At 43.5% G+C, this 72,089-nt stretch overlaps 1 protein-coding gene and 3 pseudogenes across 1 annotated transcript; 2 read left to right on the top strand and 2 right to left on the bottom strand.

Moving 5' to 3' along the window:
- Positions 1–15,928: 15,928 nt before the first annotated feature.
- On the bottom strand, positions 15,929–21,265 carry LOC101013765 (olfactory receptor 13C7-like). The gene has a single exon (XM_021927386.2). It carries the CDS (start codon positions 16,992–16,994, stop codon positions 16,035–16,037), a length of 960 nt encoding a protein of 319 aa, XP_021783078.2. The 5' UTR covers positions 16,995–21,265; the 3' UTR covers positions 15,929–16,034.
- A 21,847-nt stretch (positions 21,266–43,112) lies between these two features.
- On the top strand, positions 43,113–44,415 carry LOC101024390 (annotated as a pseudogene).
- Positions 44,416–62,352: 17,937 nt separating this feature from the next.
- LOC116270101 lies at positions 62,353–63,296 on the top strand (annotated as a pseudogene).
- Positions 63,297–64,143: 847 nt separating this feature from the next.
- Positions 64,144–65,469, bottom strand: LOC116270100 (annotated as a pseudogene).
- Between the last annotated feature and the right edge of the window lie 6,620 nt (positions 65,470–72,089).

Raw genomic sequence — 72,089 nt, 5'->3', positions numbered from 1 at the left:
CACTTTTAATCTTGATGCTATTTATAAGGTAGTAGAGACCAAAATGTGTGGTTAATCCTGATACTATTTATAATGCGTATTATTTTTGTGTGACGTGTTCACTTGCTATTGTGCAATTGGCCATGATGCCATAAAAAGAACATGCACCAAGCAGATGATTCATAGCCTTGCCCAACACTTAATTGAGAACAGCACATATTTGTACTTCTTTGCATAATTTTACGTGAGCTCTGTGCATAGGCTTGGATTAAAGAAAGATCATTTCACGTCTGAATCTGTTCTGGTAATAAACAGAAAAAAGAGAAAAGATAAGTGCAGAGCCACACTTTTTTCGAATCAAGGACTTTTAAAGAAGATTGCACAGAGATGGCAGGAAAATAATTATTCCAAGTTCTAATCAAAAGTGACTCAATTCAACAGAACAAATGTTAATGTGGTAGTAGCCTCTAGTATCTCAAAAATTGAAAAATAGAACACATTTGTGTATGTCCATTGTCTTGCATATTAAATGTTATTTAGAATATCTGTATTTTTAAAGAAACTCAAATTAACTACTTGTGGGATGTGACAAACCTCCACTGGGGAAAAGTTAGATTTTTGTTTAATCAGGTTGTATTATTCCAGAGTTTTGTATAATGTATGTTTGAACGTATCTATTTTAATTCTGATACCCTTTTTCTCTCCCAGAATAATGAATCACACTCTGTTCCACAGCTGGTTTAAATATGTCATTGTGTTCTTTTTTAGCTTTTTGTAATCATAACAGCATTTGTTGTTTAATCCAGCTGAAGTTTATGGAAGTGTATAGTGTGATGTACGGATCAAAGGCAACCTTCATGCAATTGAATGTTGTTGCTGTTCCACTATTTATTAAAACATGATTCCTTCTTTAAGCTATTAATTTTGGTCTGATGTATATGTATTAAATTCTTACAGTTTGGATTCATTTTCTGGTATCATGAATATGAATGATTTTGCAAAACAAAAATCCAATGGTGTATAGTTCAATAATTGTTACCTCGTACATAACTTCAAATCTGGTAGGAAGAATCTGACATTGTGATCTTCAGAAGGTCCTTGTATTGTTCCATTATTCTTCACTAGCGATTTATGGTGTTCAGTAGAGTCTTTTGGATCATTTAAAACACCAAATAACTGTGCTTATAAGGCCAGATTTCCTATAAGCCCTACTTCAAACATAGTGGAATTTGAATCTTTGGGGACAGAGCCCAGCAATATGTATATTAAAGACATTCGTTTTTGTTTTTATGTTTTTGTTTTTTTTTTGAGTCAGAGTCTTGCTGTGTCACCCAGGCTGGAGTGCAGTGGTGTGATCTCTGCTCACTACAACTTCTGCCTCTCTTGTTCAAGCGATTTTTCTGCTTTAGCCTCCTGAATAGCTGGGATTACAGGCATATGCCACCACACTCGGCTAAGTTTATATATATATATACACACACACACACACACACACACACACATATATATACACACACACACACATATATATATATATATATTTTTTTTTTTTTAGTAGAGATGGGTTTCACCATGTTGGGCAGGCTGGTCTTGAACTCTTTACCTTAAGTGATCTGCCCACCTCGGCCTCCCAAAGTACTGGGATTACAGGTGTGAGCCACCAAGTCCAGCCATATTAAAGAAGCTTTTTGTTTGTTACAATTTGAGAGCTTCTACTTTAGGAATAAAGGTCACTTTTATTGTAATTCTTTCCCCAAATCCCTGGCCAATCCCCCTGCTTTCCTTTATACTCTTATACTAGTCTTGATTGGGTGCAGTGGCTCACACCTGCAATCCCAATACTTTGGAAGGTCCAGGCGGGAGGATTGCTTGAGGCCAGGAGTTTGAGACCAGCCTGGGCAATATAGCAAGACCCCTAACTCTACCAAATATATATATATGTGTGTGTGTGTGTGTGTGTGTGTGTGTGTGTGTGTGTGTGTATGTGTATATATGCCTAACTTTACCAAATCTATCTATCTGTCTGTCTCTGTATGTCTGTCTGTCTGTCTATCTATCTATCTATACCAGGCATAGTGGTATGTGTGCCTGTGGTCTTAGCTGAGGGAGGCTGAGGCCAGAGGATAGCTTGAGCCTCAGGAGTTCAAGGTTGCAGTGAGCTGCGATGGTACCACTGTGCTCCATCCAGGCTGGGCAACACAACAAGATTCTGTCTCTAAAAAAAAAATAAATAAAAACAAAAAGAAAACAGTCTTATGCTTTTATTCTTGACTCGATCTGTCACGTCTGGAATTATGATTATTCTCAATTATTTGATATTTGTAATTATTATGAATACAATAGTATTCCTTGTTTTTTTTTTTTTTTTTTTTTTTTTGGTTCTTGGTTTGTGTTGTTGCGTATTGAACACAGGAACATATATGTAAGTATGTGGGAATACAATAGATTTTGGGGAACTTATTTCTATTTTCTAACTTTTCTGAACTCATATTACTGCTAATAGTTTTCTGGTTAATTTTTAGAAATACTGTAATGGGTTTTCTGCAAAAACTGACCTATATTTCTTTCTCCACTATATTTATGTCTCTTATTTTGCACTTGACCACATTTTTATATCTATTTGCACTTGGCTACATTTTAGAACTATTTGAAATGAGAATTAGGGTGGGGACAGTGTATAAGCTAAAGAAAATTACTAGTTCAGTCAGCTAAAAAATTACACATAACAATTCAGATAAGAATGAGAACTGAAGAAAGAAGTTGCTTCTTTTTTAAAAAATTGACTGTACTGAGGTATAATTTGCACACAATAAAATGTACCCATTCTAGGCCAGGTGCAGTGGCTCATGCCTGTAATCCCAGCACTTTGGGAGGCCGAGGCAGGAGGATCACGACATCAGGAGATCAAGACCATCCTGGCTAACATGGTGAAACCCTGTCTCTACTAAAAAATACAAAAATTAGCTGGGTGTGCTGGCAGGCGCCTGTAGTCCCAGCTACTCGGGAGGCTGAGGCAGGAGAATGGTGTGAACCCAGGAGGTGGAGTTTGCAGTGAGCAGAGATCGTGCCATCGCACTCCAGCCTGGGCGACAGTGAGACGTTGTCTCAAATAATAATAATAATAAAAGTACCCATTCTAAGACTCAGTTCTATGGGTCTTAAGAAATGTATGCACTTGTGTGACTACCATCACAAAATCAAGATATAAAATATTCCCACCACTCCCCAAAGCTTCTTCATACCCTTGCAATCAACCCCACCACCTCCCGAGGCTCCAGGCAACAACTGGTATGATTTTTGTCACCATGTATTAGCTATGACGTTTTTAGAATTCCAGTCATACACCATGGACTCTTCTGTGTCTGGCCTCTTTCACTTAGTGCAATGTTTTTGAGATAATCCCATGTCTTAGCAATTTTTGGGTATTTTGTTCCTTTTTATTGCTGGGTAGTATTCCATTGTATGGATGTACCTCAATTTGTTTATCTTTTGACTTATTGATGGATATTTGAGTTATTTTCAATGTGGGGCTATTATGAATAAAGATTCTATGAGGATTTGTATACACATCTTTGTGTGGATGTATTTTTATTTCTTTTGTGTAAACACTCATGTCTCAAGATGTACTCAAGGCATCTTAATTTATGTAGATGACCGAGTGGAGATACATGGAGGCCAATGCCTTTGAAAGAAGATTTTTATTATTTACATTTCCCAAGAGGAGAGGTCACACCATACCATGCTGGGGCCATATGGGGAAGCACCAAGGTTTTTTCAGGAGGCAGAAGCAAGAGTGAGGGGAAAGCCTAGGCCAGAGACTCTATTAGAGTTTCCATGGGAAAGACAGGGCAGGTGTGGGTAGACAGCATAGGACTGAAAAATATGTGGGCTCTGGGCTATGAGGGTGGTCTCTGGTTGTCCAATACATGGCCCTGGGTGGTTTAGGGCAGGGAAATATTGGTTGGTATGTGAATTAGATAAGGAGGTGATTCAGAGTATAGGCTCTGGATCTCAGAGGAAATGTAAACAACTTTGGTTGTTAGTTTGGCCCTGAAATTAACGGATGTCAAATAGACAAATACAGAATCTAAGAAAACACGGAACAACTCAAGACTTGAACTACTGTCTCAAGGAAGTGTATATTTAACTTCATAAGAAACCAGTAGCTGTTTTCCAAAGGATTGTACCTTATTACATTCTCATCAGCAATGTATGAGAGTTCTAGCAGCTACATATCCTCCATAACACTTGGTGTTGTCAGTCTTTAAAATTTTAGACATTAAATGAGTGTATGGTGAAATCTCATTGTGGTTTTAATTTGATTTTCCATAGTGACAAATGATGTTGAACAATTTTCATGTGCTTCTTGGACATTTATAAATCTTTTGTGAAACTCTTTTGTGAAGCATCTGTTCAAATCTTTCCCTCATTTTGGGGGACTGTCATATTATTGCATTGTAAAAGTTCTTTACATATTATGGATACAAGTCCTTTACCAGATATATGCATTGCAGCTATTGTCTGTCAATCTGTTGCTTACCTATTCATTTTCTTAATGGTAGTGTCTGAAGAGCAAAAGTTTTAAACTTTGGTGAAGTCCACTTTGGCACTTATTTCCTTTAGGGTTCATGCTTTTTTGCATCTTAAGAAACTTTTGCCTATTCTGAGGTCACAAAGATTTTCTCCTATGTTTTCTTCTAGACTTTCTATAGTTCTAGCTTAAGCATTTAGGTCTATGATTGATTTCAAGTGAAGTTTTGTGAATGGTGTGAAGTAAAGGTCAAGGTTCATTTTTTCCCCATATGACTCTCCAGTTGCTCCAGAAACATCAACGCCCAACTGGCTTGGGCCTGCCTTGACTCTGCTGATACAATGGACCCCTGAAGATGTGCCTAATATTCCCATTTGTTCTAAATCTTTCCATTCAATGACCTTGACCCATTAAATGGAAAGATTTAGTGATGGGGTCACTCCATCACTCACCATGGTGATCCTGCTGACAACATGATCAGATAATATATCCAACCACCCCTGTATCCTTCTAACGGGGACAGGAATTCTGGACCCCTTTCATGTGCCATCGGGGCTGAGAGTGTCTTGGAGTTGGTGGTCTGTTGCAGGCCCGGTCCTTCTGGGCTTGTAGCATCCATAACATGTTGGTCATTCTGGAGAAGTAGAGAACCATAAATATTCATGGATTTGCCCTTAACAAATATGGACTTTCTATCAGAGGTTTTTTTTTTTTAATTATTTTTTATTTTTATTTATTTATTTATTTTTGAGATGGAGTCTTGCTCTGTTGTCCAGGCTGGAGTGCAGTGGCACGATCTTGGCTTACTGCAAGCTCTGCCTCCTGGGCTCATGCCATTCTCCTGCTTCAGCCTCCCAAGTAGCTGGGACTACAAGTGCCCACCACCACGCCTGGCTAATTTTTTGTGGTTTTTAGTAGAGATGGGGTTTCACCGTGTTAGCCAGGATGGTCTCAATCTCCTGAGATCATGATCCTCCCACCTCGGCCTCCCAAAGTGTTGGGATTACAGGCATGAGCCACCATGCCCGGCCTCTGTCAGAGGTTTTATTGTCTCAACATCACCCACAACCTCTAGCTTGGGCACCAGCCCAGGATGGAGAAGGTGTTAAATTCCTCCCTATCCACTCAATAGAATCTTACTCTAGTTCTATCTTTTCTGATTATCCTCTTCAATCTGACCAGCCTTTTAGCTAAGAAAGCACTCCATTTCCCCCTAAGGACATTGGAAACCTTGATTATTATATCCTGAATTCTCTCCCCTATACCTTTTAGTAAAGATAAAGGTAAACCCGAACTGCTGATAACCCCAAATTTTGCTCTTCATCTATAAAAGAGAAATTCTGGATTTTTAAAAACTCTCTTTTCTCTCAGAAAGCCTAATTTTTTTGAGACAAGGTCTCACTCTATTTCCCCAGCTGGAGTGCATTGGTGCAATCAAGGCGCACTCTGTGCAGCCTTGAACTTCTGGCTCAAGTGGTCCTCCTGCCCCAGCCTTCCAAGTAGCTGGGACTACAGGCGTGCGCCATCATACCCAGCTAGTTTTAAAATTTTTTGTAGAGATGGGGTCTCGTCATGTTGCCCAGGCTGGCCTGAAACTCTTGGCCTCAAGCGATCCTGCTGCCTTGGCCTGCCAAAGTGCTGGGATTACAGGTGTGAGCCACCATGCCTGGCCAGAAAGCCTAATTTTTAAGATTATTGTCTAACTTGACACTCTATGAGAAAAACAAATGTTTCATTCTAGGGAGTCTTTGTTCATCCCCATGAATTAATGAAACTATTGATTGAATAGGGGGAGCAACTGGACAACTTGATTTTGGGAATATAAAACCACATTGCTCAAGGGTGTCTCTTCTGGCAACATGAATAATTAGATTCTCTGAGTATTCTCATCTTGCTGAGTGTGGAACATAACTGAACATGCTGAATAAAATCTAAAAACATTTTTTTAAAAGGTATTGATGAGCTTTCCAGAAACTAAGGGATACTCCAAGGCCAAAAACTAAGTGAAATCTGCCCCCCCCAGAGACTTAAAAGCATTGACATTTTAGGCTTTTGCTATGAGGGAATTTGCCAGGCTGGTGAACACCTCACAGGCTTGCTGATGCCCAAGGGCTTGGCCCACAGGAGGAGACTTGCACGAGGAAGTCTTCCTAGCCTGCGTCTTCCTTCAACCCCTCTGCCCTGGTCCCAAATCTTCTAGGGCCTTGCTCCTCAAAGCGTGGCCTGCAGAGTTCAGCAGCATAGACATTACCTGGAAATCTGTTAGAGATGTAGAATCTCAGACCCTACCTCAGACTCACCGAATCCTTATCCACATTTTCAGATGAGTCATGAAAACATTCAAGTTTGAGAAGCACCCATCTCAGGAGCTTGCAGAAATTTCAATTGTCAGCTTCAGCAGTGTCCACCAGGTGGCAGGTTTGCAATAGGCACAGATAGCTAGAACTGCAACCGGCCACCCGAGTCTCTAAGTGGCACTAGAAGTTAGGAACAATTGCTCATGAACTGTGGAGGAATGAATGGAGGAGTGACCCCAGAGGAGACCCCTAATCAAAGAGTGGCGGGTGGGGGGGGGGGGGTGTGAGCCACAGGTTCCTCCTGTCTGGGCAGTCCCCAGTTGTATTGTCTAGTGAGAGGCATAGGCTATACCCTCTCATTTTACAGACAAAGAAATCAAGGCCCAGAGAGGGAAGGAGACTTAGCCAAGTGCTCAGCAGCGGGAAGTAGTATCAGGGATGGACTTGGAAGGTAGGTGTCAGGCTGCCTGGCCTGGGCTGAGAGCACTCTACGGTCTAAGCTGACCTGAGCAGCTGCCTCTCCACTCCCTCCCCTCAGATGCTCTTTGAACAGCTATCTAGTTTTCTCTGGAAGTGCTAGAAGCTGCTGTTATAATAAGTCAGTTTGGATGGCCAGTGGTATTTCCACATGATATAGTTTGGATATTTGTCCTCGCTCAAATCTCATGCTGCATTGTAATCCCCAGTGCTGGAGCTGGGGACTGGTGGGAGATGTTTGGATCATGGGCAGATTCCTCATGGCTTGGTGCTATCTTCGTGATAGTGAGTTCTCCCAAGATTCAGTTGTTGTAAAGCGTGGCACCTCCTGCCTGCTCTGTCTCTCCCTTTGTCTTTCTCTCTCTCTCACTCACTCCTGCTTTGACCATGTGAAGTGCCTGCTCCCACTTCACCTTCTGCCATGAGTAAAACTCCCTGAGGCCTCCCCAGAAGCTGAGCAGATGCTGGAGCCATGCTTGTATAGTCGCAGAACCATGAGCCAGTTAAACCTCTTTTCTTTATAAATTACCCAGTCTCAGGTATTTCTTTATAGTAGTACAAGAATGGCCTAATACACCACAATACTCAAGGTCCTGTGGCTAGAATCACTGCCTAGGAAGGTCAACTTTGAAAGGACCTCAAAGCCATGAAGCCTAAAACTAGCTTCCAGCAAGGGAGAGAGACAGCTGAGGCCACAGAGGGGCTCCAACAGCCAGCCCACTGCCCCCACACTGCCATGTCTTGCCATTAGTTCATTTGGGTTTTTTGTTTGCTTCTTCATTGCTTTGTTTCTTTGGTTCCAATTAGGCCTACTCTCATGTCATAAAGGATTTGTAGTAACCCAAAAATGTATTCAAGGCCAAAAAATTAAAAATAGATAGGTGAGGAAATGGGGCAATGGGAAACTAAAAGTACAGATGTAGAGGCACTTTCCCTCCAGGTCCTTTGATAGAAGCTTCCATTACCTGTGACACAACAGGGAAACTCAGTTTACTTGTTCGTCCTAGTCCCATGGTTCACGGCCTGGACCTTGGGAAAGTCCCTTCTTTCCTCGGAGTTATCATTTCTCCATGAGCACAGTGAGGCGCTTAGAAATCATATGTTCTGGCCACCTGGGATCTTGACAGTCACTCACTCGGTTAGGGGTTTCTGAAATACCAGGTTCCTCACAGCAGCCTTCAGGCCCTTGTTCCTCAGGCTGTAGATGATGGTGTTCAGCATGGGGGTGGCCACTCCATAGGAGAGGGAGATGAGTTTGTCTGCAAAATCCTGCTTGTCTGCCCCCAGTGGGTCCTTCGATTTGGGTTTCCCATACGTGAAGAGGGCGGTCCTGTAGAAGACAACCACAACTGTGAGGTGGGCAGAGCAGGTGGAGAAGGCCTTTTGCCTGATCACGTTGATAGAGATGTCAGCACAGGCCAACTTCAGGACAGCCAGGACCTCACAGGTCAAGTGGTTGATGATATTGTCCCCATAGAAGGGCAGGCAACTGACCACGTTTAGTCTCTTCCCTTCCCTCAGGGCAGATGGGCCAAGAACTCCTCTGCTATGGTGATATCAGCCAGGAGTCAGTCCCAGGTACCCTGTAACTCTAGTGCCAAGACCTTAAACTTTTACTGACCTTTAAGTAAATTTCACTTCACCAGCGAGCCTCTGTGACTGGATAGCAAGGGGCCTCCTGCACGTTCTGGCCAAGTTGAAGTTCATTTCTCTCTGAACCTCCCTCCTCTCCATTTCCCATCAGCTCTCACAAAAGACACTGACTTGCTTCTGAGGCTGGTCCTGAGGTTTCCCTTGCTTTTTTCAGGGAATTAAAAAATCTCTGTTTGGGACTTCTAGGTGCTCACATGTGATTTATCCTGGGTTATCATAAGCTTGTTGACAATCCAGGGGTTTTGCAGTTGGCTTTATTTTACCCTGTGCCTGAAAACCATACAAACTCTCTAGAACTCCATCTCCTCCGAGCTCTGCTTTGTGACCTGACCCCTTCCCAGGTTGTTACAGGAGCACTTCCTGCCAGGTGCTCTAAGACTCTCCTGTACTTGCACGAGCACACAGTGTCTGTGCCATGGCCATTTGACTCAAGTCAACAGATGGCTACTGAGCACACCTTCTGTGCCAGGCATGATTCTCAGCACTGGGGACTCAGAGATGAAAATCAAAGTTTCTACTTTAAAGAGCTCAATATTTAGGAGAAGACAGACATGCCAAGAAATCAGTGCAAGGGCTATAACAGCAACAACAGCAGCTGTAGAAGCAGTGGTAGGAGCTATTATCAATTGAATATGTTTTGTACTAGGAGGTCAGATGCGGTGATTCACCTTTGTAATCCCAGCACTTTGGGAGGCTGAGGCAGGCGGATTGCTTGAGCTCAAGAGTTCAAAACCGGCTTGAGTAACACAATGAGACTCCATCTCTACAATTTTTTTTTTTTTTTTAAGAAATTAGCTGGGTTTGGGGGCATGCACCTGTAGTCCCAGCTATAATCAAGCAGCTTAGCAGTTAAGCCTCAAAAGGCATTTTAAAACTCTTTTTACTTTCCCCTTTCTTCCTCCTCCCACCCCCAGTCTCAAGATACAACTTTGAGACAGACTGCATATGTATTACCTTTCATCTTGAAATACAGCCTCGGAACGGGCTGTGAACCTCCACTCTCTTTCTTTTCCCACTCTGTGCTCCCATGCCTTATGCACATTTATTTACCTAGATGCTTGTTAAGCACACACCACACTCACTTATCTGGTCATATGCTTCCTTTGATGCTGCAGGGTCAGATCCTGATAGGGACCAGACACCTCCAGAATTCTCTCTCCAACAAAAGGTTACCTCAGGGTTGGAACCCACTCTCAGCTGAAGAGTGACCACAAGATTGACTGTGATTAATTTATAACCTGGTAGGATCCACGATGGCACCAGCCCCTTCACCAAATGGAACAATAATTCAAGATGAGCCATCGGAGTGTCAAGGAACCTGGTACCTCCTAGCCCCCCTTGCCTCTTCCACATTCCAAAATGTTTTCTTTAAAAACCCCTGCATTCCCTCCACAAATTGAAGAGTGGAATTTGCTGTCTACTTTTCCCCTTGCTGGCATAGATAATAAAGGAATATTACTCTTCCTTATCATAACTCATTATTATTTTGACTTCTTTCTACAAGCAGTGAGCAACCAGATCCTTTTGCTAGTGCCACAGCTACTCAGGAGGCTGAGGTGGGAGGATTGCTTGAGCCCAGGAGGTTGAGGATGCAGTGAACCAAGATCATACTGTTGCACTCCAGAATGGGTGAGAGAGCAAGACCTTGTCTCAAAAAAATAAAAAAAAAAGAAAGATTATATGCTAGGCACCTTATCTACTGTCATTCTCATAACATCCTCAGAAGGAAGGAGCTATCATTCCTGTTCTCAGATGAAGAGAGAAAGTGCAATAAAATCCAAAACATGTGGCTAAAGAATGGGGGCAGATGTTCTCAATCCACTGGTAGGCTTTTAAGTTGGATCTGAGTCCCAGCCATATAACTGCCCTGTTTTCCTCTCTGCTTTTAAATGTAAAGGTCAGACTAAAAGACTGAATGAATATCCATCTACCTCTGACATCTTCCATACACAGGTCAGGATCTGTAGGGACTCTGTCTAAGCCCCATGTCTCCAAGGTCAGATTCCTCTCTGACCCAGGGCTGGATGTCTTGATTTCCCTTGAGGAACTCCTCTTCTGTCTTAGGGAGAAAGCCATTTGGTTTATTCCACAAATGGAATCATGGTTCAAACCTTCATTCTCTTGTAAGAATAAAGATAAGGAATGCTTCTATTTTGGGATCACTTAAGCCTAATTAATTTGATTTGGAAGTATTCATGTTTGGAGTGTTTGCCAGTGTTTTTCTTTCAGTGGTCATGCAAAATAGTCATAGAAACAGCCATGGGATGGATGCTGTCTGCTTAATTGGGGTTCCCTAAAACACACCACCATACAGGCCAGTCTTCAATTCTGGCTTTTGTTTGCTCATTGACAATGGTAGCTCCAAGCTTAGAAGGGGCCTTAGGGACTAATCAGGCCAACTCCTATGCAAAGCATACAGGCCCTACTACTTCTTGATCATGGTCCTCCAGGCTCAGCTGGAATACAAATGCCCCTCGACTTACAATGGCGCAATGTAGTGATAAATCATCATAAATGGAAAATATTATAAGTTGAAAATGCATTGAATACCCTTAACTTGCTGAGTGTCATGGCTTAGCCTCGCCTATCCTAAATGTGCTCAAAACACTTACAGCAGTCTACAGTTGGGCAAAATCATCTAGGACAAAGTCAATTTTATAAGACAGTGTTGAATATCTCATGTAATTTATTGACTACTATACTGAAGGTGAAAAGAAATGGTTGTATGAGTACTCGAAGTACAGTTTCTACTGAATGCATATCATTTTTGTGCCATTGTAAAGTTGAAAAATTGTCAGCCAGCTTTCTTCCAGCACCCTGTGCTGAGAAGAGCTCTATGTACATAGGATACATTTGTTTATAATTTATGTGTACTTGGGTAATCCTAACCATTAATTTTTCCAGAAGTAAGTACCTTGGGGATGAGGAGAGCCATCAAACCTCCATTTTTCTTTCTGGGGTCTGGCTTTGTCACCCAGGCTGGAATGCAGTGGCACAATCAGCTCACCAAAGCTTTGAACTTCTGGGCTCAAGTGATCCCTTTGCCTCAGTCCCGAGTATTTTGGACTACGTATGCACCACTACACCTGGCTAACTTTAAAAAATGTTTTTGTAGAGATGGAGTGGGGGGTCTCACTCTGTTGCCCACGCTGGTCTCATACTCTTGGCCTGAAGAGATCTTTCTGCCTCACCCTCCCAAAGTGCTAGGATTACAGGCATGAGCCACCATGCCCAGCCAAGAACTCCATCTTTATTTTTCTTTTTTGAGACAGAGTCTCACACTGTCACGTGGGCTGGAGTGCAATGGTGTGATCTCGGCTGACTGCAACCTCCGCCTCCTGGGTTCAAGCGATTCTCCTGCCTCAGCCTTCTGAGTAGCTGGGATTACGGGTGCCTGCCACCACATCCAACGAATTTTTTGTATTTTTAGTAGAGACAGCATTTCACTATGTTGGCCAGGCGGGTCTCGAACTCCCAACCTCAGGTGATCCGCCCACCTTGGCCTCCCAAAGTGCTGGGATTACAAGTATGAACCACGGCGCCCAGACTTCAGAAGTCCATTTTTCTACTGACACCTCCTCTGGTTCCTGTCCTCACCCATGCCAATTGCTTCCAATTATATTCAGTTGCTCAAATGGTCAGTTGCTCCATTTATATCATCACTGGCTGCCTTTATTCCCTTCTGTCTTCAGACATTCCCAGGCATTTCAGACCTATAATGATGCATAAAAGGTGCCCACTCACTTTTGTACAAATAACATTGGTGTTATTTCCTTCTGAATATGCCTGGAACTAGAATTTACGTTATCTGGTGTCAGAGTCACAGAAATGCCTCATGTCTTGTGAAATAAGGCTTCTCTATCTTTTGTGCCTAAATTAATATTGAACCTATGCTATTTCTAAGGAGATGAGAGTGCGTGTATGCCAGGAATCACAATTTTTTCAAATTGCTCCTTGAAAGGGACTTCTTTAAAAGCCATCAGGCCATCACGGCCCCCACAGAGGAATACGCTGCTGCTCTGCTGGCCAGTGCTTTAGAGAGAGTGTCTGGCAACCAAGAGATCCTTCAGGTTGGGATGGCTCCTGGAAACATCAAACTGCCTTGGCAGAGTGTAGAGGAAGGAGCCAAAAGGCTCAAAGAATTTGGTATGCTAAATGGACTTTTAAATTAGACCTACCAGATGGCTATGTTCCCTAGGAAGGCTAGGGGACACTCTCTTCACTAAGTTAATAAGAAAATGCACTAGTGAGGTACATTATCAAGAAGTTCAGCAGTGTTTATCCTCTGTCAGCTGAGGCTGACTGTAGGAGGTGCTGTTTTGGAAGTGGGGTCTCCTATTTAATGGAGATGATAATTTTCTAGAATAGTAGATGCCTAATGGCAGCACTTAACTATTAGGGGCAAGAAGATTAATTACTGTAATAGACAGCAAGGTCAGAATAGCAACCAGAGGACCAGACCCACAGGAATGTATGGTGATGAGTATGAAACTGTGATGTTCCTAGGAGCAAGACAGGTAGGCAATTTAAAACGTTGTAAATGTATGTAATTAAAAAAAAATCAAGCATGGATGAGCAGAAGCCTGACAACAGCTTCCCTGTTGAAAAATTATGATTATTCACTCAATTCCAGACCTAAATTAATTCTCAGATCCAAAATACCTCAATTGAAGGAGAGGCTGGTCTCTGAGGAGGAATCCTGCAATGCCCTTGCATGTATATAGTAGTGATTTTCTCCATATTTCCCTTCAGGGACTTGTGACTATTTCCCTGAGTAGCTATACACTGGGGAAAATGGAATACCCCAATATTTTGAGGGCTGTTTGTTATGAATCTTAACTGACACTAATACCAAGGAACCCAAAGGAGCATCACAGATCCCTTTTACTGTAGGAGTATATGGAAATCAGATGATAAATGGGGTCTAGACCCAAGTTTGTTTCCTGATAGGACAAATGGATTTTTATGGAACTAACCACTGGTAGTCATTCTCTAGGTTTCCAAATGTGTAACTGGCACAGACATACATAATAGCTGTTCTCACATTTGCAGTAGGGGTGAGTCCTGCCTAGAGTGGGATCTGCGACATCCACTTCTCCCCTGCCTCTGGAAGGAATCTCTCCTCCTTCCTGTTTTCATGTCTGCTCTTTCTTCTTCCCCTTCTGGACACCTAAATGTGTCTCTTTAATGGGCTTAGGCTTTCTAAAAAGTGAAGGGAACTAGTGAATTCCAGCTGTATTAATTATCTAGGCCACCCTCTCTATGTCCTCATTACACTCCCACCAGTAAAAACGCATTCAGGGCAAAGACTTGAGTCTTATTTCACATGGGGATGAGGAAGAAAAAAAGAGAAAAGAAAAGGAGAAAACAACCTAGTATGTACTGGCATGGCTAAAGGACCAAAGTTTGGTAATAACTGACAGCTATGGTCTGAATGGTTCCCCTAAATTCATATGTTGAAACTTAATTATCGATATAATAGTATTAAAAGGTACAACCCCATGAATGGGATTAGTAACCTTATAAAAAGGCTGGAGGGAACCAGCTAGCCCCGTTTTTGCTTTTTCATCCCTTCTGCCATGTGAGGACATAGTGTTCAAGGTATCATCTTGGAAGCAGAGACTGGACTGTCACCAGACATCAAACATGCTGGTGCCTTGATCTTGGACCTCCCAGCCTCTAGAACTGTGAGAAATAAATTTGTACTATTTATACATTACCTAGTCTCAGGTATATTGTTAAAACAGCAAAAATGGATGAAGACGCTGACATTTACAATATAAAGTGGACTGAAAATAGTCACTATAATACATTAAGTTTCACTCCTATCTCAGTCTGTTTCTTGAGTGTAGGAGGAAGTCATGGACTTAGAGCTCTTTGGGCTGCAAAGAACACATAGCCAATCTCACTGGTGTGTGATGACTGTTATTGCTGGCCTGTTATTAGTTGTAGGATTGAGAATTATTTTTGCATTTGCTTCCTCACAGTCTTTTTGGTGTTTCAGAACAATGTGGGCATACTCATGGAATGTGTGCTATGTGTAACTGCTATGTGTCATGTTGGTTGCATGGACAAAAGTTTGGAAGCTGCTGGCACCCAGTCATACAGTACTTAGTTACTGCTGCAGTCAGGTGGCAAGTTTGCCTCTGAATTCCCCTGTGGTGACAATAAATAGATGAATGTTGTGAATGACAAGATTCTTAGTGTCCATGAGATCAAAACAAAGCAGCTGCTCAGGTCTCACTATTTCTAGTGCTAAGATGTGAAAAGAATTCCTGCCGTAGTACTAATACTCACCATTACATGTTGGGGCAGATGACATTTTCCAATTTATCCCTACATGAGAAAGAGCAAAGGTCTCTGGGGTGACACCAAATCAGAGTAAAGTAAGTAGCAGTTTTACATAGGACAAAACAACCTTGTATTAGTCCATTCGTGCAATGATATAAAGAAATACCTGAAACTGGGTAATTTACAAAGAAAAGAGTTCTAATTGGCTTGTGATTCCAGAGGCTGTATAAGAAGCATGGCTGGGGAGGCTTCAGGAAACTTACAATCACGGCAGAAGGTAAAGGGGAAACGATCATATCCTACATGGATGGAGTAGGAGGAAGAGGGTGAAGCAGGAGGTGCTACACAGTTTTAAACATCTAGATCTCATGGGAACTGACTCACTATCATGAGAACAGCAAGGGGGAAATCTGCCCCCATGATCCAATCACCTCTTACCAGGCCCCTCCTCCAACACTGGGGATTACCATTTGACAGGAGATTTGGGCAGGGACACAGAGCCACACCATATCCTGTATCCTCCAAGATCCCAAATTTTTGTTTGTTTGTCTCTTTTGACCACCTCTATAACTCTTATGGATATTCATCAAATTCTGTATCAAAGAATTTAAGATTTAGTCAGTAAAATATAGCTACACTATGACACAGTATAATTCTGTGTAAAGCCAACAAACTAACCAGCAGCCTCAGAAATTTTATGGCTCTTTCCACTGACAGTCTAAGGTCCTCCCTGGTTACTATTTCCCCAAGAGAACAATGAGGAATTTGGAGGTTGTGCATTCTGGCAGTCTGGGAATCTGTGACAGTCACTCTGTTAGGTGTTTTTGAGCCATGAGGTTCCTCACAGCAGCCTTCACATCCTTGTTCCTCAGGCTGTAGATGATGGGGTTGAGCATGGGGGTCACCACCCCATAGAAGAGGGAGATGAGTTTGTCTGCAAGGTCCTGTTTGTCTGCCCCCAGTGGGTCCTTAGACTTGGGCTTCCCATACATGAAAAGGATGGTCCCGTAGAAGACAATCACGACAGAGAGATGGGCAGAGCAGGTGGAGAAGGCCTTTCTCCTCCCCTCAGCTGAGGGGATCCTCAGGATGGTGGCAATGATGAAGACGTACGAGACAAAAATAAACAGGACTGGGAGTGCAAGGAAGATCATGTTGGCCACAACCATGCTGATCACGTTGATGGAGATGTCAGCACAGGCCAACTTTAGAACTGCCAGGATCTCACAGGTGAAGTGATTGATGACATTGTCCCCACAGAAGGGCAGTCGCATTGCTAGGGATGTCTGTACTACAGAGTTGGTGATACCAGCTGTCCAGGAGCCGACAGCCATGGGCACATAAGCAGCCTTGCTCATGACCACAGGGTACCTAAGTGGGTTGCAGATGGCCACGTAGCGATCAAACGCCATCAAGCTCAAGAGAACACACTCTGTGGCTCCCATGGCAAAGGAGAGGAACATCTGCACTACACAGGCTGAGAAGGAGATGGTTTTCCTGGGGGTCAGGAAGCTGTCAAGGATAAGGGGGACTGAGGAGGTTGTATAGCAGATGTCCAGGAAGGACAGGTTCCTGAGGAAGAAGTACATGGGTGTGTCCAGGCGGGAGTCAAGGATAGTCACCAGGATGAGGACCCCATTGTCCAACAGGATCACCAGGTACATCAGCAAGATAAGCACGAAGAATGTCTTCTCCAGCTTTGGGTGGGCAGAGAGGCCCAGAAGAATGAACCCCAACATAGGGGAGGTCTCATTGGACCTGTTCATGGTGCATCTGCTCTGTCACCTGGAGGAACTCAGAGGTCAACCTCAGCATTCTCTTACTCCGAAAGTACCTGGAAGGCCAGGCACAAATCCTTGCCCTGCTGAACAACTGGAGAATAACGCTGATGATTTGTTCATCTCTATGGGGTTCTAGGAACAGTATAGTACAGGTCAATATTTAACTTCTGCTTCCAGTAAGAACAAACAGGCTAATTTGGACTAACTGTCTTGCAGATGACAATTAGACAAACTGGAAAAAATATATAAAACATTGGAGAAGTAATAAGACAATGAGGAACATAGGGTTTTGATTCTGAGGAAAAGCAAGGACCTAGAGATGTAAGTCTAGCACTTCTGGCTGTGATTCAACTCCAGCATTTGCAGCTTCTGGAGAGAGCCATGGAGAGACTGGGAAACATTACTGACAGCCTCATGGAGATGGAGAATAGGTTTTGTTGTGAAAGACTCACCTTGAAAGGCCCCTCACTAAATGTTCTCCCTTTGGGATGGACTGTTAAAGGGCAGCACCATAAGAATAAGGGCAAATCAGAAGGAAACAGACATTTACCAATGCTGTAGTTCAGCTTCATATCTTCTCAAGCTCTGAAATTGAATTGAGGTGATACCAGAGTTTTGGTGCTCCCAAATGCCTCACAGAAGCAAACATAGATCCACTTTGGAGGAAGACAATATCACCCCAGTCTCTAAATCATTTCTACAAATAATTTTGCAAACACAACATCTGGCACACACTAAAAAAGAATAAGGCACACAAGGAGACAAGAAAATAAATCAAAACTAACAGAAAAAAAGTGACAATAGAAAATAAAGTGTCTCCTGGGGCATGTAGCAGCCAAGAGGATAGCTCTAGTGACACTTGCCAAGAGAATAAGCCCAGGCCACCTTGACACCTCTGGTGCCAAGGTCTCAACATTTGGTTGATCCTTTTATGCATCTGTGGCAGCAAGTAGTCCCCTATGCCCCATGGCCAAGTTGAATGAGAGTTCCGACTGAACCTCCCCTGTTCTTTTCATTTTCCATTGCCTGCGGCCAAGGCATTAACTTGTTCCTGAGACTCTTCACAGAACGTTGGGTCCTGCTCTGCTAGCTTTTTTTTTTTTTTTTTAATGGAAAGGTTAAATCACTCTTGATAAAAGATTCTCGGATTTTCCAAACTTTGGCCAGGCACCTGAACCTTCTTCTAGGTCCATCTGTGTACTTGCTTATAAAATTCAGTTTCAGCAAAAAGCCCTGCTAAGTCAGTTCAGCAAGAACCCCCCTCCTCAATATCTGATCATCCTCAATATCTGATGAGGTTCCTCATCCTCCACCATCCCCAGGTAATGTCTGATTACCGTGTCCTCTCTTCAGCAAGAATTCTGTTAGGTACATTTAGCCAGAATCCCCTTTACCCCCGATGTTTCTTCTTAGTAATTTTCCATCCACTGACCTCCAGCCCCCTCCTTGGCTAAAAATTCCCATTTGTGCCTGCTGTATTTGAAGTTGAGCCCAATTTCTCTCCCTTACTGAAAATTCCCATGGCAGTGGTCTCTATACCTTTTGAGATAGTCCTTAATAAAGTTGGATTTGTCATGCTTTAACAAGTGTTGATGAATCATTGTTTCCTCAACACTCCTCAGACTTCAAAGTGCTCCTCAAACTACTCGAACTATGATTTGTTCTGGACCAGTAAAAAACTTGTAGGCAACTGAGCAATATGGTTTTATTAGCATTGTATCTAAAATACTTACAAACCTCCCAGATATCCATCTCTCCAAGAACACTCAGTAATCCAGCCCCCTCCTCTGCTGTTGCAGGGATGCTTCCTGCCTAATGAGCTCTGAGATACTCCTGTGTTGGTGGTTAGCACATTACAGCTGTGACCAAGTCAGTGCCCTAATAATTCAGGTCAGGTTAACATTTATCTATTGAGCATCTACTTTGGGCCAGGCATAATTCTACGTGCTGATAAAAAAGAAAAAAAGAGCTCAAATTCTAGTGGGGAAATAGTCATGCAAACAAATACTTTCATGATCATCATTATCATCATCATCATCATCACTATCATCATCATCATCATCAACCATAACAATTACTTGAATGCTAAGGATAACAGGTCTTAGGGTCTATTTAGTAATTGCTCCCTTTCTAATGCAGAAAGCCCCTTTCACATTCCTGATAGTCCTAAAACCTAGATTTGACTATCTGAATAATGTGAGGTTCTTTATCTTCTGGTAAAGCTCACTTCATTTTGAAGTAGTTACTCTGTGATATTGAGCTGAAATCTGCCTCCATGCAACTTCTACCTGACCTTGTCTTCTGGAGCCCCTAAAGGCAGTTAATCTCTCTTCCACAAAACTGCCTAAATATAGAGAAATAGCATGGCTTCAGCACGAAGATAAATAAGAATCAATCTCCCTTTCTCTCTTAAGGTCTTAAAAAAGTAGATATATCTCCTAGAGGCAAAAGAATCATCCAGGAGCTCACTACAAAGGCTGACACTGAGAATGGTCCCTAAGCTTAAGGATGACTGAGGTGTCCGAGACACACTGCCACTGCGACGTGTATGCTGGGCAGTGCATCTGTCCCCAGCTGAGTTTCTCACTGTAGGTTGATCAGCCAACACTCAAGAACTTGCATCAGATCATATGAAGAAAATATTCCCTCTACGTCATCATTATCAGATCCAGAAACATGCTTATTATTATTGCCAGATTTTGTATCTAACTATGAAGTGAGAAAGAGCCCAACAGTTTTTATCAAGAAAGGACAACCAATCGTGAGAAGAAGACTACTAGCTGTATGGTCCCTGGCAAGCGCCTGTTTCCTCAGCATGATGACAGGATGAGGCCAGATGAGCTCAGACATTCTTGCAGGTTGAGGAGGTCTATTTGATTTTGTGAGAATAATATCATACCAATGAAATGGCTTCACATCAGCCATCCTCAAGCCCCCATTCCATTACAATCAAGTCTGATGATAGAAATGTAACCAAGCTGTTGATTAATGGGTGAAAATATATGGTTGGATCAAAGGAATAAGACCTAGTGTTCAATAGATCAGGAGGGTGACTATAGTTTACAATAAGCTACTATACCTTTCAAGATAGCTAGAAGAGAATAATTCAAATATTTCTAGCATAAAGACAAATGTTTAAAGTGATGGATGTCCCAACTACACTGACTTGATCCTTGCAAATTATATGAATGTATTAAATTATCACATGTACCTTAAAACCATGTATATCTATTATATATCAATAAGAAACTGTTTTTTAAAAAATAAATGTAGCCAATGCTAATGAAAATTGTGGAATTCCTTTCACCAAAACTTGCCCTTACCTTTATAAAAAAACATCGTGAGCAAGAAGGATCAATTTTCCAATGGTTGGAAAGAGGCTATGTGTCAGAAACAGAAACACTGGGTCTGAACGCCAGGGTGAGGGCCCAGGGTGAGGGCTCAGGACATGCGACAGGTGAAGGGTTCTTTCTGCTTCTCCTGCCTCATGTGCTTGGGGCACAATCTCCAAAGGACTGGCCATCACCCTTAGAAGATAATTTAAATTGCAATTTATTCTTTGGGACCACCGTAGTCCCTGAAGTCATTTAAAGTTTGGAAAGTGAGTTGTACTCAGTTTAGAAACTTTTTATCCTTCTGGGATAACATCCCCAAGAACCAATTATGTTGGCAGCACTGGAGGAAGTCAGCTGTCTGCTTCTTCTCCCCCTCCTTCTCTCCCTTCCTGTTTCTCTTCCTTCCTTGTCTCCTTTCTTTCTTTCTGAACATCATAATCCCATTAACAGGGTCCAACAACCTGTGGGTCAGTGATTCCGGGATTCATTCAAACCCCAAGTGCTCTCTCCTGTGCTGCAGCCAAGCCCCGTCACCCTCAGTCTATGCTTACGCAGTGGTTTGGGGCATCTGGGTGAAAGACCTATACTCTCCCTCTAAATGTTCATCTCATTGGATTAAACACCTTGAAGCAACCTGCTGTGTTCTGCCTCAATTCTTAGTGGGCACCCAAGTCACTGTCCTTTCAGCTTCTTGTCATCTGTGCATGTGCTCCCAGCCCTCATACGAGTCATGGACAGAATGTAACCCAGGACAGGGTTGAGTCTAGAGAATGGGCACATTCCTTTATTCAGCAAACAATTATTGAGCGTATGCTCCTTAAAAGGCAGAAATGTGTAGAGTAACCCAGGGTACCTGCCTTCTGGGAGTGCACCCTCTAGCGGCAAGAGAGAGGCACATGAAAAAAATACAGTTGACCCTCGAACAGCGCAGGAATTAGGGCGCCGATCCCTAAGAGCCAGCAGTTGTTGAAAACTACTATGCACCAGCACCCACCCCTCCAAAACAACTACTACACACAGCCACACAGACCACACACAACTTCCTAAACTAAATATAAATAAATGAATATGCATACACAAGCATACAAATGGAATTTTTCATTTTAACATATATATTTTGGATTATTTATCATTATAATGCTGTAGCATGCATAACGTGTGCCTGTTACATGTATACTGTGCTCTTTGCTCATGCCTGCACTCATCAAACTGCCATTGGCCTACTACACTGCATGCACCCCAATGCAAATCTTCCTCCCCCTGCAATGCATTTTTGGCAGTGCTCCCAAAGACTCAGGAAGGGAAACATCACACACCGGGGCCTATCATGGGGAGGGGGGAGGGGGGAGGGATTGCATTGGGAGTTATACCTGATGTAAATGACGAGTTGATGGGTGCAGCAGACCAACATGGCACAAGTATACATATGTAACAAACCTGCACGTTATGCACATGTACCCTACAACTTAAAGTATAATAATAATAAATAAATTTAAAAAAAAAAAAAAGAAAAAAGAAAATCCATGTGTAACTGTTAACTCCTCCAAAACAACTACTAATAGCCTATTGTTAGACTGAACCCCTAACCGATAACATAAACAGTCGATAAACACATATTTTGTATGTTAAATGTATTTTTATAGTGTGTTCTTAAAGTAAGCTAGAGAAAAGAAAATATTAAGAAAATCATACTGGGTGCAGTGGCTCATGCCTGTAATCCAGAACTTTGGGAAGCCGAGGTGGGCGGATCGCCTGAGTTCGGGAGTTGGAGACTAGCCTGGACAACAAAGTGAGACCCTGCCTCTATGAAAAATACAAAAATTATCCGGGTGTGGTGGCACGTGCCTGTGTCCCAGCTACTTTAGAGGCTGAGGACAGAGGATGGCTTAAGCCTGGGTGGCACAGGTTGCAGTGAAACAAGATGATGCCACTGCACTCCAGCCTGGATGACAGAGCCAGACCCTGCCTGTCTCTCTCTCTCTCTCTCTCTCTCTCACACACACACACACACACACACAAATCACAAGAAAGACAAAACATGTTTACTGTTGGTTAAGTGGAGTGGGTCATCATAAAGGTGTTCATCCTCCTTGTCTTCACATTGAATAGGCTGAGGAGAAAGAGAAGGAGGGGTTGGTCTTGCTGTCTGAGGGTGGCAGAGGAGGAAGAGGTGGAGGAGGTAAAAGGGAGGCAGGACAGGCAGGCACACTCAGTGTAACTTTATAGAAATACATGGTAATTTCTGTCTGATGTTTTAGCTTTTTCATTTCTCTAAAAATGTTTCTATCAGTACCAATTCTTCTACCATTTGCTTTAGTTTTAGTTTTATCAGAGAAGGGCCCATATCACAGAATAAGTCAACAGCAGCCTTGAATACTCAGAGCCCTTCTGCCCGATTGTCTAATGCCAATTAATTTCCTGGCACTGCTTCTTCTATGTCTTCTTCCTCATTGTCTAGCACTGGTTCTGAAGCACTCATGCCCGTCAAGTCATCTTCTGTTAATTTCTCCAATGTGGTGTCTATTAGATCTTGAATTTCTCCAAGATCCATATATTAAAACCTATCACTCCTGGCCTTTCTTCTGCCATCATCACAATCTCTTTCATGATATCCTTGATTGGCTCTGTGAAGTCATGCACATCTGGACACAGTTTTTTCCAGCATGAAATAATTGTTTTGGACTTTATGGCCTTCACAGCTTTTTCTGAAATAACAATGACATCTTCCATGGTGTAATCTTTTGCCTTTATGATGTTCTCTCTATTGGGATTCTCTTCCACAGTGTTGACAATCCTTTTCATAGAGCACCATGTGTAATGAGCCTTACAGGTCCTTATGACCCCCGGAGCTAGAGGCTGAATTAGAGATGTGGGGGCGGGGGGGACGAGTAGACACTTCATTGCCTTCAGTGTTGAACTCATGGGATTCTGGGTGGCCGGAGGCATCGTCCACTATCAAAAGAAATTTAAAAGGCAGACATTTAGTGGCAAGGAACTTCATGACTTCGGGGACAAAATAGAAACAGAACCAATCCAGAAGAAGGGTCTTCATTGTCCAGGCTTTCTTGTTGTGTTTATCTCTTCCCTTCAAGGATTAGGGGCTAGCAACTTTATAGATAAGGGCAGCCCTGACCATAAACCTGACTGCATTTATACAAGGCAGTGGAGTTAGCTTATTCCTTCCTGACTTAAATCCTGGTGTTCACTTCTCTTTCTTACTAATAGATGTAACATTTTTTTTCCACCTCAATGATTTTCTTTTCTTTCTTTTAGAGACAGGGTCTTGCTCTGTTACCCAGGCTGCAGTGCAGTGGTGCGATCCTCATTGATTTTCCTAATGGCATCTGTGAACTCGTCGGCTGCCTATTGGTCTGCAGAAGCTGCTTTTACTATTATCTTGATATATTTTTTTAAAGCCAAATCTCTTTCTAAAATTAGCAAACGGCCAGGCACGGTGGTTCACACCTGTAATTCCAGCGCTTTGGGAGGCTGATTTGGGAGGATTGCTTGAGCCCAGGAGTTTGATACCAGCCTGGGCATTTAGTGAGACCTCGTCTCTACCAAAAAATTTTTAAAAATCAGCTGAGTGTGGTGGTGCATGCTTGTAGTCCCAGCTACTAGGGAGGCTAAGGTGGGAGGATCCTTTGAGCCCAGGAATTCAAGGTGGTGGTGAGCTATGATCACGCCACTGCACTCCAACCTGGGCAACAAAGTGAGATTCTTTAAATAAATAAATAAATAAATAAAATTAGCAAACCATCTTTTTTTGGCATTAAATTCTCCAGCTTTGGATCCTTCACCTTCTATTTGCCTTAAGTTGTTATATAATGATTTCATTTTTTCTTGAACATACTACATTCTATAGATATGCCTTTTGTATAGCAATCCTGCATCCACTTAAAAGCTGCATTTTCGGTATGAGATAAAAAGATATTTTGCAAAAAGTGTAGGGTTTTGGCTCTTGGCATAGCTGGAGCAACAGCTTCATGAATTTCCCTTTCTTTCTCTTTCCCTTCTCCTTCCTTCCTTCTTTTTCCTTCCTTCCTTCCTTTCTTCTTCTTCTTCTTCTTTTTTTTTTTTTCCCAGTGGTTCTTATACTGCATTCACTTATTTTGAAATGGCAGGCAGCCACAGATGCAGACCTCAATGTATGGCACATATCAAGCAATTCAACTTTTTTTTTTTGGGAAGGTCATAACATTTTTCTACTTCTTGGGAGCACTTTCAGCATCACTAGTGACACCTTGTATGAGTCCCATGGTGTTATTCAAGGTTTACTGTACTGTTACAGGAAGAGGGCCCCAATTCAAACCCTAAGAGAGAGTTCTTGGATCTTGCACAAGAAAGAATTCAGGGTGGGTCCATAAAGTGAAAGCAAGTTTATTAAGAAAGTAGAGAAATAAAAGAATGGCTACTCCACAGACAGAACAGCCCCAAGGGCTGCTGGTTGCCTATTTTTATTGTTATTTCTTGACAATATGCTAAACAAGGGGTGGATTATTCATGCCTCCCCTTTTTAGACCATATAGGATAACTTCCTGACATTGCCATGGCATTCGTAAACTGTCACGGCGCTGGTGAGAGTGTAACAGTCAGGATGCCCAGAGATCACTCTCATTGCCATCTTGGTTTTGGTGGGTTTTGGCTGGCTTCAGCTTCTTTACTGCAACCTGTTTTATCAGCAAGGTTTTTATGACCTGTATCTTGTGCCAACCTCCTATCTCATCCTGTGACTTAGAATGTCTTAACCTTCTGGGAATGCAGCCCAGTGGGTCTCAGCCTCATTTTACCCAGCCCCTACTCAAGATGCAGTTGCTCTGATTCACACGCCTCTAACAGTACCACACTATATGTGATAAAAAGTATCCAAGAGCTGCAAGAGATCACTTTTTACTGGGACACTCAATTTACTGGAGAGAAGAACTGCTCTCCTGGAGATGATTAGCATCACACAGCATTTTAAGCAGACATTTGAAATACCTAAGCTCACTGCAACAGCAGCAGGAGGTGGCTATAAAATTATTACAGTTGCATAGTGTATACGATAGTGAATTTTATGCAGTTGTGGTTTGATACTGCATCTTTACATTTGTTTATATTTCTCTCAACTGTGAATGGTGCCACGTATGATCTGTGTTTGTTTGCATAAGTTTTGATAAATTTTAAGTTTTTATAATAGATTTGTGTATATTTTATGGCAATAGATGATAAAATAGATGAGCATGTACATGTGCTTTATGCATTCATGACATACCTAACTTTTTCTTAATTTTTTTTGATATTTCTAGGCTACACAGTTTGTCTGTGAGTGTTTTCAAGTTGTCGCAAATCTCCAAAAAATTTTTCCAATATACTTTTGGAAAAAAATCTGCTTCTAAGTGGACCCACACAGTTTAAACCTGTGTTGTTTGAGAGTCAACTGTAGTTACCGAGCCAGGAAGGCAGCACGGGAGCAGGTGAATTTCCAGGCTGCGGTGAAAGCCCAGAGGGAGGCAGGGGTTAACCTTCCCAGAAAAGTGATCTCAAGGCCTGCAGTGTGCTAGAGCACTGGCCCATCAACTAGCACATCTCCTCCCAGTTCCCATTCGGTAACTTCATGGGTAGCTGTAGTGAGAGTATTTACACCACAGAAATCAGGAAGTGCTACAGATCAGGGCTTTTTTGACTTGCAGAGTTAGTTGTTAAACTTCACTAGCACATCTTGGGAATGGATGAATGATACTTTGCCTGATAAAGGGAAGTGAGGAAGCATCCCAGGCAGAAAGGGCTGTGTAAACAAAGGTACAGAAATGAGAAAGAGCCAGGAGTAGGGACAGACCAGCAGTGCAGTGTTGCTGGCTCATAAAGGGGGCAGGTGCTGCTGATGGAGAGGAAGGCAGGTGCCAGACCTGGGGGTAGTCTCTTTGGGCATCCTAAGAAGTTATAAGAGAACTTTCTCCCAGGGGAGAAGAAGGCACTGAGGGGTTTTAACTAAAGGCCCAATGAAATACCATTGGCATTTTAGATTGATCATTTTGGGCACAGTGTTGGGGGAATATTGGGAGCAGAAGGATAGGAACTAAAGAGATGGTTCTTGAAGGCAGGGGAAGATGAGGATATGAACTGGAGAGTTACAGAGGGATGGCTAAGGCAGGAAGATTCAAGACATGTTTAATAGATGAAAATATTTGAGTTTGGTTGTATATAGCAGGCAGGGGAGGGGAGAGTCAATATTATTAGCTCAAATGATGGAAAAATGAGGGTAGTACCACCAACATAGAGAATATTGCTGGTTTTAGAAGAGAAGATAAATTCAGCTTGAGGCGTGATATGTTTGAGGGGCCTGTGGAACATCCAGGTAGGGATGGAGATGTCCGAGCTGGAGATAAAGGTTTGTCACTCATCAGCTTACACATCATGTGAGGAGAGTGGCTGGAGCCCTGGAGATGTTGGAAATGCTTGGCTGTCTCTCAGTGTGACTCCAACGGCATCGCTACCGGAAATTGTTGGAGGCCTCCTGAAATGCAGATTCATATCTGTAGGATTTTCTTGACCTCTGGGCCACTAGGGCCCCAGCTGCTCTGTTACAAGAACCCTCTGAGGCAGCAGATCCTGGGGATATAAAGGAGGTTCCTTGCTGACAAGGGAGACACACTCCAGAGATCAGGGACCCAGAGGATGTCAGCAGAGGTGTGGGCAGTCAAGGGTCAAGGGTTAGGGGTTGGAGGCAAAGAAGGAGTGAAAGAGCAGCAAAGTAACAGGCAGTTACTCCAATCACTTATAAAAAATATCCTTCCTTCACTTGTGGTACCCTACCTTGTTTTAACCTGAACTGACTCTCCCTTAGCTAAGAGAGCCAGACAGACTCCATATTGGCTCCTTCACTTGCAGCCCCCTACCCACTCCCTTCCTCAGGACTTGTGCAAGCTTTACCCCCAGCATATCCAAGAATGTACTAATCTGATAAGATACCGTGGGTGTTATATCCAAGAGTTCCCTTGGTGGACTCCTCACTTCAGTTAGTAGCTTCAGAGCCCCAAGTGCTTGTGTCCTGTGGTTTAGGTCCGGGTTGATAACGCCAAAGCCCCCGCCATCAATTCTTGTCATAGATTTAAAGCCTCTGCACCTGAAACTGTTTGCTTTCCTGTAACCATTTATCCTTTTAACTTTTTGCCTGCTTTACTTCTGTAAGATTGTTTTAACTAGACTCCCCCGCTCCCCTTTCTAAACCAAAGCATAAAAGAAAATCTAGCCCCTTCTTCAGGGCCGAGAGAATTTTGAGTGCTAGCCATCTCTCAGTCACCAGCTAATAAAGGACTCCTGAATTCGTCTCAGAGTGTGGCGTTTCTCTGTAACTCACTCGGTTACAACATTTGGAGGCCCCAGCAAGATTTCGCCACCGGGTGAGTGCCGGACTCACTCTGGGATCCCCCGGACAGATGGTGGGCTTATAGGGGAGGCACCACCTGAGACGTTCCAGGGCCCTGTAGGCCACTGTCTTCTGGAGGGGAACAGATCAACAGCCGGTGTGTGCCCACCAAAATCAACTCCTGAGTCCTCCGTCTCTGGTCCCAGGAAGGTAAGTCAGATCTGACTCTGTTTCTCTAGGAGGGCAGCGGCCCTGATGAGGGCACCCCTCTGACTCTGTCCATATTCCAGGACGCTAGAGGACAGAGTCCTGGTTTCTGGTTTCTGTCTGATTCTGTTTCTCTGGGAGGGAAGCAGCCTGGAACCAGGGCATCCCATATTCCAGGACGCTGGAGGACAGAGTCCTGGTTTCTGTCAGGCCTCTCTGTAAGACTAGTCACTCTTTCTCTATCTCTTCTTCTCTCGTTCAGTTCTCCTGGAGACCTCTGTTTTAGAGTGGGAATAAGAAAATTGTAATAAACTCTGTGTGAATGAGTGTGTGAATGTGGAGTTCAAGGGCTTGTACTCGAATTTCCAGTTTGTAGCTCTACGACGAAAGTTACGGAGTTCGAGTGGGCCCTCACCTGTGGTTCTGTGGCGACCTCATAAGGCTTAAGGCAGCATCGGGCATAGCTCAGTCCGAGCCGGGGGTTTATACCGGCCTGCCAATGCCAAAAGGAGCCTAAGTCCCCTCTGGGGAAGTGGCCAGGTGGGCATCTGACTGATCCCGTCACAGGACTCCCTCCCCTTGTCTGTCTATAAAAATTGTCATAATTGTTTATATACCCCAGTGTCTCTTGTCCTGTCTGGTGTCTGTCTAAGTTTCATATGTCAGGTCGTCAATATTGCCCAAGACGACTGGGCAAGGACTTCTTCAAAGTCCTGAGTGCAGATTTTCTAACACAGGAGGTCAAATTTCTCGTCAGTCATTTGGGCTGGCCTTCCCAGTCCTGCCTTTTCTGTCAGAAACAAATCAGGTGTTGTTATGGGGAGGGGTGTGGGAAACATTCGTCCATGTGAGATTTCTGGCACCACAAAGGTTGCTGGCATTTGGATTGTCATACCCCACGCCCCAACAACGGGTCCACCTTCTCCGTAGACCAGTGGTGGATCCGAAATAGCCGCCCCGCTGACGTCCTTGCTCACCTTTTCTGTCATCCCGTAATTTTTCCCGTGCCCTTGGATAAGGCACTGTGCAGAGAAGCCTACGCCCGTGCTGCTTTACTCCATCTGGACTCTTATTCTATTCCTCTGTGGCTACTCTCCTACCTTAGGAATGATCCGAGTGGCCTCTTTCCTCTTCATCCCCATCCCTTACCCTGCACATCTCGTTTTCCTGTGTCGCAGCAGGCCCAGCGCATCCAGGACTTGGTTTTGTCCTCTCTTCTCAAACCCTTACAAGAAATGGCCAAGTTTGAACTTTTTGCCTTTGAGTCATGGAGGCATCAACAATATTTGGGCTGTAAGTTAAAAAGGAGGGGGAAATCACATAAGTCCCACTGGCCTCGGATACGCCTCTTGTCCTCTCCCTAGATCTCAAAGCTTGAAGAGACAGGCCGTATGTGGCAAGAAGCATTGGCTACAGTCGTCTTCCTACTCCTTCTAGTTATACTATTTCTGTTCTTCCGATACACAGCCCCCCGAGGCTGTGAATTTCTCTGTCCGTGCTGGGTTTAACAATTCAGCTCAAACCTTGTTAATTGTCTCCAGAATGGGAAATTCTTCTTCCCAGCCCTGTAAAGATTGGAGCCCTCTCCAATGTATGTTACAGAATTTCTCTCTGGGCTTCTCAGATGATTATGGAGTCCGCCTTAAAAAAGGCAAACTCCGGACACTCTGTGAATTAGAATGGCCAAAGTTTGGAACCGGGTGGCCCCCAGAAGGGTCACTAAACCTCACAGCTGTTCAGGTTGTGTGGTGGGTTGTTGCTGGAACTCCTGGTCACCCCGATCAGTTTCCCTATGTTGATCAATGGCTGAGCTTGGTCTGGAGCCCTCCCTCTTGGCTCCGCTCATGTGCCGTTCATGATCCCGCCTCCAAGGTCCTTTTAATCCAGACCACCCTGTCCCGATCCTCAGCTCCCTCAGCTCCTCCTGTATTGCCTCCCTCCGAAGAAGAGGAAAGTTTTTCTCACACAGTTCTGCCACCTTGTAACCCTCCTGCTCCCTCAGAATCTTCCCTAGTCTCCTCGACTATATTCCCTGTGGGCTCTCCGCCTATAGCCTCCCGATTGTGGCAGTGGCAGGAGGAGGTAGCCCCCCTCCTCCCGCTAACAGAGGCACAAATCCCTCCAGGTGATGAGCGCTCAGCCCCATTCTTGGTTTATGTCCCCTTCCCTACTTCTGACTTGTACATCTGGAAGGCTCATAATCCCCCTTCTCTGAAAAGCCCCAGGTTCTGACCTCACTGATGGAGTCCATGCTCCGGACTCACCGGCCCACCTGCGATGATTGTCAGCAACTCCTTTTAACCCTCTTCACCTCTGAAGAGAGGGATCGTATCTGAAGAGAAGCCAGAAAGTATTTCCTTACATCAGCTGGTAGACCGGAGGAGAGAAGCCCAAAACCTCCTTGAGGAGGTTTTTTCCCTCCACCTGGCCTAATTGGGATCCTAACTCCTCTGGTGGGAGGAGGGCTTTGGATGATTTTCACCGGTATCTCCTTGCAGGAATCAAGGGAGCTGCTCGAAAACCCATGAATCTGTCTAAGACAACTCAAGTTGTCCAGGGGCCCGATGAATCGCCTGAAGTGTTTTTAGAACACCTCTAGGCCTATCGAACTGACATCCCTTTTGATCCGGCAGCTCCCAAGAATAGCTGTGCTATTAATTTGGTGTTTGTGGCTCAGGCACCTCCTGATATTAAAAGAAAATTACAAAAGCTGGAGGCATTTGCTGGAATGAACATTAGCCAGCTTTTAGAAGTAGCCCAGAAAGTTTTTGACAATAGAGAGTTTGAAAAGCAAAAACAAGTAGCTCAGGCAGCTGAAAGGGCTGCTGACAAAGCATCCGAAAGGCAAGCGAAAATCTTAGTGGCGGCCATCCAGGAAGCCAGAAAGGAAGGGCCCCCATTACAAAGCACTAGCCAGGGGACCCCGGATCCACACCAGAAAGGCCAGAAAAGTGAGCGGGGTTCCCTGCAAAGAAACCAGTGTGCTAATTGTAAGCAGATAGGACACTGGAAGAAGGAATGCCCATTAAAGCCAGAGGAAAAACCAGAAAAAAGAGGTCCTCATCCTCCCCACAGCAGAGGAATCTGATGATTGACAGGGCGGGGGCTCCCTCTCACTTGGACCCTGGGAGCCCACGGTGACCGCCACAGTAGAGGGGCATGGCGACATCCAGTAGCCTACTTGTCTAAGAGGCTAGACTCTGTGGCCTCCGGGTAGCCAAGTTGTCTGCGAACCGTAGTGGCAACAGCAAACTTAATCCAAGAGGCTAATAAACTGACTCTAGGCCAGAATTTAACCCTTACAGCTCCTCATGCTGTAGAGACATTGCTACAAAGTGCTTCTGGCAAATGGATGTCGAACGCTCGCGTCCTGCAGTATCAGAGTTTACTGTTAGATCAACCTCGTTTAACTCTCTCTCCCACAAGGTGTTTAAATCCAGCTACTTTACTCCCTGATCCAGACTTCAGTACACCTGTCCATGACTGCCAGGCACTGCTAGAGACTACGGAAACTGGCCGACCTGATCTCCAAGATGTGCCTTTAAAGGAAATGGACGCCACCGTGTTTCCAGATGGTAGCAGCTTCCTTGAACAAGGAATACGAAAGGCTGGTGCAGCTGTTACCAACAGAGACAGAAATACTGTGGACTCAGGCATTGCCGGCAGATACCTCAGCACAAAAGGCTGAATTGGTTGCTGTCACTCAGGCTCTCCGATGGGGTAAGGACAAACGTATTAACATCTACACTGACAGCAGATATGCTTTTGCTACTGTACATGTACACGGAGCCATCTACCAAGAGCGAGGACTACTCACCTCAGCAGGAAAGAGTATTAAAAACAAAGGAGAAATTCTGGCCCTGCTTGAAGCTCTTTGGCTCCCTCAACAGGTAGCTGTAATTTACTGCAAAGGACATCAAAAAGAAGACATGGCCGTTTCTCGTGCTAACCAAAGAGCAGACTCTGCAGCTCGGGGAGGCAGCTCGGCTTCCAGTCGCGCCTCTGACCCTGCTGCCTGCAGTGTCCTTTCCGCAACCTGACTTACCAGACCACCCAGAATACTCCCCAGAGGAAGAAAAACAAGCTTCAGATCTTCAGGTTAATAAAAATCAGGAAGGCTGGTGAATTCTTCCTGATTCCAGAATCTTCATGCCCCGAGCCCTCGGGGAAACTTCAATCAGTCGTCTGCATTCTACCACCCATTTAGGAGGAGTAAAACTGTCCCAGCTTCTAAGGAGCTGTTTCAAGATCCCCCACCTTCAAGACTTAGCTAACCAAGCAGCTCTCCGGTGCACGGCTTGTGCTCAGGTAAATGCCAAGCAAGGTCCTAAACCCAGCCCAGGTCACCACCTCTGGGGAGGCTTGCCAGGAGAAAGGTGGGACATTGACTTTACAGAGGTAAAAATCACACCAGGCAGGGTATAAATACGTCCTGGTACTAGTAGACACCTTTTCCGGATGGACTGAGGCATTTGCCACCAAAAACGAGACTGCCACCATGGTAGTTAAACTTTTACTCGATGAAATCATCCCTCAACATGGGCTGCCTGCTGCCCATAGGGTCTGATAATGGACCGGCCTTCACCTCATCCACAGCTCAGTCAGTCAATAAGGCACTAAACGTTCAATAGAAACTCCATTGTGCCTAACGACCCCAGAGCTCTGGGCAGGTAAAACACATGAACCGCACCCTAAAAAGTACTCTTACAAAATTAATCCTAGAAACCGGTGAAAACTGGATTAAGCTCCTTCCTCTAGCCCTTCTGAAAGTAAGATGCACCCCTTACCGGGCTGGGTTTTCACCTTTTGAACCATGTATGGGAGGGCTCCGCCTATCTTGCCTAAGCTAAGGGATACCCATTTAGCAGAAATCTCACAAGCTAATTTATTACAGTACCTGCAGTCTCTCCAACAGGTACAAGACATCATCCAGCCACTGATCCGGGGAGCTCATCCCAACCCAGTTCCTGACCAGATGGGGCCGTGCCACTCTTTCCAGCCAGGTGACCTGGTGTATGTTAAAAACTTCCAGAAAGAAGGACTCACTCCTGCCTGAAAAGGACCTCATACTGTCATCCTTACCACACCAACGGCCCTGAAAGTGGACAGCATTCCGACTTGGATTCATCACTCTCGCATCAAAAAGATCAACAGAGCCCAACAAGAAACATGGGTCCCCAGGCCTGGGCCAGGCCCCTTAAAACAGAGCCTACGTCGAGTGAAGCCATCAGATTAATTATTTTTATTTACCTCTGTTGTTTGTTTCTGCCTATTATGCCCTCTGCTCCATCCTACTCTTTCCTCCTCATTTCTTTCATGACAGGACGTGTGTTTGCAAACACTACTTGGAGGGCAGGAACCTCCAAGGAAGTCTCTTTTGCAGTCGATTAATGTGCTTTGTTCCCAGAGCCTTCCTGTGCCCATGAAGAACAATGCAATCTGCCGGTCGTGGGAGCGGGGAGCGTCGACCTTGCTGTGGGATTTGGACACTCCGGAAGCCAGACTGGATGTAGAAACTCCAAAGGTGCAGAACAAGAACTTCAGAATGTTGACTTTTACCTCCTGGAAATCACCCTGACTCTAGTTGTGGAGATTCTTACCAGTTTTTCTGCCCTGACTGGACATGTGTAATCTTGGCCACCTACTCTGGGGGATCAACCCGATGTTCTACCCTTTCCACAGCTCGTGCTTCCTGACCTAAACTGTGTATTAAGAGAAATTGTAATCCCCTTACTATAACTATCCATAAACCTAATTTAGCTCAATGGTATTACATCATGTCATGGGGATTAAGGCTTTATATCTCAGGATTTGATGTCAGAACTATGTTCACCATCCAGAAGAAAATCCTGGTCTCATGGAGCCCTCCTAAGCCAATCGGGCCTTTAACTGATTTAGGTGACCCTATGTTCCAAAAACACCCAGACAGGGTCGATTTAACTGTCCTGCTACCATTCCTGGTTCCCAAACCTCAGCTGCAATGACAGCACCTCCAACCCAGCCTGCTGTCCATTCTGGGCGGGGTACATCACCTCCTCAATCTCACCCAGCCTAAACTAGCCCAAGATTGTTGGTTGTGCCTAAAGGCCAAACCCCCATGTTATGTTGGATTAGGAGTAAAAGCCGCACTTAAAATTGGCTCTCTTTCTTGTCGTACATGCACCCATGTCCTCACATTAGGAGACGTGTCCGGAAATGCTTCTTGTTTAATTAGCGCCAGATATAACTTACCTGCTTCTCCCTTTCAGGCTACCTGTAATCAGTCTCTACTTACTTCCTTAAGTGCCTCAGTCTCCTACCAGGCACCTAACAATACCTGGTTAGCCTGCACTTCAGGTCTCACACACTGCATCAGTGGGACTGAACCAGAACCTCTCCTGTGTGTGTTGGTTCATGTGCTCCCCCAGGTCAACGTGTATAGTGGGCCAGAAGGACAACTTCTCATCGCTCCCCCTGAATTACATTCCAGGTTTCGCCGAGCCGCCCCACTCCTCGTACCCCTTCTGACCAGCTTTAGCATAGCCGGATCACGGCCGCCCTGGTTCAGAGAGAAACTGGGCTAATGTCCCTGTCCCAACAAGTAGATGCTGATTGAAGCAATCTCTGATCAGCCGTAAATATACTACATACCCAAGTAGACCCTCTAGCTGAAGTAGCTCTTCAAAACCGCCAAGGCTTGGATCTGCTGTTTCTCTCCCAAGGAAGGTTATGCGCCGCTCTGGGAGAGAGTTGTTGCTTCCATACTAATCAGTCTGGGGTCATAAAAAATCCTCTCCAAAAAATTCAAAAAAATCTAGATAGACGCCATCAGGAATGGGAAAATAACACCCTTGGTACCAAAACATGTTTAACTGGAATCCGTGGCTAACTATTCTAATCACTGTGTCAGCTAGAGCCCTTCCCCTCCTATTGTTAGGCTTAGTCTTTGGGCCTTGTATATTAAATTGTTTTTTTTGAGACAGAGTCTCTCTCTCTCTGTCACCCAGGCTGAGTGCAGTGGCCAGATCTCAGCTCACTGCAAGCCCGCCTCTCCCGGTTTACTTATTCTCTGCCTCAGCTGCCCCGGTAGCTGGGACTACAGGCCCACCACCTTGCTTGGCTAAGGTTTTGTATTTTTAGTAGAGACGGGTTTCACCGTGGTTAGCCAGGATGGTCTCTGACCTCTCGCGATTCATGATCTCACTGTCTCGGCCTCCCAAAGTTCTGGGATTACAGACTTGAGCCACCGCCCAGCCTAAATTGGTTTCTTTAACTTTATAGGTGCCACGCTTCTGTCAAGCTTTATGTATCTTAAACCCAATATAACCCTTGTTATAACTGAGGAATTCAACATTTTATTCCCCAAAACACAAGTGGGGAATGTGGTACCCTACCTTGTTTTAACCTGAATTGACTTCCTCCCTTAGCTAAGAGAGCCACAGACTCATCTTGGCTCCTTCACTGCAGCCCCCTACCCACTCCCCTTTCCCTCAAGGACTTAACTCCCAGCAAGCTGACTCCAGCACATCCAAGAATGCAATTAACTGGATAAGATACTGTGGCAAGCTATATCCGCAGTTCCCAGGAATTCGCCCAGTTAGTAGCGCCCAGAGCCCCCGTGTTTGTGTCCGTGTTTGTGTCTGGTTGATAACGCCCAAAGCCCCGTGCCCATCACCTTGTCATAGATTTAACGCCTCTGCACCTGGAACTGTTTGCTTTCCTGCAACCATTTATCCTTTCTTTAACTTTTTGCCTGCTTTACTTCTGTAAGATTGTTTTAACTAGACTCCCCCGCTCCCCTTTCTAAACCAAAGTATAAAAGAAAATCTAGCCCCTTCTTCAGGGCGGAGAGAATTTTGAGTGCTAGCCATCTCTCAGCCACCAGCTAATAAAGGACTCCTGAGTTTGTCTCAGAGTGTGGCGTTTCTCTGTAACTCACTCGGTTACAACACACTTAGATTCCTTGAAAGGAATAACTGGAACTCCAATTTTAAGAAAAGTCTGGTTAGATCAGTGCTTCCCAGACGTTAGTATGCCTCAGAATCTTGTGGAGGACTTATTAAAACAGACCAAACACACACACACACACGCACACACAACACACACACATACACACATGCACATATACACACACATACACACGCATACACACACACGCGCGCGCGCGCACGCACACACACACACTACATTGCCGGGCCCCATCCCAGTAGGTCTAAAGTGGGGCCCAATAATCTGCATAACTAACCAGTTCCCAAGTGATGCTGATGCTGAGGCTGATGCTGATGCTGATGCTGCCTGTCTGTGGGTCACATTTGAGTAGCTCGGGGCCGGATTTCTCACTCACTGTGTGAGGACTCCAGGTTTTGAGATGTGGGGTACTGCTAAAAATGTCTCTTCTTCTTTCTCCTCACTGCCTAGTGAAGTGAAGCCTCAGAGAGATCAGCCATGGCATATTTGAATTTCAACTGGTCAAGACAAAGCTTTGTGTGTCAGAAATCTCCATATTCCGTGTGTGTGAGTGTTGGTATGTAAATGTGAGTCTGCCAAGGATGAGTGGAGCTGACCAAAGGTGTAGTCTGCACCCCAGCAACCCCAGCACATCCTGCAGAGACATCTGTGTTAATTGTGGCTTCCTCAGGTCAAATGTGGACCGCAGAATTCACACAGTCTTTGACCAGGTCCCTGGTCTAGGAGCTTTGACCCTCCTCAAAGACTTAGACATTCTGTTGGGCATCATGGGAAACAGACTGTCCTCAGTGGAGGAGGAAAAGAACCACCCCCATTTTGAGATGAAACCAGCACAGGAATCAGGTACTATAAGATCAGAGAAGCAGAACTTTTCTGAAGAGGGAAGAGGAAAGAGGAGGGAAGGAGCGGTTGTCTCCAGGCAAGGTGAGGAGGCCAAGCTTTGCCTCCTGGCGGGGAGACCGCTCCTGCAGGCAAGGAGTGAGTATAATTCCTGAAGTCCGAATGCTGGGCTGTCCAGACAAGCTGGTTTGTGGCTTCATTTCAGGAAGCCTCACTTACCTGATATCCCCACATTCTCCTTCTGAGAAATTCTGGACATTGTTTCCATGCTGTGTACCATGAGGCACCCTGGTCACGAGGACCCACCTGACTGAGCCAGGTGGACGCTTGACCCAGGGGTAGTCAACACACAGGTTAGCCAGTGCCACGAGGCGGCCTGTGGACTTACCAAACCCCTCAGAGCTGCCTCTCAGTGAGCGTGAACTCATAACAGGGGGACACAGTCAGCAGTTGGTGTGAGGAGTAAAGAGAAGGAAAGAGAAGGCAGAGTAACATGAGGACAGAAGGCAGTGAGCAGAAGCCTGATCCGTTGTGGCTGAGGCCGCAGCATAAAGAGGAAAGGAAGCAAGGCCAAGGTAGCTGAGTCTCCAAAATGGCAAAGCCCCTGAGATGGGGACACAAAGCCTTGCCACAGAGGGGCCAACAGGAGCCACTTGGATCCTGATTGACATTCCAGGTCCCATTCAACTGTGTCAAGGCCCGACTGTACTGCTGTTCTTCCATGAACCCCATAGTATCCCCCAACTCTTAAGGAAATGTGGGTGCAATGGAAGGGAGCTGCCTGGCACATAGAGGGCAGAGGTCAAAGATGGTAGACATCATGAATGCTAGGTGCTCTAGCCCAGTGTGGGAGGTCACACAGTTGCTCACAATCCAAGTATCCTTCTACTGCTAGGATCTGTTTTTGCTCACAACACTTCTGACATGGAGTGTGTGGGGTTTTCCCAACAACAATTAATTCTCCAACACTCCAGAACCCAGTTGGGTATCCTATAATTTAATTCTGATGCTAACTACCTAGAATTAGCACAGACCCCACAGGTTAAGGGCTCAGTTCCACAAGACTCCCCAACTTCCAATGCCCATCACAAGTCCAGGCCACCCATACTTTTGACCAACCAGCTATGAAGTTAGAGGTGTTCCCACAACCCCTCCCTTGGGTTCAATAATTTACTGAAAAGGCTAAAAAAACTTGGGAAAACACTTTACTTTCATTTACCTGTTTATTATTATATATACTGTTATTATATTACAATTCAGGAACAGCCAAATGGAGGAGCTGCAAAGGGCAAGGAGTAGGGGAGGGGCGCGGAGCTTCCAGAGCCTCTCTGGGGTGCCACCCTCCCAGTGTTCACCAACCTGGAAGCTCCCTGTACCCCTTTAGTTTTGGGCTTTTTATAGTAGTTCCATTATGTAGGCACGATTGATTCAATCACTGACCATTGGTGATTGAACACAATCTCCAGCCCTCTCTCTCCCCTCCCTGAAGATTAGGGGTGAGGCTGAATGTTCCATACCTTTAATCACATGATTGATTCCTCTAGTAACCAACCCCTATCCTGAGCTATCTAGGCACCCACCAAGAGTCACTTCATTTGCATAAACTCAAGTATGATTGAAAGCGGCTTATGATGAGTAGTGAAAGATGCTCCCCTCACTCCTAGGAATAAGGAAATTCCAAGGGTTTTAGGAGCTCTGTGCTGGGAACCGAGAATGAAGACCAAATATATATATATATATATATATGTTGTATTGTATCACAATATCACACCCTCATACTTACGTCAGAATTGTTGGGAGCCTTAGATAAGACAAGATTCGGAAAAGAGTTATTAATTAATGGCAACTCTTATTAATATTAATCCCTCACCATTATCTCAAATACAATAAATCCAATTGACTGTAAACTCCTCAACAGAAACTGTTTCTTAGTCATATCTTTATTCCTAGTAACCAGCCTAGAGCTAGGCATGATAGATGTACAGGAACTGTACAGTGAAATGTCAGAAACAACCCCCTAGTCCCCCGACCCTGGCCCCGACAGGCTCCCCTCCTTACTCCATCACTGACTTTCTCCTAGCTTAAGATTTGGTGTGTAAGGGAGGAAAAATATCTTTTCCTTCTACCCATCTTATTAGGTTCATTGGCTGGGGACCCTGTAAGAAAAGACAGATGAAGAAGAGAAAAGCAAACAAATGTATTCAATATAAGTTTTTCATGACACAGGAGCCTCCATAAGGAAATGTGGACCTGAAGAAAGTTAAATCTGAGTAATTTTTTTATTAGTGGGTTTGAATGGAAAGTAGTGAAGGATGTTAGGGCAGAAGAATGAGCTAAATGTAGCAAATGGAGGGAAATAGCCAGGCCTGTTGTTCAGATTGCTCTTGGCCTCCCTGTCTTTGGAGATAGGGATGGTTCCTTTGCTCTGGGTAGAGGGAGGGTGCCTCTCACATGAGGGTCTTATGACCTGCATCAGGGGAAGGTCAGAAAATCCTTCCTAGGTTTTATAACTTGCCTCAGGGGAGGAAAACAGGGAAAGGTCAGAGAGACCTCCCTGCACATACTGTTTCCCAAATTCCTTCAGCTTAAAATGTTCAATATGCCGGCCGAGCGCGGTGGCTCATGCCTGTAATCCTAGCACTTTGGGAGGCCAAGGCGGGCGGATCACAAGGTCAGGAGATCAAGACCATCCTGGCTAACATGGTGAAACCCTATCTCTACTAAAAATACAAAAAATGAGCCGGGCGTGGTGGTGAGCGCCTATAGTCCCAGCTATTTGGGAGGCTGAGGCAGGAGAATGGCGTGAACCCCAGAGGCGGAGCTTGTAGTGAGCCGAGATTGTGCCACTGCCCTCCAGCCTGGACGACAGAGTAAGACTCCGTCTCAAAAACAAAAACAAAAACAAACAACAACAACAACAACAAACACCAAGGTGCTATATTTTCAGGTAGCATGCCCTGAATCCATCAGGTATCTTGGCCATTGTTGATTCTTCTCCCTCCTGTGTCTCCCACCTGAGATCTCTCTCTAAATCCTACAATTTCTTCCTTTTTCTTTTCTTTCTTCTTTCTTTCTTTTCCTTCCTTCCTTTCTTCTTTTTTCTTTCCTTTCCTTCCTTCCTTCCTTCCTTTCTTTCTTTCTTTCTTTTTCTTTCTTTCCTGTCTCCCTCCCTCCCTCCCTCCCTCCCTCCCTCCCTCCCTCCCTTCCTTCCTTCCTTCCTTCCTTCTCCTTCCTTCCTTCCTTCCTTCCTTCCTTTCCCTCTCTCTCTCTGTCTCTCTCTCTCTCTCGACTTGACAGAGTCTCACTCTTTTGCCCAGGCTGGAGGGTAGTGGCGTGATCTTGGCTCACTGCAACCTCTGCCTCCTGGGTTCAAGCAATTCTTCTGCCTCAGCCTCCCAAATAGCTGGGATTACAGGCGCGTGCCACCATGCCCAGCTAATTTTTGTATTTTTAGTAGAGACAGGGTTTCACCATATTGGCCAGGCTGGTCTTGAACTCCTGACCTTGTGATCTGCCTGCCTCGGCCTCCCAAAGTGCTGGGATTATTACCAGCATGAGCCATTGCGCCTGGCCAATTCCTTCCTTCTAAATGTCTCCCAGTGCCACTCTCTTCTTCATTCCTGTTATTTTCATCCTGGGCTAGTTCTGTACACTCCTCCAGTACCCAGCCTCCAGGGTGGCTTTGTGGCATTCTTAGTCCCGCCTTAGACTACAGACAGTTCCATTCTTCCTGGTATTCTCTGAAGACAAGCACCCATTTCTGGTCATTGTGTCCTCCCCATCCAACCACTCTTTGGTGCCTGGCACATGTGACATGTTTGTAGCATAGAGAGATTCAGAGTGAGGGGCAAGCCAGTAGCAGTGAGACAGAGAGAGAGGAGAGAGACCTGTGTTACTGGGTGAAGGGGAGGAGATACCTGAGTGGCTGGGGAATCTATGTGACCCGAAGTTTCTGGGAATATCTGGATCACTGAGGCACAGCTCTTCTTGCCTTCTAGGCTCTTTGAGGGTCAGTGACAGTTACCTTGAACTAACTGCTGTGATCAAAGCCCAGGAGAATGCTGAGTACCTGGCACCAGCAAATGTTTTGAGCTGAGGTTTCCTGATAGAGGAGAATTTCGGGTAGATTTCCACAGTGTTGCCTAATTGGGTCTATCGGGTGAAGTCTAAACTCTGAGCCTCTTGTCAAACTTTAAATTGCTTCTGGGATAGGACCTGGCCCCAAAGCAACTGGTCCTAAATTCCCAAGACAGTCTCTATGGGACTCTCTGGAGAGAGTGTGGTGTACAGAGAAGAGAGGGAGCTGGGCCTGGTGCCTGAGCATGGCTTCCCAGCCCGCCCTGGGGTGCAGCCCCTCCAGGCTGGGGCTCCTGGCTGAGCCTCCAGTTTGAGAGCCAGCCTGTGTCTCCTTGTCTCACTGAGTCCCAAGGTCAGGCAAAGACTTCTGGGGCTGCAGTTGCACCTTAGAGCCCTCTACACCCAGGGCCATTTCAAGACACCAGGACAAGAGACAGCAGTTAAAGAGTACATGCCCAAGTCGAGAGTGTGCACCTGTGTTGCCAGGGCAGCTCTGAGAGACATGGCCTCTTGGCCTGCTTGGTTTTTGGCAGGGTAGCACTCAGAAGGACAGGTGAAACCAGAGCCAGTGACATGTCCTGACCTCGGTAAACTGGCAACCTCCCCACTCCACCGGCCTGCCTTCCTGCAAACAATAGATGCAGCCCAATAGGATCCCAGACTGGACCCTAAACTGGGTAAGTGCTAGGGGACCTCTATGGCCAGTTCTTCACCAGCTGGGGGAAAGAGGCATGTACAAAGAGGTCTGTGCAAGGGGAGGGCTAGGGGTAGAATTGGGTTTGGGGATGAAGCAACTAATTCCAAAGCTCTGAAGGCTGCAAGTGTGCCAAGGAAGCAGGCAAGTCTAACAAGAAGAGCCCATAAGGTAGGCTTAGGATTAGTGGAGGAAGGGAAAAGTTAGAAAAAGGCAGATTTCAGGTCCCTGAAGAGTTCTAACAACCTGGGCTTTCTGACAGTGACATTACCTTGAGCCCCTTGTTGTCCTAAATGTTTAAGCAGAGGCTGAGAAATCACGTATTGAAGAGAGGATCCTATGGCAGGTGGCTCAGGGGTGGGGACTGGATTGATTTAATATCTGAAGATTCTGTCAAGCCTCAGATTCTGCACTTCCTGATACCGAATGGAGTTTTTCTCTAAAAATAGTTCCCCGTCCCTTAATTCCTAATATCCTGAGATAATCTTTTTTGGACATTGTATCATTACCATTTAGAACAAAGCACCCCCACTCCCCTTCTTCAGAGGCGTGTGCTGCTCACAAACATCTTCCCTGACCTCAGCTTCTCCACTTTTGAACTGAGAAGGGTTGAAACAGATTAGTGATTCCCAAGACCGGTATACATCAGAAGTACATGGGGGAGCTTTTATTTGAAAAGCAAAGCAATGAACAAAAACAGATTGCTAAGACAATCTGCCAAGGTAGGATCCAGAAATCTGTATTTTTAACCAGCACTTGGGTAGCTATGAGGCAGTTGGCTTTTTGTCATTTTGGGCACCCTGTGTCAGGACCTGATGACATCTGGTGTTCCAGATCTCTTTGGAGATGAAATTGTGGTGATAATCCACAGTGCAGATTTTTGTATTCTAGAAGGTGGAGTAGGTTTGTGTGTGAGCATATCTGCAGATCTTCCAAATGGCATTAATGGGATGGCGTTTCTCATTGAACTTGATGTGGGTGTGATTCAAGGCTTCACCCAACCCAGGCTGGGGGTGTGAATTATGAGTGGGTTCCCACAATCAGGCAAGGCAATATGCCACCAGTCTAGTCCTGGAACAGCAAAGAGGCAGACATGGTTACTGGAGGAAACACATGATTCCTTCTCCCCAAACCAGAATTCTGAAGCCTTTGGTGGGGACTCCATGTTATAGGTTCCAGAAACTCCGTTTTGTCAGATTTTGTAGATCTGGTCAAGATCAGATGAATTGATTTATGCTAACTAAACTCACAAAAGATGGAACTGCAAAAAGATACTGAGTAACAAATAAAACTGTTAAGGAAATAAGAAGTTTTATGTTTTGAAGCCAGCACATTCTCTCCCTGTAAGACTGTCTGTATGAGAAGTTAAATTATAATAGAAACTTGCTGGGTGAGGAGGAGCCAGACACAGAGGAATGGGTCATGTGACCTCAAGGGCCAGGGTCACCAAGCCATGACAGCCTGAGGTCTCCAATTATATGGCAGAGGCAGAGTTGCTCAGAAGCCCCTGATTTCCTACAAAGTGCTACAGACAGCACATGCAGTCGTGTGATATTGCTTTTGGTATATTAATATCATTGTTTAGGCAGAAATGTCCTTCATTTTTTTCATTCAAAGTTTTATTAGATTTCCAAGGTCTATTCTTCCAAGGCCTGCTATACAGCCTGGCTTTTAGATAACTTGGTTTTTATAGTTGAATCTAACAGGATAAGTTTATTTATAATTTTAGAGACATCATACTATAATTCCCATGTATTGACTCAAGCAAGCCGTCAAAAAATAAACATGTATTTTCTGCCTTCATTATTCCTAGGGATGAAAGAGAGAGTTCGAAATGGAGGTATCCAACCAGTCTTCTGTGACAGAATTTGTCTTGCTTGGCCTCTCTGTCCATCCAAAACTAGAGAAAACGTTCTCTGTGCTTATCCTGCTGACGTATCTGGTGATCCTGCTGGGCAACGGGGTTCTCATTCTGGTGACTGTGTCCGACTCCTGCCTGCACACACCCATGTACTTCTTCCTCGAACCTCTCCTTCCTGGACATCTGCTACACAACCTCTTCAGTCCCTCTGGACATGGATGGTTTTCTCACTCCCAGGAAAACCATCTCCTTCTCAGGCTGTGCAGTGCAGATGTTCCTCTCCTTTGCCATGGGAGCCACAGAGTGTGTGCTCCTGGGCATGATGGCGTTTGATCACTACGTGGCCATCTGCAACCCCCTTAGGTACCCAGTAGTCATGAGCAAGGCTGCCTATGTGCCCATGGCTGCCAGCTCCTGGGTGGCTGGTGAAGCCAACTCCTTGGTGCAGATCTCTCTTGCAGTACAGTTACCCTTCTGTGGGGACAATGTCATCAACCATTTCATCTGTGAGATCCTGGCAGTTTTAAAGTTGGCTTGTGCTGACATCTCCATCAATGTGATCAGCATGGGGGTGGCCAACGTCATCTTCCTGGGGGTCCCAGTCCTGTTCATCTTTGTCTCCTACATCTTCATACTCACCACTATTTTAAAGATTCCCTCAGCTGAGGGGAGGAAAAAGGCTTTCTCCACCTGCTCTGCCCACGTTACTGTGGTGATTATCTTCTATGGAACCATCCTCTCAATGTATGGGAAGCCCAAATCCAAGGATCCCCTAGGGGCAGACAAACAGACCTTTCAGACAAACTCATCTCCCTCTTCTATGGACTTTTGACTCCCATGCTGAACCCCATCATTTACAGTCTGAGGAACAAGGATGTTAAGACTGCTGTGAGAAGCCTGGTGGCTCAGAAATGCTTGACTCAGTGATGAGTTATATCCCACGATCCATGCACTCTGATGGCTCTCACTTGAGAATCTCAATTCCAAGTAAAGCTAAGTGAGGGGCAAGCTCAGTTTAGAGCCATGCTACTCACATTGTGGTCCATGGATCAGCAGTATCAGCATCACCTGGAAGCTTATTAGACATACGGAGTCTTGGGCCCCATTGCAGAACTCCTGAATTGAAATCTGCATTTTAACAAGTTCCCCCAGGTGATTTGTACGGATGTTAAACTTTGAGAGGTATTGGTTAAGAGTCTGTGGTGGATGCTGTGGTGTGCTGCCCGGATTCCTGTTCACTCCACCTAGCACTGAAGCACTCATGACCCCTGTGAGTACTGACGGTCAACAGCATTCAATGGAGTCTCTCTGCAGGGTTGCCTTTGACTAAAGAGAACTACCTCACCCAAAGTCACATGCCCTTCTCAAGGTCAACTCATACACAATGATGTCAATGTCAGTATAAAGACCCAGTCCTCCTTGCCTCAATGGGGTTATCTCTAAAGGGTCATCCCAGCTGGAGAGCTTTCCCATGGTAGTTCCAGCTCTCCCTCTGCCTAGCCCTGCTTCTTCTATCTGCTCACATCCTGTACAGGTGTCAATCTTTTAAAATTTTTATTTATTTTAATTTTTATGAGTACATGGTAGGTGTAGATATTTATGGGGTACATGTGATATTTTGATACAGGTATACAATGCGTAATAATCACATCAGGGTAAATGGGGCACCCATCACCTCAAGCATTTATCTTTTCTTTGTGTTACAAACAATCCAATTATACTCTTCTAGTTATTTTTAAATGTATAATAAATTATTGTTGACTGTAGTCACCTTGTTGTGCTATCACATACTAGACCTAGTATCACATACTAGATCTTATTACTATATTTGTGTACCCATTAGCCATCCCCACTTCTCCTCTCCACCAACCTTCCCAGCCTCTGGTAACCAGTGTTCTACTCTCTATCTCCATGAGTTCAATCGTTTTGATTTTTTGCTCCCACAAATCAGTGAGACCATGCAAAGTTTGTCTTTCTGTCCCTGGCTTATTTCACTTTGATAATGACCTCCGGTTCCATCTATGTTGTTGTAAATGGCAGGATCTCATTTTTTTGATGATGAATAGTACTCCATTGTATATATGTGCTACATTTTCTTTATCCATTTGTCTGCTGATGGACATTTAGGTTGTGTCAAAATCTTGGCTATTGTGAATAATGCTGTAGTAATCATGGAAGTGCAGATATCTCGAATATGCTGATTTCCTTTCTTTTGGGTATATACCTAGCAGTAGGATTGCTGGATCATATAGTAGCTTTATTTTTAGTTGTTTTGAGGAACCTCCAAACTTCTCCATAATAGTTGTACTAATTTACATTTCCACCAACAGCGTACCAGGGTTCCCTTTTCTCCACATCCCCACCAGCATTTGTTATTGACTGCCTTTTGAATAAAAGCCATTTTAACTGGAGTGAGGTTATATTTTATTGTAGTTTTTATTTGCATTTCTCTGATGATCAGTGATGTTGAACACCTTTTCATACACCTGTTTACCATTTGTATGTATTCTTTTGAGAAATGTCTAGTCAGATCTTTTGCCCATTTTTTCAGTCAGATTATAAAGCTTCTTTCTTCTAGAGTTGTTTAAGCTCCTTATATATTCTAGTAATCAGTCCCTTGTCAGACAGGTAGTTTGCAAATATTTTCTTCCATTCTTTGGGTTGTCTCCTCACTTTGTTGATTGTTTCTTTTGCTGAGCAGAAGCTTTTTAACTAGATGTGATCCATTTGTCCATTTTTGCTTTGATCCTGTGCTTGTGGGGTATTACTCAAGAAATCGTTACCCAGTCCAATGTCCTAGAGAGTTTTTGCAATGTTTTCGTTGAGTAGTTTCATAGCTTGAGGTCTTTGATTTAAGTCTTTCATTTTGATTTGATTTTTGCAGAGGGTGAGAGATAGGGGTCTAGTTTCCTTCTATATATGGATATTCCATTTTCTAAGCACAGAGGTTTTGATCTTAAAAGCACTTCTCAGTAAATGTTCTGCATGAAAATCTTCCCATCAGCACCAGCTTCCAGGGAACCCAACCAGTGACAGACAACGACAGTCAATCTCAGCACAGGTGTGTGATTAACATATCCATCGTGTTAAACACTTGTCATTTCTTTGTGGTAATAACATTCATATAGCATGTATATACATGCCCTTCTCAGGTGTTTTCTGTACTTCTAAGGACAGTAACTTCTTGAATTCTTTTTGTTTAAAAATACCAGTTGTTCCCTAAAATGTTTTTCATAAATTAAATTCCTCTAATTTTCATTTATATACATAAACTTGATTTGTGTTTACTATGTAAGTATTTTTACTCCTGAACAGAGGGTGCAGAGAGTAAACAGGGCTGTTTTAGCTACAGGGCAGGAGGGCTCAGTAGCCAGGTCTTTGACATTTTATTCAAGGACAAAGATGTTTGAGCTCTGGAAAACATGTTAGTCCTTGACTACAACAAAACAAAACAAAACCTAAAAAAAAAAACTTAATTATTTATTTACATAAGAGAGAACATAATGTTCTCTCTACAGAAGGGAACATTATGTAATCTTCAATAATGAGTAAACTTTTTTATTCATGCATCATTATTTTAAAACAATCTGTGGATTAGACACTTCTACTTTGCAAGAATTCCTGCATTTTCATAGTTATTGTTGAGAAATCATAGAATTGTAAATTAAATGAGCCACTTATAAGACAAATAATTTTTAGAAGTAGAAAAATCATCTCAAATTTACCACAAAATTATACATAAAGTGGAATACATGTTCATTTTGACATGATGTGGGCTATGACCTCTAAAAGTAAGAGTGCCCAGGCCTGGAACAGCCGTGAGGGGTACGCGATAGTTCCAGATCATATTTGTCTGCAGCACCTGGAGAAGTCATTAGCATACAAGTGCTTAAAAAGACACACAACTGTCTTTCCCCTAGTGTCTTTCAATCTCTCTTGCTCCTACTCTTGTGCTCAGAGACTTGTGGCATGTGTGGCTGGTAGACTTCTACGGAGGACTTAAGTGAGGGCTCAGATGGGTGAAACTTTTTCCTAAGAGAAAATCCAAAATATGCCAGTCTCTAGCTTAAGGTCTGGGGTAGTCTGTGGGCATGGGGACTCCAAACCAGGGAGCTTCAGAGCTTCTTTTCCTCAGTCTTCAGGGAAATGACAAAAGCATCAGTGGAGATGGCCACGCCCACACATCGTAACGAGAGCTCTGCGCATGTCCCCCTGCAGTGACGTGTGCAATGACATCTATAAGGATGCCAAAGATGGTCAAAGAACTCTGATACCAACTTCCTTCTCCTTCTTACCAAGGCATAAGTAGTACCCAGAGTCTTTTATTAGCAAATCATTCTGTATCGCTACATGGCCATCTGCAACCCCCTTATATACCCCAGGGTCAAAAGCAAGGCTGCCTACTGCCCATGGCTGTTGGCTCCTGGGTGGCTGGCAAAGCCAACTCCTTATTGCAGATCTCACTAGCCATACAATTACCCTTCTGTGGGGACAACATCAACTTCAATTTATTTATTTATTTTGAGATGGCGTTTTGCTCTTGTTGCCCAGGCTGGAGTGCAGTGGCATGATCTCAGCTCACTGCAACTTCTGCCTCCTGGGTTCAAGCGATTCTTCTGCCTCAGCCTCCCAAGTAGCTGGGATGACAGGTGCCTGCCACCACGCCCAGCTAACTTTTTGTATTTTTAGTAAAGATGGGGTTTCACCACATTGGCCAGGCTGGTCTCAAACTCCTGACCTCAGGTGATCCACCCACCTAGGCCTGCCAAAGTGCTGGGATTACAAGCATGAGCCACTGTAGCTGGCCTCAATTTCCCTTTAACACTAGTCTTTATTTTATGTTTTATTTTGTTTTTAATTGACATATAATAATTTTACATATTATATTCATATACTGGGGTACAGTGTAATGTTTCAATACATATATACATTATGTAATGATCAAATCAGGATGATTAACATATCCATCATGTTAAACACTTGTCATTTCTTTGTGGTAATAACATTCAAAAATTATCTTTTCTACACAATATATCCATTAACAAAATTACACTTGTACCCCACAAATTTATACAAAAAACGAACAACCACCCCAAATCCTCCCTTCCAACTATTTTGAAGTATACAATGCATTATTGTTGGCTATTGTCACTCTACTGTGTAATAGAACACCAGAACTTATTCCTCCTATCTGTAACTTTGTAACCATTCACCAACCACTCCCCATCCCTGGTGACCCCACTTTCCCTAGCCTCTGGTAACCACTATTCTATTTTCTACTTCTATGAGATCAACTTTTTTAGATTTCACATATGAGTGACATTATGTGGGATTTTTTCTTCTGTGTTTGGCTTATTTCATTTAACATAACATCCTCTAGGTTTATCAACACTGTCAAAAATGATAGGATTTCATTTTTTAAAGAGCTGAATAGGATTTCATCGTGTAAATATATCACATTTTCTTTATTCATTCATCCATTAATGAACACTCATATTGATTCCATATCTTGGCTATTGTGAATAGTGCTGTGATAAACGTGGAAATGCTTTTATCGCTTTTAACATACTCATTTCGTTTCCTTTGGCTAAATGGCCAGTAGTGGGGTTGCTGGATCATATGGTAATTCTATTTTTAGTTTCTTGAGGAACCTCCACACTGCTGTCCATCATGACTGGACTACTTTGCATTCCCACCGACAGTATATTAAAGTTCTCTTTTCACCACATTCACACCAGCATTTGATATTTTTTATCTTTTTGATAATTGCCATCATAACTGGGGTGAGATGATATCTCATTGTGGTTTTGATTTGCATTTCCCTGATGATTAGTGATGTTGAGCTTTTTTTCATATACCTGTTAGCCATTTGTATGTCTTTCTTGAGGAATGTCTATTCAGATCTTTTGCCCATTTTTAAATCAGATTATTTGTGTTTTCTGGCTCTAGTGTTGTGTGAGTTTCCTATATATTCTGGATATTAACCCCTTGTCAGATGCTTTGTTTGCAAATATATTGATTGCTTTTGATAGAAATTAAGTTTCAACCCAAGGCTCATCACTTACACCCTCTCCCCTCATCCATCCTAAGAAAAACTTCACATCCTCAGGCCCTGCTAAGCAGGCACAGCCATATTCCATATTAACTGATTCTCATATCCCTGGCCCTATTTGAGGTGACTTGAAAGATTCTCTGCCCCTTGTTGTCGAAGATTCCTAACCAAACAGGCCTTAGCAAAATGCTAGTTACCTGCCTTGCCCGTGATACCAGAGCTGCTTCTATCTAAGGCTTGACCATGTTGCTCCCTCACCAACCCCAGAGCTCTCTCTTGTCCTCATTTCCTCTGCTTCAATCTCTATGCTATCCTCTTGTAATAGGGAGGGTAGTGTCAATACCTCTGGCAGAAAGAGTCCCTTCCTAATTGGGATCCAAGCTGCAAATAAATTCCCCATCATCTAAAATTATGGATACCATGACACTTACTATAGGATACCATATAATGTCCTCTCTGGTCGCACTGGCACAGGGCCTGGCCCTGTTTAATTAATTTGATTAGTTAATTAATTTGATTATTATTTGATGAATAATTTTTTAGTTGTAAGTGGTAAAAACCCAAAGTCGAACCAGCTTAGGCAAAAGGTTGAATTTATTGATTTATGTGACCAAACATTGGGAGGTAAGAGAGGAAGTAAGGTATAACAAGGGACTTGAATGCTGCCCAGACATTCTCTATATTCCCTTTTGTGTGTGTGTGAGCAGAAATTATTTATCCAGTTTTTTTTTTTTTTTTTTTTGAGACGGAGTCTCACTCTGTCACCCAGGCTGGAGTGCAATGGTACAATCTCGGCTCACTGCAACTTTTGCCTCCCAGGTTCAAGCGATTCTCCTGCCTCAGTCTCCTGAGTAGCTGGGATTACAGGTGCGCGCCACCACATCTGGCTAATTTTTAATAGAGATGGGGTTTCGCTATGTTGGCCAGGCTGGTCTCGAACTCCTGACCTCATGATCTGCCCACCTCGGCCTCCCAAAGTGCTGGGATTACAGGTGTGAGCCACCGTGCCCGGCCAGATACTTTTAAAAAGACATCACAAGAGTAACCTTTAAATTTTTTTAATTGACAGGTAAATATTGTATGTATTTATGTTGTATAACATTGTATTTTTGTTTTCTTTTTTAAAGATAGAGTCTCGCTCTGTCACCCAGGCTGGAGTGCAGTGGGGCAATCATGGTTCACTGCAGCCTTGACCTCCCAGGTTCAAGTGACTCTCCTACCTCAGCCTCCTGAGTAGCTGGAACTATAGACACATGCCACCATACCCAACTAATTTTTTAAAATTTTTATGTAGAGATGGGGTCTCGCTGTGTTGCCCAGGCTGGCCTCAAACTCCCTGGCTCAAGCAATCCTCCTGTATTGGCCTCCCAAAGAGTCAGGATTATAGACGTGAGCCAGTGTGCCCAGCTATAACACTATGTTTTGATATATGTATACATTGTGGAATGGCTAAATCAAGCTATTTAACATATGCATTACTTCACATACTTATTATTTTTTGTGGTGAGAACCCTTAAAATCTACTCTCTTAGCAACTTTTAAATATGTAATATATTATTATTAACTATAGTCACCATGTTGTACAATAGATCTCTTGAACTTGTTCCTTCTGTATAACTGAAATTTTGTGTCCTTTGACTCATATTTTCCTATTTCCCTCACCCCCTCCAGGCTCTGGTAACTACCACTCTCCTCTCTGTTTCTATAACAGAGTTTGACTTTTTTAGATTCCACATGTAAGTGAGATCATGCAGTATTTGTCTTTCTGTGCCTGGCTTATTTCACTTAACATAATGTCCTCCAGTTTCACCCATGTTGTTGCAAATTTAGTATCTCATCTTCTGTTTCTTGCCTCCGTTTTGTTTTCTCATATAGGCATCTTCCACAAGGCTGGCAGTATGGTCTCCAACAATTTTGAAGCTCACCTGTTTTGCTTCAGTCCTGTCTACTTTCCAGTGGATTTATAGAATTCCAAGTTAATAAATCCCAGAGGAGGTGTGTGATTGACTTGGCTTAGGATAGTTTCCAATCCTGGTCAATTAGAGTTACTGCAGGTTTTGGAGCAGTGGTATCTATTTAGGAAGTTACCTTCCATTTGTATAGTGTAGTTTAAATAAGGGAAGGAGCATTTCCTGAAAGAAGTACATATTTCACTGGGCACAGCTGTGCACACCTGTAGTCTCAGCTACTTGGGAGGCTGAGGAAGGAGGATCGCTTGAGCCTTGGGCAACATAACTAGACTCCATCTCTAAAAAATGAGTAAAAATTATTTTTGCCTGGGCACAGTGGCTCACGCCTGTAAACCTAGCACTTTGGGAGGCCCAGGCAGGTGGATCACTTGAGGCCAGGAGTTTGAGACCAGCCTGGCCAATATAGCCAAACCCTGTCTCTACTAAAAAGAAAATACAAAAATTAGCCAGGTGAGGTCGTGCATGCCTGCACTCCCAACTACTCAGGAGGCTGAAGCATGAGAATTGCTTGAACCTGGGAAGTGGATGTTGCCGTGAACCAAGATTACGCCACTGCACTCCAGCCTGGGTGACAGAGCAAGACTCCATCTCAAAAAAAGAAAAAAAAAAATTTTTTTTTAAAAGTAAGTACATATTTCAAAAGCAGAAGAGTCCTTAGAGAGGAGAAAATATGTCTCTTACACGTTTTAGACCTAATGTCATTTACCCTGTCTGTATTTATATATATGGTCATTGCAACAATGGTTTCAAATCCCTCCCTGTGTCCAAACCACTGTCATGGAACTCTGCACTGCCCTCCCGTTTGGACTCTGGCTCAGCCAGGAGGCTTGCTTCAGGTCAATGAAATAATGGTGAGTGTGACACAACCAGAACCCATATTGGTGGTTGCTAGGGGCTGGGGGTGAGGAGAAATGGGCAAAAACTTCTTCCGGGTGCAGAGTTTGATTCTGGAGTAATGGAAAGGTCTGAAACTAGATAGAGATGGTAGTCACCCAACATCATCAATGTACAAAATGCCACTGAAGTATTCACTTCCGTGAATTTTATGTTATGTCAATAAAACCTCAATCATTTTTTAAAGAATCTAAAAAACAACCCAATTAAAAATGGGCAAAATATTTGAATAGACATTTCTCCAAAGAAGATATTCAAATGCCCAATAAGCACATGAAAATATGCTCAATAACATTAGTCATAAGGAAAATGCAAATCGAAACCACAGTTAGATGCCACTGATACCACTTCATTCTGATGAGAATGACTATAATACAAAAGATGAACAATAACAAGTATTGGCAAAGGTGTGAAGAGATGGGAACCTTTCTAAACTGCTGGTGGGAATGTAAAATGATGCAGCCACTTTGGAAGACAGTTTGGCAGTTTCTCAAAAAGTTAAACATAGAGTTAACCATATGATCCAGCAATTTCATTCATATATACATATACACACACATATACATCCAAGACAATTAAAAACACATAGTCACACAAAAACTTGCACACAAATGCTCATAGCAGCACTATACATAAAAGCCAAAAATGTAAACAGCTCAAATGTCCATTGACTTGTGAATGGATAAACAAAATGTGTGTGGTACAATGGAATACTATTCAGTAATGGAAAGAAATTAAGTACTGATACATGCATGGAGGAACTTTGAAAATGTCATGCTAAGTGAAAGGAGACATACACAAAGCACCATATATTGTATGATTCTGTTTGTATGAAATGTCTAGAATGGGCAAATCCATTGACAGTAGATTAGTGGCTACTGAGGACTGAAAGGAGGGGGAGTAAAAGAGAACAGTTGCTAGCTGGTACAGTGTTTGAAATTTGTTCAGATATTTTAAAATCCTGGAATTAGATTGTGGTGATGGTTGCATAACCTTGTGAATATACTAGAACCACCAATTGTCTATTTATTTTTATTTTTTATTTTTTAGTGATACAGTCTTGCTCTGTCACCCAGGCTGGAGTGCAGTGGGACAATCATAGCTTACATATCATAGCCTCAAATCCCTGGGCTCAAGCACTCCTCTAACTTCAGCTAGATTACAGGTATGCACCACTAAGCCCAACTAATTGATTTTTGTTTTTTGCTTTGTAGAGATGGGGTCTCGCTCTATTTCCCAGCTTGGTCTTGAACTCCCTGGCCCAGCTGATCCTCCCGCCTCAGCCTCTCAAAACACTGGGATTACAAGTGTGTGCCACCATGCCCAGCCACTAACTGTATATTTTAAGAGTTAATTTTATGGTATTGAATTACATCTCACTTTTTTTTCAGTTCAAAACATTACAATGAGCTTGTTTTTAAGGTTTATTGAAGTATAATTCACATACGCATACACCCTTGGAGTGTAAAAGAAACCCACCTTTTTAAGGTATACAATTCAATGAGTTTTGATACATACTACAGTCATGTAACCATCACTGAAATCAAAAAATAAAATATTTCCTTTATCCTAAATGTTCCTACATGCCCTTTTGCAGTCAGTTCCCTCTCTACCTCTAGCTCCTGGAAACCACTGATCTGAATTCCACTCCTATAGTTTTCTCTTTTCCAGAATGCCACATAATGAGTCATTCAGTATGTAGGCTTTTCTAAGTATCTTACAATGGACTTGGTTTTAATGGGACTTACCTTGACTACCATCCAGACCCAGCAGTCAAACAACAGGGCTACTTCTCTCTAGAATCCAAGGTTGTATACAAATAACAATCAAATCTAAGCACTTACTTTACAGAAGGCAATATATCATAGCAGTTAAAATCACAGTATGTAGAATTAGACCAACCTGGGTATATTAGTCTGTTTTCACACTGCTAATAAAGACATATATGACTGGGTAATTTATACAGGAAAAAGGTTTAATGGACTTATAGTTCCACATGGCTGGACAATCATGGCGGAAGGCCTCAAAATCATGGTGGAAGGCCTCACAATCATGGCAGAAGGCCTCACGATCATGACAGAAGGTCTCACAATTATGGTGGAAGGCAAGGAGGAGCAAGTCACGTCTTATGTGTATGGCAGCAGGCAAAGAGAGAGCTTGTGCTGGGAAACTCCCCCTTATAAAATAATCAGATCAGCTGGGTATGGTGGCTCATGCCTGTAATCCCAGCACTTGGGGAGGCCGAGGTGGGCAGATTACCTGAGGTCAGGAGTTCAAGACCAGCCTGGCCAACTTGGTGAAACCCCATCTCTACTAAAAATATGAAAATTAGTTGGGCATGGTGGCACGCATCTGTAATCCCAGCTACTCGGGAGGCTGAGGCAGAAGAATTGCTTGAACCCGGGAGACGGAGATTACAGTGAGCTGAGATTGTGCCACTGCACTCCAACCTGGGCAACAGAGCAAGACTCCTGTCAAAAAAAAAAAAAATCATCAGATCTCATGAGACTTATTCACTGTCATGAGAACAGCATGAGAAAGACCTGCCCCCATGATTCAGTTTTCTCCCACTGGGTCCTTTCCACAACATGTGCATATTCAAGATGAGATTTGGGTGGGGACACAGCCAAACCATATCACTGGGTTTGAATCACAGTTCTAAAATTTCCTGTTGTGATAAACTTCAAAAGTTTACTTAAACTCTCTAAGCCTTTTCCTGATTTCTACAATGTGAATAAAAATACCTATTTCATTGGGTTCTTGAGAAGATTCAATTAAAAAGAGAGAATGAATGTCCACACAATGCTCAGAACATGATAGGCAACTAACAAATAATATCTATTATTACTTTATTACTATTATGATTATTACTGATTGGCACAAGGCATATGACCTGTAAGAACACTTAATTCCTTATTTTCACACAGTTGTCATGCCTTAGAGACTTCCCTAACTATCCCTCCAGCTTCAACTCGCCTGAGTACATGATTTTTGTTCTAGTCTTGTATATCTCATAGCTTCTAGGTTATTTCTATTTCACTAGAGACCTTGGGAAAGTTTATTAATCTCTCTAAGTTTTAGATTCCACATCTAAAACAAGGGATTGATAATATTACTTACCACATAAGGTTGTTGTGAGGTTTGAAAGAGGAAATGTACTTTACCTAGTGCTTGCTACTTAAGTAGAAGAGAAGCCCTCTTACCTGCTGTAGTCAGGGCCAACATTTGGATAGTTAATTTAATTAGTTTTTTCAAAGTTGATGAAGAGGGGGCAGTATTATCTATGTTTACATCCAGTCTTAAACCAATAGTTCTTAAAATGTGATCTAGGGACTCTGGAGAGTCCCTGACACACTTTGATGGCTCCATGAGGTCACAGCTATTTTTCTAATAATACTAAGATTTTATCTGGCTTTTTCACTGTCATTCTCCCACAAGAGTACAGTGGAGTTTCCCAGAAGCTACATGACAAGTGACAATGAAGCAGATTGACTGCAGAAGCAGATGTGAGAATCCAACTGTCTTCTCTTAAACCAGACATTAAAGAGACTGCAAAAAGTGTAAAACAATGCCACTCTTCTCACTAAATGTTTTGGAAAATATAGTTATTTTAAAAATATTTAAATGTTTTAATTTATATTAACATTTAATGTGTTTATTATTGTTAATTTGAAACATAATAACAAATAATTTATCAGTTTTAATTTCTAACATGGTAAATATCGACCGATATAATCCACATAAATAAAAGTTCTTTGGAATGCTCAATAATTTCTAAGAAAGTAAAGGGGGGGTCTTTTGGTTTCTGGTCTGGCATGTCAGGAGCTTGAAAGTTGTCATTCCATTCTAATAACAAGTGAAAAGCTGAATCAACTGAAAAATCAACAACTCTTCTTAGATCTGTCAGGCAGACACAGAGAATTACAATTTACCGGAGCAGAGACCCACAGGCAAAACCTCCATTGGACAGTACCAGGGTGGGAAAACATGAACTGCAACTAACAAATTGCTGGAGGCTCAGTGTGGACAAGTCTCAGAGTTCAAAAGCCCTTGTGGGGGAGGGGTGGGGTGCTCCCCATACTTTATAGTAACCATTTTGAAATACAACAAAGCATTTTTTTTTTTTTTTTGAGACAGTGTCGCTCTGTTGCCCAGGCTGTAGTGCAGTGGCACTATCTCTGCTCACTTCAACCTCTGCCCCTGCCTACTGGGCTCAAGTGATTCTCCTGCCTCAGCCTCCTGAGTAGCTGGGACTACAGGCATGTGCTACCACATCCAGCTAATATTTTGTATTTTGAGATGGGGTCAGGCTTGTTAAATACAGTAAAGTTCCTCTTCAAAGACACAGTATGTACAACTTTCTTGTTCTTTGTTCTGCAAGTAATCTTTCCTGCCTTTGCCGTGCTCAGACATGTCCACGCATGCCTTAGCTTTAGTCAGTCTATAACTCACGTCCCCTTCTTTATTTGGGAATGTGTTAGCTTCCTAGTTCCCCCAAAAGTGACCTCCTCCTTTCCTTTGTTCCTCCATTGCGCGTTTACCTATTTAGGAAAAGTTTAAGATCTTGGCCAGTTGGGATCAGTTTAGCATGTGTGGTCCAGTTCCAGCCAATGGAAGCAGGACACAGAAGTAGGGACAGTGTCAGGAATAAATACCCCTGCTTTCCTTTGTTCCTTGTGCTCTTGCAGCAACCAAGAGCATGAGCAGCACCCTTCAGCAGAAGTAAATTTGCCTTGTTGAGAAATCCTTTGTTTGAGTGCTCATTTTCTTTGTGACTCCAAGCAATTGTTTGCAACAGGCTGATCACGAACTCCTGACCTCAAGTGATCCACCTGTCTCAGCCTCCCAAAGTGCTGGGATTACAGGTGTGAGCCACCATGCCTGGCCCAGGGCATTCTTTTACCAAGGTCTAACCTACTGGGGTTTTATCAGAGCCTAACTGACCCAGCATAAGAGAAATGCCTAACTCTAGCAAGCTCCAGACCTTCTGTCCCATCTAAAGGGGAGAAAAAAACTAAGAGGCACTTGTACTGATCACATTCCAGTGACACAGGCTTCCTAAAAGACTGAGACCCAATCATGGGGTTATAGAACACTTCCCACCACCCATCTCTCCCCACCCTACCCTCTACCGCCACATTACTAAAGGCCCATTTACTGCGGGTCCTTTTACCCACTACCTCATGTCTGGCTTTCAACAAAAACTCACAAGGCATATTATAAGGCAAAAAACATAGTTTGATGACAGAACAAACATCAGAACCAGACTCAGATATGGCAGAGATGTTGGAATTATCAGACTAGAAATTTAAATAACTATTATTAATATGCTAATGATTCTCATGGAAAAAGCAGACAACATGCAGAAACCGATGGGTAATCTAAGCAGAGAGATGGAAATTCTGAGAGAGAATAAAAAAGGAATGCTAGGTATCAAAACCGCTGTAACCGAAATGCAGAATGCCTTTGATGGGCACATTAATAGACCACATATGGCTGAACAAAGAATGTCTGAGCTTGAGAATCTGCAATAGTAACTCTCAAAACTGAAAGGCAAAGAGAAAAAAGACTGTGGGAAAAAAACCCGGAAAGAATATCCCAGAAGTGTGAGACAAATACAAAAACTGTAACATACGCAAAAGAAGAATAGAGAAAGGGACAAGAGAAATATCTGAAAAAAAGGAGTCTTGAGATTAAGAAAAAGTTTGAGAATCACTACTTTAAACATTTTCGAGAAAACATACAACTGTATTTATTTTCCAATCTTCTGACACAGAGAGAGGATATTTTCTTGTGTGTGAGTCCACTAATTGGACTCTTAAATAAATCACACCCATGGCACATTGTCTACAGTTTTCAATTTAAATTTCTTAAAGCAGAGTAAGAATTTGAAGATTTTTGCAGAAGAATTGTGGTGCAGGATCTGTCTAGATTTTAACAATTTTCTCCCTGACATCTAATATGACAGCAATTTATTTTACTATGAATCTATCCAAAGCATTCAACTTAATTTTCATAAAGACAACACTTTCCACTCTCTTTTTAGGTCAGTTTGTGTAATTTAAATTAACTTAATACAACTACAAGATTAACAATTGGCTTGAGTAGGCTGGGAAATAATCATAACTACCCTTAGTGTAACTCCCAGCTACAGGGAGCAGGCATTTTGGGCAGCCAGGAACCTGACATGGGTGCTGGTCCCCACATTTTGCAGTGGGAATGGAGAGTATAAGTTAATCTCGGTAGCCAGGTAAAGGGAGATTGATTAAAAGCATTTTGCAAAACGTGGAAACCACTATTAATATTAGTGCCCGACTATTAACTCAAACCCTCCTTGCCCACTAATCCATAATCCTCAATTATAAGAAAGACTTCTTATTTTCATCCTTATCTTCAGTAACCATCACAGTGGGGATAACTTGGGGAATATTTTGATACCAAGTCTAAACAACCCTTCAGTCCCCAGTCCCCTATGCTAGTTTAAATATCCTCTCCTTTGTATCTCCTCTGTTTTTTTATTGTTGTTTTTGTTTTGTTTTGTCTTATTTCATTTTCTTTCTCTTTCTTGGTTTTAAAACCCTGCCCTTTGCTCAACCTTTCTCTTTATCCCTGATCTGTCCCTAAGCCCTGCAATGTCTTCTGCTGACAGGTCTCTTACACTGGACCCCCCTCATGCCCTTTTCCCTGACTTTCTTCCTCTGACTCTTCCCTGCCCCCAGGCTCTCATATAAGTTAAGGGCACTTGGCAATTATCTCACAGAATGTAGCTGTCACCAGGAACTTTCTGGAGGCCAGAGGCCCTATCCTTGTCATTTCGCTCTCTTTCTAGCATCTGGTGCTGGCCCATGGCACATGTCCCTTGCTTCCTGATTTCAAGGGCAGGGGCCAGGGCTGGTCAGCTCTGGATGTGTGCTGAGGGGCTGCAGGGGAGGCCATGCTCAGGGCACATGTAGATGACCAGTGTGTCTGTCTCAGCAGAGGCAAAGTTTTTCCCTCTTGTTTTGACAGTTAGGGTTGCAAAGGCAAGTGGCACAGCCTCCTCAGACAGACATAACATTGTGGCCAAAGCATGGTCAGAACTTAGTTATTGCCTCCACTTGCAGGAATGCCAACAAGGACAGGATAAAAACTTTTTAATCCAAGGAACATTTCTTTTTTTTTTTTTTTTGAGACGGAGTCTCGCTCTGTCGCCCAGGCTGGAGTGCAGTGGCGTGATCTCGGCTCACTGCAAGCTCCGCCTCCCGGGTTCAGGAATCCAAGGAACATTTCTTTGCAGCGAGAGTTAAGATTTACATAGAGCTGTCCGCAACTTGTATAATTGGGTCTGTGGGACGCACACCCTAAACTCCTGTGAGGCCCTTCACCAAACTTTAAATTGCTTCTGGGATTAAAACTGGCTCCCAAACAACCAAGGCTCTAAACTGCTCCATGGCTCCCTGATAGAATCTCTGGAGAGCAGGCCTGGGTGAAGGCACAGGGTGCCCGCCCTGAGCATGCAGGCAGGGCATGACTGCAGAATCAGCGAGAAGCAGCTCCTCGAGCTGTCCTTCCTCTTGGCATCTCACCAGGCATGGAGGTGAGGAAAGTTAGCAGGAAAGTTAGCAGCTAGAGCCCCTTCAGCTATGGCCAACCCCACATTCCCTTTACCTTGCTGTGAAATTTGAAGAAATTGTTTAGTTCTAAGACAGCTAAATAGAATTTGCTATATGCTTCCAGGCACAGCCCCAACCGATGGGGCTAGCTGGAGATGGTCAATGTGGGCAGTTGGAACAATCACTTCTCAAGCCTGGACCTTCCAGCATCATCCCCTGCTATGAGACCTTTTGTCCAGGTAAGTGCCTGTCTCCATCATGGACTTATCTCCACACTGGATGTAGACTGGGTTCTCTCTGTGGCTAAACCTTCTTCAGGTAGGTGAGCAGAAGAGCAAAGGTTGTGAGTGGGAACTTGGCCATAGCTTCCATAGGGTCTTTTATCAGGGAAAGGGAGCAGGCATGTTCTGGGAGTCTAGGCCTGTGTGGGGATGGGGCAGAGTAGGGAGAAGAATGGGGAATAACATTAGAAGGAAGCTTCTGCCCAGTGTAAGGAAAACCTTTCTAGCAATGGAGGCCATACGACAAAGGAATGGGAGGTATGAGCTCTACCTACCTTAAGGTGTTCCAAACAAAAATTGGAAAATTGTGTTGCATGGAAGGTATTCGTGCAATGGAGGGAAGCGAGACAAGACCAGTTACCTTACGATATCTCCGGCAAGTCTAAGATTTTCCAGTCAGCAGTGCTAGTAACTCTAAAGACGGATCTCTTTTCCCCACATATTCCTGATGTTCACAGTCAATCTCCTCTGATAACTGCATGAGGATGGCTTCAAACTGGGCCCAGTTTCTCCCACCAGATCTTTCCCAGCCAGCAACAGTGTGATAGTTACAGATGGAATGTGTGGCTCCCAGAGACACCATCCACCCCCACCCAAGCCCTGACATGAGGCAGAGATCTTGGAGAAAGGTGTGATACCTCTACTCTTCATGAATATCCTAGGGAGAGAGAGGATAATCAAGACTTCATAGTCGATTCTTTAGTACTTGGTAGTTCTACTCTGGCACAAATGGACCAGCAAGGATCTAATCAGAGTGGTAAGGGAAGGAGCCTTGGGGAGAAGGTGAGGAGCCACCTGGCCCTGTCCTTGCTGCCTGTGCTCCTTTCTGAGCCTCAGCTTCCTCATCTTAACATGAGAAGTCAAGGCTTGAGGTTTTCTTTCTTTTTTTTTTTTTCTTTTTGAGACAGTCTCGCTCTGTCACCCAGGCTGGAGTGCAGTGGCACGATCTTGGCTCACTGCAAGCTCCGCCTCCTGGGTTCACGTGATTCTCCTGCCTCAGCCACTCCAGTAGCTGGGACCACATGCGCCCGCCACCATGTCCGGCTAATTTTTTTGTATTTTTAGTAGAAATGGGGTTTCACCGTATTAGCCAGGATGGTCTCGATCTCCTGACCTCATGATCTGCCCACCTCGGCCTCCCAAAGTGCTGGGATTACAAGCATGAGCCACTGCGCCCGGCCAAGGCTTGAGGTTTTCTCTAGTGTGCTGGATCTATAGGTCTGCGGTGCCATTTTCAGCCTCCTTTGAGCGATCCCTCTGTAAGCCTGGGTGGAATTGTCTGCTCTTCCGTGGAGAAACCGTTACTGTGACATTGCAGTGGTTTAATGGTCAGCTTGGATATAGAAGGCCCTGAGTTACGAGCTGTGACATAAAACTGCTTCCAAAGCACAGAATCTACCCACAAACTCACACTGGGAGGCATGAGGGACACTTGTCCTTGGATTCTATTCCTGCTCCTTCATGGGTCTGGAGCAGACTGGGAAACAGCAGTACTGGGAACAAAGGCTGGTTAGAGGGGATATGGAAGTGCTTCTGTTAGTGTCTCCAAGCTCTCTTGCTCAGAAACTCCTCATTGACAGGGCAGCCAAGGGAGATCCCCAACCAAACTCACGAGAAATGAACTAGAAACCAGGAATCAAGTAACAAATGTAAATGCTGGATAGACCCTAGTTTTCCCGATCTCTGCTCATCACATACTCCCTGGGAAGGACTGTATTTGGAGCTGAATTATCATCAGAGAATTAGAGCCAGGGGAGTGGGTGGGGTGATGTCAGTGGCCAGCATCACTGAGTGTGACAGCCTGAAGCCCCCAAGGACACTGCAGGGACAATTCAGGGACAAGCAGGGCTGGCCAGAGGAGCCCACTTCTCTGGTCAGTGTTGGAACCATGCAGCATGCCCTCAAAGGTCCTCTTTTATGGAGCTTATGCAGATCCTTCCTTGCATATCCATTCCTTCAAGTGTGTTAATACCACTGATCTGATGAAAATTCTTTCATTTATCGTGGTTTGATTAGATTTCCAGGGTCTGCTTCTCCTACTTTTGATCTGACATGTCCTGACTTTTAAGGTAACTTCAGTAGGCAGTGAATCTTATCTGTTAGCTGCTGATATTACAGTTTGGCATCTCAAAGGGTAAATTTGATTATATGTTCTAGAAGCGTCTCATTATAAATACCACATACTGATCTTTATAAACATGTTTGCTGTTCTCAGTTTCCCTAAATGGGGAAGAGAGAATTTAAAATGGAAGTGGCCAACCAATCCATTGTGGCAGAATTTGTCTTGCTCGGCCTGTCAGATCAGCCAAGGCTGGAGAAAACATTCTTTGTGCTCATCCTGCTGATGTACCTGGTGATCCTGCTGGGCAACGGGGTCCTCATCCTGGTGACTGTGTCCGACTCCCACCTACACACACCTATGTACTTCTTCCTCGGGAACCTCTCCTTCCTGGACATCTGCTACACAACCTCTTCCATTCCTCTGGTCCTGGACGGTTTCCTGACTCTCAGGAAAACCATCTCCTTCTCAGGCTGTGCAGTGCAGATGTTCCTCTCCTTTGCCATGGGAGCCACAGAGTGTGTGCTCCTGGGCATGATGGCGCTTTGATCGCCACGCGGGCCATCTGCAACCCCTTAGGTGGTACCCAGTAGTCATGGAGCAAGCTGCCTATGTGCCCATGGCTGCCAGCTCCCAACGGCTACAGCCAACCCTTGGTGCAGACTTTGCAGTACAGTTACCCTTCTGTGGGGATGCCAACATCGTTAATCATTTCACCTGTGAGATCCCAGGTTCTGAAGCTGGCTCCAGCGACATCTCCCATCAATGTGATCAGCATGGGGGTGGCCAACATGATCTTCCTGGGGTCCCAAGATTTTCATCTTGTCTCCTTACATCTTTACACTACCACCATCCTGAGGATCCCTCAGCTGAGGGACGCAAGTAAAGGCTCTCCACGTTGCCTGCACATCTTACTGTAGTGGGTGATTTTCTATGGACTATTCTTTTCATGTATGCAAAGCCCAAGTCTAAGGACCCCTGGGGCAGACAAACAGGATGTTCTAGACAAGCTCATCTCCTCTTTATGGAGTGTTGATCCCATGCTCAACCCCATCATCTACAGCCCGAGGAACAAGGGACGTGAAGGCTGCCAGAGGAGCCCAAGTCAGAAATGCTTCACCCAGCGATAGTGAGAGGGAAGCAGTGTGTCTTTTGGTTCTGTTGTTTACACAAGGGGGTCTACTCGAGTAAGCACAGACTTGCTTAATGGTCCCACACAACAGTTTCCAAACTGATGTTCACTGAGATGGGGCTTTCTTGGTGGAAGCTGGAACACTAACTCTTTAGAATGTGCTAAATTACCTAGAACCGAGAATAGAAGTGACTATTAAATTTTTCTTTGTATTTTATTCTGAAAAATAAGCAATAAAAATTAGAACTTTAATAAAAACAAACACTTATTTCTTTGTTCATGTGCAGACCAGTTTCAATTTGTATGTGACAATTCGTTTTTTCTGTTGTACTGTGTAATGGGGGGCATGACAGTGAGAAAAGTCACTTTTTTTTGAGAGAAAACCATTTTATTATCATCACCACCCAGGTTATCTGTGCTAAAGTTATGTGCGAATGGCCGGATCTTCAAAAGAACAGCTACGTAACATTTCTTTCATGTTTCAAGAGATGAAAATAACTGTACAAGATTAAATTACAAAAGTACACAAGTATTCAGGCATGAAAAGAATCATGTGTGAGATTTTATCCACCTACAGCTTTTATGTATTGAAAAGTGGGAATTCATGATCTAAAAATATTGTCCTTCTATAGTCCTGTCAAGTTTAGTGTAAGTGGGTTTAACACAGTTACAACACTAACACCAGTGTCACTTATCAGTATTTATAAAATTCATATTTTCAATAAATGAAAGTCAGTGTAACACCCATGTCTACAAACTAGAACTCTTTAGCTGTTTGAACGAACAAGGACCTGATATCAAGACAGAAGTATATAAAGTCCCAAACTTTTAAAGTATGATCTTTTTCAAACTGCATCCATTCCTCACATTGAAGATGCTTGAAACCCAAACCCATTCCTCTTTGTGTGTGGATTTGTGATCTTGCAGCACTTTCATACAGACATCTAAGCTTCTAAATACTTCTTCCTATTGCTTCAAGGTTTTGTAACTTTCTTCATCTTCTAGGCTACATCGAGCTTCATCTTCACTCTTAATACCCATAATTTCCTAAATTTGACATTTTGATCTTGTTTCCAAAATTCAATTTTAAATATTTCAACAGATTAAGATTTGTCCTCTTTCTTGCCCTGCCAAAGCATTTTTCCTTTTTCTCTTGTTCAGCAAATTTCAATGGATTCACATGTGGAAATTCTGCTGGATTATCTTCAGAGTACAGCTATTCCTGTCTCTGCCAAAGCTTTGGCTTGCAGGGCTGCCATTGAGCTGTCATGAAATCTGAGGTATTACTTGCATTCCTACCATTGATGCCAACAGGGCAGCAACATTGAGAACAGACCCCCAGTAGCTGCGGCTGCTGCGGTCATTTTCTTGTTTGTTTTTGTTTTTTCAGCCATTTTCTTTGTATGGAAACGTTTCTTACATAATTTCTTTGCCCTTCCAGCCTCCTAGCTAAAAGCTTCTTGTGTATCTATTGCTGTGTTCTGCCTCCTGAGAGGGAAGTGGACTCCAGTCAACTTTAACTTCTGCTAAATCTTCTCAGTTTCAATTCTCTTTTTTCTATCTCGACTCCTACTGTTTTGTCCTGCTCCTGCTTCTACCAGTCCTATGCCTGTGTCTCGATCTTGAGCTTGGGAATGAGACCTGATCTGCCCTTTTTCTTTCCCTGCTTCTGGATCTTGATTTCTTCCCCTCTCTCTGCTTCTAGGTTGAGACTTCTTCCTCCCCGCCTCCTGGATGGGACTTCTGCTCAGCCTGCTTCTACTATGATGAAGTCTTTCCACGAGACCTAGATCTTGAGTGACTTCTGCCTCTTATTGACTCATTTTTGCATTTGTGCTTGTCCTCCCACTATTTTCAGATTAATTTGGTTGCTCTCTTTCTTTATCAGAGGAATGTTCTTTGTCATTATGTTCTCAGATTTGTGTTTCTTAGAGGTTTCTTTGGATTCATGTCTTCTTGCCTCTTTGCTTCTGTTTCCAGCTCCTGTGTTTTCTTCCTTTATTATGACTTTCATTTTCTTTCTCTTGACCTTGATCTTGATCTTGAATAATAATGTTTGAGGCTCCAGGAGGGAACAGATGCATGGCTTCTACTCTTTTCTTATCTCTGTATCCTGGTGATGTCCTTTGTGGGGTTAGTCCATCTCATTCTGTATCACTAGCTGCCACAGTTCAAGAGTCCTGCAGCACAGCTAGGGCGCACCTCCACTTGCTGCTTTCAACAGTTGGAAAAGTCACTGTAATTGGCATCCAAATTGAAAACCAATCTGCTATTATTTTAGAAAATTGCCAATATCAAGATGCATCCTGAATGACATCATTTTAGCCCCTCTTTGACTAGGAGCTCAAGAGTGTTGTCTGTCTAATTATTTCCTGCTTAATATCCTAGAAAATTTTGGGTAACTCTTTTTCCTCTTAATATATACATAGAGCATGTCTATTTTCTACCCAAAGTCACTGAAGAGTTTGCTGCAACACCACCAAACTAGATAATACAGCCCAAAGAAGAGAATCGTTAGCAGTCTTCCTCCTAAATAAATCATTACTACAATATGAAGTTATATTCACAGTCCATTTCATTTCTTTATGATTTTTAGATTGGGCCGCTAGCAATAGTACTCAAGCCTACTAATAATTACCCTTCTGTAGCTAAGAGCATAGACTTTCACCAACCAGACCTAACATAGATATCTGCCTGCACACTTCAGACCTGTTTAGAAAGAACTATTTTAATCTTGTGGACCCTTAGTTTCCTCATTTGTAAGATGGAAATAGATGAAAACCAACTCCACCATATAGAGGTGTTGTGAATATCAGTAATATTATTATATATGTTAAAGAAATGCACTTAAAGCGGGACAGAGCAAGATGGCGAATAGGAACCAGCTCAGCCTCCAGCTCTCAGTGGCGGCCTGCAGAATGCCTGGGTGATTTCGGCAGCTGAGAATTGCTGGGTTCATCTCACTGGGGTGTGTGGGACAGTGAGTGCTGGTCAGTGGGTGCAGCCTGACCAGTGAGACCTGGAAGCAGGGGCAAGGCATCGCCTCACCTGGGAAGTGCAAGGGGGAAGGGAATTCCCCATTTTTCCTAGCTAAAGGAAACCCAGGACACACAACACCTGGAAAATCAGGTAACTCCCACCCTAATACTAAGCACTACCAAGGGTCATAGCAAATATGTACACCAGGAGATTATATCCCACACCTGGCCCAGAGGGTCCCATGCCCACGGGCAGCCTCCCTCATTGCTAGCACAGCAGTCTGAGATCTAGCTGCAGGAGTGCAGCGGAGGAGTCTCTGGGGAGGGAGCCCGCCATTACTGAGGCTTAGAAGTAGGTAAAGCAAAGCCTCCCAGGAAGCTCAGGTGGGTGGAGCCACCGCCTTGGCTCAAGGAGGCCTGCCTGCACTCTGTGGAGCTTCACCTCTGGGGACAGGGGCATGGATTAAACAAAAGCAGCAGAAACTCTGCAGATGTAAATATCCTGTCGACAGCTTTGAAGAGCCAGTGGTTCTCCAACTGGGGCCCCGGGATCTGAGGAACGGACAGACTGTCTGCTCAAGTGGGTCCTATGACCCTGGTAGCCTAACTGGGGAGACATCCCCTACACTAGGTGCAGACCAGTACCTCACACCTCACATGGCTGGGTTCACACACCTCTGAGACAGAAGCCAGAGCAAGAATCGAGACAGCAGTCGCTGTTTCAGCGTATTCTATCTTCTGCAGCCTCTGCTGCTGATACTGACAGAAGCAGCGTCTGGAGTGGACCTCAAGAAAACTCCAACAGACCTGCAGCTGAGGGTCCTGACTGTTAGGAAAACTAGCACAAACAGAAAGGACACCACCAAACTACATCAGTACATCACCATCGCCAAAGACCAAAGGCAGATAAAAAACCACAAAGATGGGGAAAAAGCAGTCACAGAAAAAGCTGGAAATTCAAAATAAAGAGTGCATCTCCTCAGATACTGGCTCTTCGCCAGCAATGGAACAAAGCTGGATGGAGGAAGCGGCTTTGTGTGAGTTAAGAGAAGAAGAAGTCTTCAGTCGATCAAACCTCTCAGAGCCGCGAACTACATACCAGTGCCAAGAAACTAAAAGCCCAGAAAAAAAGAATGGATGAAAAGGATAGCAGAATAATCAATGCAGAAGACATAAACGAGACGGCAGAGATGAAAACCACTTGACCTGCAAGAACGCTACGTGACAAATGCACAAGCTGGTAACCAGCGATCAACTGGAAAGAAAAGAGTATCAAAAGCGATTGAAGATCAAATGAATAAAATAAAACAGAAAAAGTGTAGAAAAAAGAGTAAAAAAAAGGAAATGAACAAAGCCTCCAAGAGAAATATAAGATTATGTGAAAAGATGCAAATCTACATCTGATTGGTGTGCCTAAGAAGTGATAAGAATGGAACCAAGTTGGAAAGCCTCTGCAGGATATCATCCAGGAGAACCCCTAACCTAGTAAAGGCAGGTGAACATTCAAATCCAGGAAATACAGAGAAGTGCCACAAAGATACTCCTTGAGAAGAGCAACTCCAAGACAAATAATTGTCAGATTCACCAAGAAGTTGAAATGAAGAGGAAAAAGAGAAATGTTAAGGAGGGGCAGCCAGACAGAAAGAAGTTGGGTTACCCACAAAAAGAGAGGAAACCCATCCGACTAACAGCAGATCTCTTGGCAGAAACTCTACAAGCCAGAAGAGTTGGGGCCAATATTCAACATTCTTAAAAAGAAAGAATTTTCAACCCAGAATTTCAGCCAAACTAAGTTTCATAAGTGAAGGATAAATAAAATCCCTTTACAGACAAGCAAATGCTTAGAATTTTGTACCAACAGGCCTGCCCTACAAAGAGATCTCCTTGAAGGAAGCACTAAACGTGGAACAACAGGTACCAGTCATTGCAAAAACATGCAAAATGTAAAGTCCATCGATGCTAGGAAGAAACTGCATCAACTAACAAGCAAATAACCAGCTAATATCATAATTAACAGGATTAAAGTTCACACATAACAATATTAACTTGTAAATGTAAATGGACTAAATTGTCAATTAAAAGGGAGCCTGAACTGTAGGGTGGGATGAGAGTCAGAAGACCCATCAGTTTGCTGTATTCAGGAGATCCATCTCACATGCAGAGGCACATGGCTCAAATAAAGGATGGAGGAAAGATCTACCAAGCAAATGGAAACAAAAAGCCAGGGGGTTGCAATCTAGTCTCTGATAAAATGGAGCTTTAAACCATCAAAAGATCAAAAGAGACAAAGAAGACCATTATATATAATGGTAAAGGGATCCAATTAATCAGGAAGAGCTAGCTATCTAAATATATGCACCCAATACAGGAGCATCCAGATTCATAAAGCAAGTCATAGAGACTTTACAAAGAGACTTAGACTCCCCATACAATAATATTAGAGCTTTAACACCCACTGTCCAACATTAGAGATTAATGAGACAGAAAAGTTAACAAGAAGGATATCCAGAGGTGAACTGAACTCTGCACCAAGTGGACCCTGGCAGACATCTACAGAACTCTCCTCAAATCAGCAGAATATACATTCTTCTCAGCACCACATGCTTATTCCAAAAATTGACCACATGTAGTTGCCAGGAATGCTCCTCAGCAAATGAAAAAAAGAACAGAAGTATAACAAACTGTCTCTCAGAGCACAGTGCAATCCAAACTAGGAACTCAGGACTAAGAAACACAATCAAAACTGCTCAACTACATGGAAACTGAACAACCTGCTCCTGAATGACTACTGGGTACCAACAGAATGAAGGCAGAAATAAGATGCTCTTTGAAACCAATGAGAACAAAATACAACATAATACCAGAATCTGTGCAGGATACATTTAAAGCAGTGTGTAGAGGGGTATAGCACTAAATGCCCACAGAGAAAGCAGGAAAGATCTAAAAATTGACACTGTAACATCACAATTAAAAGAACTAAACAGAACAAACATTCAAAAGCTAGCAGAAGGCAAAGAAATAACTAAGATCAAAAGAGCAAGAACTGGAAGGAGATAGAGACACAAAAACCCTCAAAAATCCAATGAATCAAGAGGACTGGTTTTTGAGAAAAGATCAACAATTGTTAGACCACTAGCAAGACTAATAAAAGAAAGAAAAGAGAGAAGAATCAAATAGACACAATAAAAAATGATAAAGGGATGATATCACCACCGACCCCACAGAAATACAAACTACAAATGGAATACTATAAACACCTCTATGCAAATAAACTAAAATCTAGAAGAAATGGATAATTTCATGGACACTTACACTCTCAAAGACTAAAACCAGGGAAGAAGTTAAAATCCCTGAATATATATATAGACACAATAGCAGGCTCACAGAAGTGAGGCCAATAATTAATAGCCTACCAACCAAAAAGTCCAGGACCAGACGGGTTCTGGCTGAATTCCACCAGAGGTACAGGGAGGAGCTGGTACCATTCCTTCCTGAAACTATTCAATCAGTAGAAAAAGAGGAATCCTCCTAACTCATTTCATGAGGCCAAGCATCATCCTGATACTACCAAAGCCTGGCAGAGACACAGCAAAAAAGAGAATTTAAGACCAATATCCTTATGAACATCGATGCAAAACTTTCCTCAATAAAATACTGGCAGCCAGATCCAGCAGCATAAAAGCATCCACCATGATCAAGTGGGCTTCATCCTGAAACAAGGCTGAGTTCAACATACGAATCAATAAATCAACATATAAACAGAACCAAGACAAAAACCATGATTATCTCAATAGATACAGAAAAGGCCTTTGACAAAATTCAACAGCCCTTCATGCACAAAACTCTCAATAAAATTCGGTATTGATGGAACATATCTCAAATAAATACAAGAGCTATTATGACAAACCCACAGCCAATATCATACTGAATGGGCAAAACTGGAAAAAACATTCCCTTTGAAAACTGGCACAAGACAGGGTGCCCTCTCTCACCACTCCTATTCTTGTAGTGTTGGAAATGGCTAGGGCAATCCAGGCAAGAGAAAGAAATAAAAGGGTATTCAGTTAGGAAAAGAAAAGTCCCAAATTTCCCTGTTTGCAGGATGACATGATTGTATGTTTAGAAACCCCATCATCTCATGCAGAGTCTCCTTAAGCTGAGAAACAACTGGCAAAGTCTCAGGATACAAAATAAAAGTGCAAATCACAAGCATTCTTATACACCAGTAACAGACAAACAGAGCCAAATCATGAATGAACTCCCATTCACAATAGCTTCAAAGAGAATAAAATACCTAGAATTCAACTTGAGGGATGTAAAAAGGACCTCTTCAAAGGAGGAACTACAGACCACTGCTCAGTGAAATAAAGAGGACACAAACAAATGGAAAAGAACATACCATGCTCATGGATAGGAATAATCAATATCGTCAAAATGGCCATACTGCCCAAGGTAATTTATAGATTCAATGTCATCGTGGCTACCAATAATGACTTTCTTCACAGAGCTGAAAAACTGCTTTAAAGAGTTCATATGGAACCAAGAGCCTGCATTACCAAGACAATCCTAAGCCAAAAGAGAACAAAGCTGGAGGCATCCACGCTACCCTGACTTCAAACTATACTACAAGTCTACAGTAACCAAAACAACATGGTACTGAGTATCAAAACAGGGATATAGACCAATGGAACAGAACAGAGCCCTCAGAAATAACACACCACATTTACCAGCCATCTGATCTTTGACAAACCTGACAAAAACAGAAATGGGGGAAAGGATTCCTATTTAATAAATGGTGCTGAAAGGAAGAGTGGCTAGCCATAAGTAGAAAGCCTGAAACTGGATCCTTTCTACTCCTTGTATATGAAAATTAATAATTCAAGATGGATTACAGACTTAAATGTAGACCTAAAACCATAAAAACCCTAGAAGAAACCTAGAGTAATGCCACCATTTGGGACATAGGCATGGGCAAGGACTTCATGTCCTAAAAACACAAAAACAACGGCAACAAAGCCACAATTGACAAATGGGATCTAATTAAACTAAAAGAGCTTCTGCACAACAAAGAAACTACCATCCAAGGTAAGGCAGCCACCACAGGTGGGAGAAAATTTTTGCAATCTACTCATCTGACAAAGAGGGCTAATATCAGAACCACCACAAAGAACTCAAGTAATTTGCAAGAAAAAAAAAACAAACAATCCCACATCAAAAAGTGGGCAAAGGATATGAACAGACACTTCTCCGAGAATGTACATTATGAACATGAAAATAATATGTCCATGTAATCAAAATGCCGATCAAAACCATGGTGAGATGCAATCGCAGTTGAGTAGTCATTAAAAGGTCAAACAACAAGGTGCTGCTGGAAGGATGTGGAGAAATAAAGACACTTTTACACTGTTGGTGGGACTGTAAACTAGTTCAACCATTGTGGAAGACAGTGTAGCAATTCCTCAGAGGATCTAGAACTTCGAAATACCATTTCCATTTGGCCCATCCATTACTGGGTATATGCAAGGATTATAAATCATGCTGCTATAAAGACACATGCACACGTGTTTTATTGCAGCACTATTCACTAATAGCAAAGAGACTTGGAATCAACCCAAATGTCCATGAGTGACAGACTGGATTAAGAAAATGTGGCACATATATGCACCATGGAATACTATGCAGCCATAAAAAAAGGATGAGTTCGTGTCCTTGGATGCAGCTGGAAATACCATCATTCTCTCAAACCACATAGGAGCCGGAAAAATAAACACTGCATGAGGCTTCCTGCTCATAGGTGGGAGGGCCGGAACAAT

This window comes from Papio anubis, chromosome 13, assembly GCF_008728515.1.
Source record: "Papio anubis isolate 15944 chromosome 13, Panubis1.0, whole genome shotgun sequence".
Lineage (NCBI taxonomy): Eukaryota > Metazoa > Chordata > Mammalia > Primates > Cercopithecidae > Papio > Papio anubis.
Note: the sequence above shows the minus strand (reverse complement) of the source record. Positions and strands in the feature narration are given on the sequence as shown.

Bases quoted from the DNA above. Each gene is read 5' to 3' on its own strand.
- LOC101013765 (XM_021927386.2), bottom strand. From the start codon at position 16,994: ATGAACAGGTCCAATGAGACCTCCCCTATGTTGGGGTTCATTCTTCTG.